This window comes from Miscanthus floridulus, chromosome 2, assembly GCF_019320115.1.
Source record: "Miscanthus floridulus cultivar M001 chromosome 2, ASM1932011v1, whole genome shotgun sequence".
Lineage (NCBI taxonomy): Eukaryota > Viridiplantae > Streptophyta > Magnoliopsida > Poales > Poaceae > Miscanthus > Miscanthus floridulus.
The window spans coordinates 58,598,201-58,657,974 of record NC_089581.1 but is presented as its reverse complement, the minus strand read 5'-3'; the positions used below and the strand labels follow the sequence as shown (position 1 = coordinate 58,657,974).

General features: G+C 47.6%; 1 protein-coding gene across 1 annotated transcript; it reads right to left on the bottom strand.

The window, feature by feature from the left end:
- Positions 1-32,209: 32,209 nt before the first annotated feature.
- LOC136538912 (large ribosomal subunit protein uL3m-like) lies at positions 32,210-36,256 on the bottom strand. Its single transcript, XM_066530840.1, has 5 exons — positions 35,793-36,256; positions 34,454-34,663; positions 33,643-33,747; positions 32,854-32,967; positions 32,210-32,768 (listed from the first exon to the last, which is right to left on the bottom strand). Exons 1-5 carry the CDS (start codon positions 36,147-36,149, stop codon positions 32,598-32,600), a joined length of 957 nt encoding a protein of 318 aa, XP_066386937.1. The 5' UTR covers positions 36,150-36,256; the 3' UTR covers positions 32,210-32,597.
- Between the last annotated feature and the right edge of the window lie 23,518 nt (positions 36,257-59,774).

Sequence of the window (59,774 nt, the reverse complement as noted above, 5' to 3'; positions counted from 1 at the left end):
TACGCTCTCTCATACACGGTAGCTAGTCGATCTACAACGATACATTGTTAGTGTACCTGTAGAAAATTTCATTTCAGCCCAATACTTTCCCAAAAAGGCATGTAAACTAAATACTTTCATACATACATCCCCAGATGCATATACTCTAGTATCACAGCTACCTGTCAGAGATACCCACATTTAAGTACTCTCATAGATACATGATTGAACATGTAAGTATGCGAGCAGCCACAACTACTCTCCCCTAGACCGATGGTTGGACGATCATGCTCTCACAACTCCCACTTACCAGAGCGTAGAGGTATTTTGTTCCATACATTACCACCCAAGTGGATGGCATCCATACAATAGCACGCCGTATGGACGACAAAACAAAAACAAACAGGAACCCCAAAGTTAGTACTTTAATAAGCCACCTAAGAGTCCTTATTTGGGCATAAGGGATATGACCAGTGGCAATACTTAGTATTTAATTTAGGATTTTCACAAATACCTTTGTTTTAAATACACAAATGACATGTTTAGTGTCGAATCTTGCTCTGATGCCAGCTGTAACAGAACCGACCAAATCATAAGAACGTAAGTACAAAAACAATCACTGAAGCGATCAAATTCCTGTACTTAAGCTCCCATAATCCCGGTAGTCCAGAAATCATGAAGGATTTCAACCAACTCTCGACATGCAAACCAAGATTGTAGTGATTCAACACAACACATCATCCATTACAACATTTCATAATAAGCATTCGGATTACATCCATTAGAGTTTAAATAGAATATTACAAACCAAGTTTGAGTGTGCAGAAGCAACATAGTTTAGTATAAAACATCATAGTTTTCAATTACATTGCCAAGTCTAAGTCATGTCCCACAAAAGCATTATCAGGTATGAGAACTAGTAGAGACCACGCCCAATGGTCTAGTCTTCATCCCCAGCTGGGAGAAGGTAGTACTTGTAGCAACCAAAGTAGAACTGGTCATCTGCAACAGGTGGGAGATAAACCCTGAGTACGAGAAGGTACTCAGCTAGACTTACCCATCAAAACCAGAAATAAAGGACACCAAGGATCATGCAAGGCTTTTCAGGTGGGCTAGCTTGACACAGTTGCATAAAAGAGCTTATGATTATAGTAACCAATTTAAACTTAGCATCAAGCTTAACATCATTTACCTATCCACTAGATTAGCACCTGTACTAGAGCACTCACTTATTAGGAGCAAACAATATTAACCATAGCAGGTATAATAAGGCTGTCATCATCATATCATCATTTTCGAACCATTATGTTATTTAGTGTATCTACGTTGGAGATAAGCCCGTCAAGTTCTCACTAACCGGGAGAGATGGCGATTCGAATTGAATTACAACTCAGCTGAGGGGGTATTCCTAACTCTCACCCTGACATACTTAGCAAGGGTAGCCGTGGGTTACCTTTGGTACAACTCAGGAACCAAATTCGTGGGTTCAATCAGTGCCAGCGCTCTCAGGGATTACCCTTCTACCAGGACAATCAGGACTTTTAAATCACCTGCCCTTGGACTCACGCCTATGGCTCCCTTCCGAGGCATACTTTATACTTATCGACTCTCGGCCTAAGTTGAGCTACTCGGCTTCACGGTCGGTCTCCAGACCTGGCCAACTAAGAGAGAGGCATGCGTTCAACATGAACAGGAAAGGTTCCAAGATTCAGTCCTTAATCGACACAAACGGAGTCACTGCAAACTGGCAAGCCTCCGCCCGGTCTCCATTTCAAATTAAGACTGGTTCTTTTCCACGATAGCAAATATAGCCAACCATGCCATATGTATCTTTCTATATCTCGCAGGTGACAGAAAATCACCTGACTTCTACCGTGTTTAAGCAGGGCTAAGCACTACACGAGCCTGAGCTACATAGGATTCAGGGTAACAATATCTGGACAAGGATTGATTAACCAATGCAGCAAGTGTTTGCATCCAACACCTAAACTTAATGCAACAATATATGTATATATATATAACAATAATACTGTAACTGCATTTCAGAAATTAGGAGGCTTAATATGCTCCGGGGCTTGCCTTTCACAAAGTTGCAAGGACGGTGATCTGGACACTCAACGGCGACCTCGTCTGGCACTTCTCCTGAAGGTGGCACCTCCTGAACCTCTGGTGTCGACTGCTGCTGCTCACTCGGTTCCTCGAATTCCAGCAGTGTTACTCCCTCCGGTACACCTATTGCATGCCGATGCACGAGATAAATACCATGGATGCATAAGGAATGACATGATGCTCATGATGAATGAATCACAGTAAATGTTTAACGAAAACATCACTGGACACTCGTTTACCGAGTAAAATAGCTCTATTCAAATCACTTTAAGCATGTATCCAACTTAACTTAAAGAACAAGATCAACTTACCTAACTTGCATAACCTAAGATAAAGATGCTCATCTTCAGTTAAAGGCCTAACACCTAGGAACATTACCACAAACTTAGAAATAGTAAAGGTATACATAATTTAACATTTAAAGTTTCATATGCATACAAGTAGTCCCTTAATTCAATCACAACCAGAGTTCTACAATTCCAAATGACTTGTATGAGGATATTCTAGAAAGCTTATGAAATTTTCTACAAATCAATGGTAAACAGCAATGCATGATTCTTATGTTAACCAAATCAATTTCCAGTAAACCTAGAATCTATCTAGAAATGACAGGGTTACTAGCTTAATCATTTAATGATGATGCAAAAGCATAATTTGACCAAGCCAAGTTAACCAACTTGTTGCACATACCAGAGAAACACTAGAAAGTATAGTGCCAACTTCTAAATAAATTATTTAATTTCCTTTTCAAATTTATTTAGTTAATTAAGTGATTAAAGCAATATATAGCAAAACTATTCATAAAAATCTACAAAAATTACAGTAGCTATCTCATGCTTCACATAGACTACCATAAAAATTTCAAAGCCATTGAGCAAGCAGAACTTGCTGTATCCAAAATAACAAGTGGCATGTCCATTTTTAGCATAATTAGGAAACCCTAATGAAAAGTGTCAAGCAACAGATTTCTCATTTTTCCTAGCATCATTCTAGCATAATAACCTTACTCACCAAATTTTACCTATACTAGATCTATAGAAAATTTATGAAAATTCACACAAGATCCATCCATTGATAAAAAGAAATTCTATAACTCAAAAACTATACATGCACTAGCTTTGAAATTTTAACCAGAGCTTCTACTAAGCAATAATAGATTACCCACAAAATTTCATAATTTTTGGACCACAGAAACTCAAGATAAAATTCAAACAAGTTTGCATGCATCTAAAAACACATTTCAAAGTCCTATTTCATTCATCCAAAATTTCTAAAACATGTGCTCATATAATATTTTTATTAAATACTAGACATTACTAGGAACTCAGCAAAATTGGAACCATATCATTTGGAGCTACCAATTAGGAGATGCACATTTTTGAATCATGCACACAATTCTATGAAAAACAAAATAAACAAAATCAAAAACAAGAAAATCAACTTCGCAACTGGGCCGGCCCGGACAGATCCGGCGGCCCACAACTTGCGCAAACGCAGCCCAGCACTCGGCACAACCCAGGTTGGCTACCTCCTCAGCAGCGGCGACTGACAAAAGGGGACCCGCGCGTCAGTGAGAGAAATAGGGGAGGAGGAACGGCCGGTGGCGGAGTTCGTCGCCGGTGGCTTCTCCGGCAAAGGCAACGGTGCTAATGTTTGCCTCACCCAAGCGCACCTAGGGGAACCATTTATTGCAGCTAATGACTCAGCTAGAGGGGGTGGTGACTAGCATGGCGGCGCACGGCCACGGCAGGGCTAGCTCCGGCGAGGCTACGGTGTCATGGCCCTAGTGGCTCACTCAGCGAGCTTCAGCGTCACACACAGAAGCTAGCGCAATGGAGAGAAGGGGCGATAAGGGGCTCGAGCAGCACGACCATGTGCGAGCTCGGCCGACGGCGGTCATGGCGACCCGGTGGAGCCGCACTCACGGGGAGGTCTACCTGAGATGAAAATGGAATGGCGGTGGTGTCATAGACGTAGAGAAGTTCACAGCGGGGCTGTGGCTTGGATGAATCGGTTAATGGCGCTCAGTGTTGGTGGATTTGGCTCGGCGGCGTCACGGTGTCCCTGTCGCCATGCTCGCGGAGGAAGGGGACGGTAGTGAGGGAAATGGTGAGACGCAGAGAGAGTGGCGAGGAGTTGGCCTTCTTCTGGAGCTCGAACGCGCGACGTGGAGCCTTCGGCAGAGCATGAACGCCACGCGGTGAATGTCACCTGAGCCGGTCGGCCACGGTGAGTTCTGTCTGATTTTTGAAAAATCGCGATTCAGTGATCACCGACGATGACTGACAGAGCAGGTTTGATGGTGATTAGCTCCTAATCCGTGATGATCTAGACTATGCCATAGTTAACAAAGTTGATCATCTATATGTGAACTACAACTCTTGTTATTGGAGCTCGAGCTAGTTTGGCTCTGTTAGGGAGATACAAGGTGAAAAAGTTGGGTACACGAAACTGCAAAACACTTAAGGACTTAGAAAATTTCTAAGTATGAAATCAGCATGACATTCTGACTTGTGGGCCATGTTTGAGCTTGTTCTAACCATTTTCATGAAATGATCATAAAACAACTTTTGTTCCTTAATAAATTAGCTACAGCTTTGGTAAAGAGTGCACAGCCATGCAAAGTTTCCAAGTTGGTCTTTTGAATCAGTCAAACAGGGACACTCCAAGGGTGTTACACAACAAGCACCCTTAGCAATATATTCCGCTTCGGCGGTGGACAAAGCCTCACTATTTTGCTTCTTGGAGGACCAAGACACGAGTGATCTACCAAGCAAATGGCACCCTCCGGATGTGCTCTTTCTATCAACTTTGCAACTGGCATAATCTGAATCAGAATAGCCAACTAATTCAAATTAGCTCCTTTGGGATACCAAAGGCCAATGCTTGGTGTGTGCTTAAGATACCTAAGAATTCTTTTTATGGCAATTAAATGAGTTTCCTTAGGATTAGCTTGAAATCTTGCACACATACACACACTAAACATGATGTCGGGCCTAGATGTGGTCAAATATAACAAGCTACCAATCATAGAGCGGTAGAGAGTTTGATCAACCGGGTTACCTCCCTCATCTAGGTCGAGATGTCCATTGGTTGGCATTGGAGTCTTGATTGGCTTACATTCATCCATCTTGAATCTCTTGAGAAGATCAATAGTATATTTCTCTTGAGAGATGAAAATCCCTTCTCTTATTTGCTTGACTTGAAAACCAAGAAAGAATGTAAGCTCTCCAATCATTGACATCTCGAACTCCTTCGACGTCAATTTACCAAATTCTTTGCATGAATCTTCATTTGATGATCCAAAAATAATATCATCAACATACACTTGACAAATGAAGATATGCCCATCAAGCTTCTTGGTGAATAGTGTGGTGTTGACCTTCCCAATGGTGAAGCCCTTCTCAATAAGGAAGCCCCAAAGGCGCTCATACCAAGCTCTTGGGGCTTGCTTAAGCCCATATAGTGCCTTGGACAACCTATAAACATGATTAGGATATCTAGGGTCTTCAAACCCAGGAGGTTGATCAACATAGTGTTGATACGGGACCCACGGGATACCCCATAGGGAAGGGAGAAGATCTAGTCTAACTAGGATTCTTTCCATGTAATCTTAGTAGTAGTATTATTCTATAATCCTACTAGGAACTCTCATTGTAAACCGACTAGGACTCTGGCCTCCTGACTATATAAAGGAGGGTGGAGTTCCTAGAGGAGAGATAACGTAACACAACACTTTACAATCAATCCAACACAAAGGCTAACGCCGACTGAACATAGGGCTATTACTCGATCATGGTCGAGGGCCCGAACCAAGATAAATCAACTGTCCCTTGCGTTTACCATCGAGTTCTACATACATCAAAGCCTGAACAAACTGCCCCGGGTACCCCCGTGGCAGGCTATCAGTGGTGAAACATCGATAGCTGGCGCGCTAGGTAGGGGCTTTCGGCGAATTTGCATCCAAGAGCTCAACGGACCTCGACAACATGATCTTCTTGACGGGATCAACCTTCATCTTTGGTTCATGAATCTACAAGGCAAGCGACGATGGCAAGCTCCAAAGTCGTCTCCTCGAAGATTCGGATCACCATGAAGACCTTTCTATTTCGACGACTATGACAGATCAACTCATCGGAAGATTCACGTAGCTTGTGATGTCTGATCCAACTCAGATTTCTCGGCTTTGTGCATCCAACTCAAACTCAGGCTCCGCATCCAAGATGGAGTCTTACCCAAGTTCTTTCAAGAAACCGAGTTCTTTTCCGGCAGGGTTCCAGAATGCGGCTTTGGCCTATCAAGAATACAACTTGGAGTACACTCAGAATCCTTTCAAAAAGTTGGGTCCTTTTTTGTTTGGACTCCACAACATGACAAAATCTTATCAGGCATGGCCCAAAGGATCCCTCGATCCGGTGCTTAGAATGCCACTGAAAGGAGCTCAGGAAGGTCTCGTACTAACTATAACATCCTAAGACCGCATCATCCACTGGCTAGGTTCTATTCCTGAAGATAGCAGTACCCGACTAGTCGGCACGATGACAACAACAATTCTACCCTACCAAGAAGGAGACTCGATCTGCGACCTTGAAGCCTCTACTAAAGTTGTCAGCAACTCTGATAGTATGGAAACCAACGTCGATAACAGAACAATTCACGCACGAGAAGTATTCATGGTTCGCCATCCTCAATCACCATTGGTCCCCCCAGAAGCACCCGACATCAAGTCATTGGATGAATCCGAGTCTAGCATATCACCCTTTATCCAGGGGCATGATGGTGAGATCGAGAATCAGAAGCAAGCTAGAGAAAGAAGAAACAAATTGAAACAAGGACGCCAACGCCATGCTAGGCAACACAAGGAAGCTTGGATCAAATATGAGTCAGATCTGGTTGAGTACAATAGAAGAAAATCAGAACAAGAAGTCGAAGAAAGATGCACGGTGAATACACCCTACAATAGGATCCGAGAAGCACTAGAAGAACTCGGAGCGACCTCACTTCCCGGTGAAAATAGGAACAACTCTGGGACCTTCTCTGGTCAATAGCCCTAAGGGTACACAATGGAGAGACCCGCTCAAGACTACCTACCAGGTCAACGTCTCATAGATAGGAAGATCAAAATCAAAGGAAGTCTGCTTTCGAGAGACTCAGACCAAGTGGAAGTCACAATAAAGAAAGTAGAAGGGACCATAGTCAAAACTACCGAGTTGAACAACCAAGAAAGACCAAAAGCAAAGTACCAATTCAAACAGCCCCATAGAACTACTCTCACCAAGACAATAGTTGGCTAGAAGGAGGTGCTGAATCAGAATACACAGAAGCCAAAATGCATGATAGATTCCCCTGTTTTGCGAACAGACTTGCTTCAATACGACTACCTCACAAGTTCAAGCCATCCAACCACTCTAAATATGATGGCAAGACCGAACCAAGGCAGTGGCTCAGGATTTACTCACAGTCGATTGAACTAGCCGGAGGAGACGACGATATCAAGACCTTATTTTTCCCATGGCACTAGAAACCATGCCCCTCCAATGGTTCTACAAATTAAATCCAGGGTCAATCAGAAATTGGGAGGACTTGTAAAGAGTTTTCTATGGAAATTTTGTGGGTATCATTACGCACCCCATCACCCACACAGAATTAAAAGGACTCAAGCAGAAAGGAGGTGAAACTCTCAGAAATTACTATCGACGATTTGGCAAACTACGTGCTCAAGTACATGACATCACCGAACGAGAAGTAATTGAAGCTTTCTCTCATGGAATTATGGCTAGGTGGCAATTTTAGGACTTCTACAAAGAAAACCTGAGAAACAATGAAAAATTCAGACGCACAGTAGAAAAGATGATTACTGCAGAGGAGAAGACACGAGAAAGGTTCCTGGATAGAAACAACCAAGACAACCCGGACAAGCGAAATCATCAAAACATCAGACATCAGGAAAGAAAACGTGGACCAGACAACACCATAGCGGTGGCTGGTAAATCAAGGAAGTTTTTCAAACCCAGAGGGTATGACAACATTGAAAACATGCGTTGCATTTTGTATCCTAAAGGAAATCACACCACCGGAAATTGCTACACCTTCAACGAGCGATACACAAGAAAAGATAATAAGGTAAACACTAAAGAAGACAATCAAAAAAAGATGAAGACAACCACGAAGACAAGGGATTCCAAAAATCCAAGGGGATAGTAGCAGTGATCTTCGCTGGGGCCTCAGATTCCAAAAGCAAACATCAAGAAAAGCTAGCTCTACGAACTACCATGGTAGCAGTGCCGGCTACTCCAAGATATCTCAATTGGTCACAGTATCCAATCCAGTTTTCAAGAGAAGACCAATGGACTAGCGTAGGAAATGCAGGCCATTACCCACTGGTTCTAGATCCAACTATCGCTGGTATGACTGTCACAGAAGTACTAATCGATGGAGGAGCCGGACTCAACATCATTTTTTCAGAAACGCTAAGGAAGATGGGACTACAACTCGTCGAGATGATTACACCAATGAGCACCCCTTTTATGGGATAGTACCCGGCAAGGCAGCCATGCCACTTGGACAAATCACTCTATCGGTTACTTTTGGAACTCCCTCAAACTACCGAACAGAATTCATCAAGTTTGAAGTTGCAGACTTCGATTCATCATATCACGCAATCCTTGGGCGCCCAGCACTAGCAAAATTCATGGTGATACCGCATTATCCATACCTATTGCTTAAGATGTCAGGGCCTAACAGAGTCCTTTCCCTTCGAAGTGATTTGAAGCATACTTTTGACTGTGATGTTCAGGCAATTCAAATTGCAGCAAAAGCACAAACCGCCAATGGTAGAAAAGAAATAGCCACTATTGCCGTAGAAATGAGCCTAGAAGAACTAGAGATACCGGCTAAAAAGCCCAGCATCCTCGCAGCACCAAAAGAAGCTGACGTCAAGCAAATTGACCTAGGCACCGGGGATCCCTCCAAGACGGCAATCATCAGTGCTCACCTCTCAGCAAAATAGGAATTCGTGCTCACCAGCTTTCTTTGGGACAACAAAGATATCTTCGCTTGGAAGCAGGCCGACATGCCAGGTGTCCCAAGAGAGTTGGCTGAGCATAGAATCGATATCAATGAAGACTCCAAGCCTGTGAAGCAATGGCTACGACGATTCTCACCCGACAAGAAGACAACAATTAAAAAAGAAATCACAAAGTTAATGGTAGCTGGATTTATCAGAGAAATCCTTCATCCAGATTGGCTAGCAAATCTAGTTCTAGTACAAAAAAAAGAATACGGACGAGTGGCGCATGTGCGTCGACTACACAGATCTCAATAAACATTGCCCGAAAGATTCGTTTGGGCTACCACGCATTGATCAAATAGTTGATTCAACAGCAGGATCTGTCCTATTATCCTTTCTTGATTGCTATTCAAGATATGACCAGATCGCATTAAAGGAACAAGACCAGAGCAAGACATCTTTCATCACTCTGTTCGGTGCCTATTGCTACAAGGCCATGTCGTTTGGACTCAAGAACGCTGGTGCCACATACCAAAGAGCTATCCAAATATGCCTTGGTGATCAGATCGGTGAAAACATAGAGGCATACGTGGATGACGTAGTAGTAAAAACAAAGAACCCGGACACACTAATTGAAGACTTAAAGCAAACCTTCAAAAACCTAAAGAGGTAGAGGTGGAAATTGAACCCAAACAAGTGTTTATTCGGAGTTCCTTTAGGACAACTACTCAGATTCTTGGTCAGTCATCGTGGAATCAAAGCCAACGCCAAGCAAATTCAAGCCATAACAGAAATGGGCCCTCCTCGAAATGTCAAAGATGTGCAGAAACTAACAGGCTGCATGGCAGCCCTCAATCATTTCATATCAAGACTCGGCAAAAAAGGGTTACCTTTCTTTAAACTACTAAAGAAGACAGACAAGTTCGAGTGGATAGAAGAAGCCAATGAAGCTTTCAAAAGACTTAAGGCATACCTCACCTCCTCGCCCATTCTCACACCTCTAAAGAAAAACAAAGACATGATGTTGTACATTGCGGCAACTTCTATTGTGATCAGCATAGCAATAGTCATAGAAAGAGAAGAAGAAGAAGGACATGTATATAAAGTACAATGCCCTATATACTATATTAGCGAAGTACTGTCAGAATCAAAAATCTAGTACCCGCATATGCAAAAACTACTCTACGCCCTCTTGATCACTTCATGCAAGCTTCGCCACTATTTTGAAAGCCACAAGATTACCGTGGTGATAGATTTCCCACTCGGAGACATCCTACACAATAGAGACGCAACAGGGCACATATCTAAGTGGGCAGTTGAACTTGGTGCTCTCAATATCGATTTCACCCCACGGAAGGCAATTAAATCTCAAGCCCTTGCCGATTTTGTTGCCGAGTGGATAGAAATTCAACAACCTATGTCAAATACGATCCTTGACCATTGGAAGATGTACTTTGATGGATCACTCAAGCTAGGCGAAGCCAGTGTAGGCGTTCTCTTCATCTCTCTAGATGGAAAGCAACTCAAGTATGTCCTTCAGATATTATGGCAAGCTACAAACAATGAAGCAGAATACGAAGCCCTCATCCACGGACTCCGAGTGACAATTACCCTTGGAATCAAGCGATTACTTGTATATGGCGATTCGGCGGTAGTCATCAACCAAGTCAACAAAGATTGGGACTGCACCAAAGAAAACATGGGCGCTTACTGTGCTGAAATACGAAAACTTGAAAAACATTTTTAAGGATTGGAAATTCTACATGTCCTGCGCGACTCTAATATTGCAGCAGATGTCCTCACCAAGCTTGGGTCTGACAGGGCGAAGGTACCACCTGGCATATTCATAGAAGAGTTATCAGCTCCCTCTATCAAACAACTCGGTGAGATAACCCCTGAACTCCCAGCTAAAGGCACCCAGATTTTGGTAATCACCACCTCATGGACCTAGGTTTTTATCGAGTACATCAAAGAGAATAAGTTGCCAGCAGATAAAGCGGAGGCTACCCGAGTTGTTCATAGAAGCAAGAACTATGTCCTAGTAGGGGACAAGCTGTATAGAAGAGCCGCATCATCAGGAGTACTCCTAAAATGTGTCTCGTTCGAAAAAGGCAAAGAGATCTTAGAAGAAATACACTCAGGTTGCTGTGGAAATCATGCCGCTTCAAGAACACTAGTCGGCAAAGCATTCCGAACCAGATTCTACTGGCCAACCACTTTGAAAGACGTAGAAGAACTCATCAGAAAATGCAAAGGTTGTCAAATGTTCGCAAGACAAGCTCATGTACTAGCTCACAATCTGATCTGCATCCCTCCTGCTTGGCCTTTCTCCTGCTGGGGGCTGGATCAAGTAGGACCTCTCAAGAAAGCAAAGGGCGGTTTTGAGTACATCTTTGTAGCAATTGACAAGTTCACCAAGTGGATTGAATACAAACCACTCACAAAATACAGCGCAGCCAAAGCAGTCGAGTTCATCCAAGACATTATGCACCGCTTCGGCATGCCCAATCAAATCATCACAGATTTGGGTTCTCCCTTTACAGCTATAGAATTCTAAAGTTGGGCACGGGATTACGGTTTTGGCATAGATTACGCATCAGTCGCACATCCAGAAGCCAACGGACAGGTAGAAAGGGCTAATGGACTCATACTAGCCGGATTAAAACCAAGATTGTATGAAGAACTAGTGGACTATGGATCCAAATGGATTGAAGAATTACCCAAAGTAGTATGGGGGCTATGGACTCAAATAAGCAGAGCCACTGGATACTCACCTTTCTTCCTAGTTTATGGATCAGAAGCAGTGCTACCTGCCAACTTGATCTGGACGTCACCAAGGATAGAACAATATGACGAAGGAGAAGCAGAACACACCCAGAGATTAGAACTCGACAGTACAGAAGAAGTCAGAGTAAATGCTACCCTTCAATCAGCCAGATACCTCCAAGGTTTAAGACGCCACTACAACAAGAATACCCAACCTTGATCACTCCAAATCGGAGATCTAGTACTAAGAAGAATTCAAAAAACTGACGGACGCCATAAACTACTCAGTCCATGGGAAGGTCCTTTTATTATCACAAAAGTCACTGGACCAGGCACGTACAAGTTGATAACTAAAGATGGAAAAAAAGTCAACAATACATGGCACATCAGCCAACTAAGAAGATTCTACGCATGAAAACAACACAAGGAAGAACATATATACAAGCCACAAGAGATCAACCTTCATGATCAATAAAGATAGTGTTCCTCGACAACATATGTCTTATTATGGCTTTCCCCTAGTTGTTTTCACTAAGCATGTAAACATTCATGATCAATAAAGATGGTGTTCCATGACAAACAGATGTCTTATTATGACTTTTCTCAAGTTGTTTTCACTAAACACACCGGCTGAGAGCAAAGAGCTAAAAAGATGCTTGAGCCCACCGATGAGGGTAGCTAATAAGCTAACACCCGAACCAAAAAAGCAAGCAAAATGGCTAAAATTATGCCTAAGCATACCGGCAAAGAGCAAAAAAGCTAAAAAGATGCTTGAGCCCGCCGATGAGTGTAACAACCCGGGTTTTTGGAGAAGCCAAAAATACGAACTTTTTAAAATTTTTCCTACAATGCGTGAAGCATGTAGATGCTAGGTCAAACAAAGAACAATTTATAAATAAATTGTTGTATGCATATAGAATTACTTGTAGGAGTTTGCCGAAGTTTTTGATCTGGATTTGGGTTTCGTGTCGGAGTGCACGATCCATAGCAACCCCTCTTAATTTCATTTTTGAATATCTCATAAATCCCCGTCACATTTCTTTTGAACTCATTTGATCCGAAATCATAAAAATCACACCTCTCCAATTATTTTTGAACTCCTCTTGAAATTCATTGTATTGTACTTCAACTTCTCTTTATATTCCACATAACCTCTCTTAAAAACTCATTCAAATTCCTTGAAACAATAAAAGGAAAAATCCTTTTCCTTTTATACCTCCAAGCCCACCATCCCCTTTCCCTTGGCCCAACTAGCATAGCAGCCTAGCCTGGCCTAGCTCCTCCCCTTCGGCCCATCCGCTCGCCCTTGGCCTTGGCCCAGCCTGCCCTGCCAGTGCCTTGGCCCAACCGGCGCAGACAGCCAGCCGGCCCAGCAAGTCGTGGCCCAACCTAGCCAGCAGCCAAAACCGGCACCCCCTTGCCAACCCTAGGGCAGCACCCTGGCCTCCAGGTGCTCCTAGCCGCTCCCAGCCACCGCCGCCCACTTGGACACAAGCGCATGTGCCCTGCACGCGCACCACATGCCCCTTCTGGAACCCAAGGCTAAGCGCGTCGTGACCCGCTCCCACGCCGCCACCGCTCGAGTGGCAAAGCACACGCCCATGCTTTACCAGCTCCACACCCCTGCTCGATGCGCGCCGCGTGGGTAGGAAGCACGGACCCCGAGGATCGCCGCCGTCCGTGACCCCCCAATAGCCCTAGCTGGCGCGCTATAAGAACCCCGACATCCGGCACCTCTCCCGAACTCCCTCTCCCGGCCACCATAGAGCCCTACCTCCTCTACCTCGTTCTCCCTTCCTCCGCACCCACCAATGACGCCGCGGCGGGAGCCCAAGAAGCCAACACAACCATGGCATGATGATGAGCAAGCACGCGTGGTGAGCCACCTCACCATCGACGCCGCGCCATCGTACCCCGTCGCCGAGCCACGCCGTTCGGAGCCCGCACGTCGCGACCCCGCTCCGGCTCAGCGTCAACCGCGACATCTCCCTGATGCCACTCTGTGCTCACTGGTGAGCAACGTCATTGCCAAAGCTCCCATTTTTTCCCCTTTCCCTATCGTCGTCCTTGACTGAGATTGGCCCTCGTGCTGTGATTTGTGTTCCCATGGAAGCCAGACCTCCTCTACTTCACCCCCTGCTGCAACTGCATGGCGACGACGGCCCAGCACGCTCGGGGAAGTCACAGCCACAGCAGCGACCCCGTTACAGCCTCACCTAGCTCTCCTCTGCGCCAAGCCATGACGCTCGGAGGCCACGTCATCCCTGTCGCGTCGTTCTGAGTCCCCTCACCGTGCTACGACCACACCACCAGCCATACCACACGACCTCGCCCTACACCCCGACCATGGCGGCGTCACCCTGAACTGCAGCCAAGAGCCACCGGCACCACCTCCGTCCACCAAGCCTAGACAGCCACACTGCAACATCGCGGCCATGATCGGAAGCGCCACTACCTTGATGCGATCTGCCGCACCAAACCCTTCCTGCACCAGGCGGCCTGCCTCCATCCTCTGATGACGGTGAGCCTCCCAAAGCCAAGTTTTCGCCTTCCCTTACACCATAGTGGAGTTTGTGCCTAAGACTGGCCTTCGTGCCATGTTCCTTCACCTCGCAGGGAAGCAGTAGGCCTTGAAGCACCCTTCACCAACTCTGTCGCCCCTCCGGCCACCCGCTGCTCCAGCCTGACCGGCCGCAGCCGACCTTGGCCACCTACAACTAGCCACGGCCATGACCAGCAAGCCACAGTTGGCCAGCAACTGGCTATAGCCGGCCAGAGGAGGCCACAGCAAGCTGTTGCCAAGCGGGGCGTGCTCTGGTAGGCCACCTATGGCCATAGTGTGCCTGGACGCCATGACCAACCCCCACCTTGACTATGTCAATCTCGTCGGTAAGCACCAGACCCGCCAAGCCCCGACCTTGTTCCGACCTTCGACGCCGGCTTGACCCCAGAGCTTCTCTGCTCCAGGACACACACGTGCACTCACATACACGGCCTAGCCAAGCCCACTGGACCACGGTGTCAGGAGGACACCGGATCTACCACCACCTTGACCACCCTTGTTGCCATGCCGAGCCACCACCGGGCGCCTATGCGCGAGCTCGCCTCCGGCGAGCATGCTGCCGCAAGAGTAGCAGAGGAGGTAGGGAGAAGGAGCAGCAGCCATTTGGACTTGTTCCACCATGAGCCAAGAGGGTAAAAGGAGGGTGGACACAGTCCACCATGGACCCAGTGTGCGGTCCATGGACCCACACAACCCAGACCACTGTGAGCCGCCCCCACGCCTATAGCCTGGAACCAGGCCCGATAGGAGCCCAAAACCGCCACGTGGATGGCCTCCCCGCGCGACACGTGGCGGGCTGAGCCTGGCCCAAATCCAGCCCTGTCCAGGCCCGCCAAGGCCCAGTCAGGACCCAAATCGGTTGACCGTTGACTGGTCAATGCTGACTGTTGACTGGGGCCCACATGTCAGTGACTAGTACCGAGGGCCCACCTATCAGCCGCAATTTAGCTCTAATAACGCCATGCTGACGCCATGCCAATGATGAGACCGCGCCAGCGTCGGGGACTTCGGCGATCTCAGCGACCACGTCGGTAACCTTTTCGACCACCTCGGCAACCTTTCCGACCATGTTGGTGATCTCTCTGACCACCTTGGTAACCTTTCCGACCACCTTGGTGACATCTCCGACCACCGACGAAAGCCCCTTCCCGCTCATTCCTATACTCGTTCGTCCACCTACGATACGTGATTTTGATCTATTTATATTTGTCTACACCATGCCCTTGTGCAGGTCTACCCATCCCCCTCGCTATGGATATGTGCTACTCCATAGTCGTGTCGAGTTGTTGCGTCTTTCAGTCATGTTTGGTTCTTATCGCTGGTTGTTGGTGTTGTTGCCTATGTGCCGAGCCTTTGAGCCAGCTGAGGGATCGTACCTCATTCGGATGTTATGATCGCGGGATCCGTCTCGCCATGACCGTGATGCCGAGTGTAACTCAACCCATCGCTTTTTAGATTGGCTTCATAGTACCATGAGTGTTAGCTCCTGCCTTTGGCCCTAGAACATGGTCGCGATGGATTCGATATCGATATCGATATCAACATCGATGCGGATATCACCCGCTCACATCGAGCCTTTCGCGACTTAGCCTATGGGAGATGACCTGGGAGGTAACAATTGTGGAACAATGGATGCCAACACATGTTGGTATAGCTTGTGGCCGTGAGTTCGCCTTGCCCTGACCATGAAGCTACGCCACTCATTTGCTTTTAGTTGCTTCTCCGTGCTCAAGACCTTGTATGCTTGTACCCCGTTTGACCATCACGTTCTCTGAATCTCGCGGTGAAACCGCACCGCTTCAAATCCGAGAGGTATCTCAGTGCCAGTGCACCCAGGTCGGGTACCCTACGAGTGGTCTGCGCACTTGGTGTTTGTCGCTCCTTCCGATGCCCTGTCTTCTGTCGTGGCGTGTGTGCTAGAAGGAGTAGACCTCCGTTTTATGTTGTTATTGCCCTATTAGCCCGCTCTGTTCGATCCCGCCTTGTCCATGGCGATTGGATCAAAGGCCGGACTATCTCTTTTTAGTTAGCGAAGCTATAGTCTATGTCGTACCTCAGACCCATGCGTGTCGACCTGATCGGCCATCTAGAACCATCTCTCCCGAAGATGTGTCTGAGAACATGATATGGATGTGCATAGCTAACCCCACTTCTTTTGTTTTGCTGAGCAACTCTCTTCTCGGCTCCTGATGTTATTATGTCAAGAGGATCGAGAGAACCCATTGCTGTCCAATCTCTTTGCGCTACCGCATTCTACCATAGCGAGCGAGCCGAAGTACGTTGGAGCCAAGTCACAATAGTGTTAATCATTCTTGTTTGCTACTCGTGTCCAATTGTGACTTGCAGGATAAGGCTATAAGAGCCGAACCCCATCGTTCTTCTTTCTTGGGGCTCAACTTCCAATCCCCGTCAAGTCAATGATGTCGGATCGAAAGATCGTGAGCCATGGTGTTTGCTCTAGATAAGCTCTGGCTTAAGCCGTTTATCGTAAAGCCATACCGGCTTGGCCATGACTTAAGCTTGTGCTTAGCAAACCACAACTTGTGAATCGCGGCCCGAGGAAATTGGACAACCGCCGAGAGGGCTAAGTCATGTATCTCTTATTGTCTCACTAGTGTTATTGGATTTTCCTATGTCTTGTCATCTTTTCGAGTGTTGGGTGTTCTCTTGCCTTGCGTGTCACTTCGCGAAGTAGCTGACGATCGGACCAAGAGAACATGGACGACAATAAGGACTGTGGAATGGAGTCAACATAGGAGGAGGAGACCCCGCTAATGGAACACCAACGAATGGAGAATTGTACCACTACTACCTCTACACCGCAGGTGTCATGGCAGCACCCTCTTTTAGAGAATCCTATTAGACATTGCATAATATCTAGAACTGCTAGCGCTTATAATTATTCCTTTGATAATACTTTGATGCATGCTACTACCTGAGCCATTATTACCCTGATGCAACCCACTCTACCACGTCACCCTACTTTGCGCAATTGCTCACTTATATATGCTTACTTACCTGCTTGCTTGCATATTACACCACTATACTTATTTTTAACTCCACTTCGCATTATATATGGGATGTGATGCTGGTGGTGAACCCTGGGAATGGTTTGGCTATGGGTGCCAGACTTGGTGGTGTGTGAGCGTGCTGCGTGTGTCTTGGGTGTGTGGAGAGTGAGGGTTGTGTCGATCGAGCTGGAATAATGACGAGCCTAGGGCGAGTCTTGCCATGTGGTGCTACCTGGGCACTTGGATATGGAATACCTATGGCGGGTAAATGGTAATTGGAGGTGGCCTTGGGTGTGAGCCTCGGAGAGGTGGAGCCCGGGGTAGAGGTGTTGTGGTGGCACGGCAATTGGAAACCCTAATGAAGACATTCTGGCTTGGTCATCCCTAAGGACTTACTAGTACTCAGATTCATCAGGAAGCCTTACATCCCACTCGTCCTATATGGTGCGGGACGGTTAGACTACTTGGTAGAACAATGCCACTACTACTAGGCGAACATGTGCAAGGAGGTATGGGGCGTGCAGTTTCCCCCACACCCTTCCGAGACTTTAGGAGGCCTTATGGACATGGCTCTTGACATCTGGAGGGCCCTGGCTCTGTCTATGACTCACAGTATCAGCCATCCTAGACTAGACTTGGGATGTACCAGGGCTGAGAGGTAGGGTGGCATCGTTCTAGGCTAACAAACGGCTGGAATCTGCCTAGACGGGGCACCGTCGAGGATGGCTATCTTGTGGGTATGTAAAACCTCTGCAGAGTGTTTGGTTGATCGATCGATACATATGCTGACTTGTCGGCTATGGACCTTTCCTGGGTTTCGCTTAAACTAGATAGGAGATGAGTCCTTCTTTCCTCCCTCCAGGGTTTGGGGTATTTTCCGGCCATGAGCCAGGGGCTACGGGCCGTTGAGACAAGTGCCGAGAGGGAGTCGGCCTGTCGACCAGAGTGTGTGAGATGAGATGTGGTGATGGTGCTGTGGTTATGGTTGGGATGGGTTGGTGGATGGATATGGATGGATGTGGATGTGTGTGGCCAGGAATGTGTTAAAAACTGGATATTATTATTACAATACTACTGTTACTTACTTCTCATGCGCTAAGGATGCAACCCACAGCCAAATGTTAGGATCGCCAGATCCCCTTGTTTTATCTTTTCCACTAAAGCTCATCGGTGCTGACCATGGCCTGCACACCTCTGGCGGTGTGCAGATTTTCCTGCTTCTCAGAGATGCTGACTTTAGAAGGATTAGGAGGTCTCGTGCCTACGCTCAAGTTTGGTTCAGAGATGGAATCTATGCTGCACTACGCCAACTCTGATGATCACCTGTGGAGGAGGAGTCTTCACTCGATAGTCTTTCGCTAGAATAACTCTATAATAGGTGTGTTCCCCAGTGATGTAATATCTTGTATTCTTATAATCTTACGATGTATGACTGTGATATCGACTAATATATGATAATATGATGGAATCAACTACTGGTTTCATCATATTATAATTCATTCTGTGGATTTTCCCTTCGCGGAAAAATTGAGGATGTTTCAATGAGGGTAGCTAATAAGCTAACACTCGATCCAAAAAGCAAAATGGCTGAAATTATGCCTGAGCATACCAGCTGAGAGCAAAAGAGCTAAAAAGATGCTTGAGCTCACCGATGAGGGTAGCTAATAAGCTAACACCCGAACCAATCCTAAGATGTTTTTACAACTAGGTAAAGAGCCAGATGCTGGCCACATCTCGAGTTAAGCAAAAAGCTAAAAAGAAGAAGCTCAAGATGCTTGAGATCGTTGGTCCTAAGTCTTTTCAGTACTAACAAGAACAAAAAGGTTGTAAAGACAAAGATCTACTTACCCCGAGTTGTTTACATGGCAGCCAGACAAGCACTCGACAAATCAAGAAAGTTTGTCAAGACAATGATCTACAAATACCGAGTTGTTTACACGGCGCAGATGAAAGCCAGACAAGCACTCGACAAATCAAGAAAGTTTGTCAAGACAATGATCTACAAATACCAAGTTGTTTACACGACGCAGATGAAAGCATGACAAGCACTTGACAAAATCAAAGACATCCAGGCAAAGAAGACATCAACAAAAAATAAAAGATCTTCATTCAAAAAGAAGTATAATATCCTATTACAGAGGCTGGAGTACAAAGGTCAAATACATCAAGCATCGTCATTAGGAGAAGAAATATCAATATTAAGATTATCTACAATCCTCCTGGCCAAATCTTCGACCTCAGGCTCCATCTTTTCAATGACATCCAGATAATCTTGACTCTTGGCTTCCTCTGCAATCTTGGACAAAGGCATCTCCGGAGCAAGAATCCAGACCTGGGCAAGAACATTTCTGGTACATAGTTGGACGCACCTCTTCATGAACTCCTAGAAATAGGTCGGAACTTGGGGAATAAACTGAGCCCAAGATTGACCATCATCCGATGGAGTCCGAAGAAGATCGGCTACTGACCAAAATGATTTCCACAAAGCATTCCAGTTCTCAGTAGCCATCGCCAACTTACCAGTCAAGACTTCAACTGTTTTTGGACCTGCACAAGATCCCTATTAGCTCCACGCCTAATCAACTTGGCAAGCGCGAGTTCTTCTTCAGCACGAGTAATTACCTCTTCAGCCCTATTGTGACTATTACGAGTAAGTGTCTTCATTTCCTCAATACCCTCCGAGAGCTTCTGCTTTTTAACTCGGAGAGCTAGACCAGGCACCAAAAATAAGTCAGCAAAAAGGGAAATTTGAATACAAGAGGAAACAAAAAGAACCCTCAATACCATTGCACTCATTCTTCATGGCCTCCACATTCTTCGAGGCCTCCTGGACAGCTGCATCCCTCTGCTTTTCTGCCTCATCCACCCGGGCACGGAGAGCCTGTTCCTCCATTTGGTGCGTTTAACGCTCGGTCTCCATCTTAGCCCGATAGAGGTCAAGCTCCATTTTTAGGGCAGTAACCTCAGAAGACAACTTTTTCTCAGATTTAGACAAGAAAAAGAAGCCGGTATGATCCCGAGAAAAAGACTGAGCAAAAGAGAGAGAAAAATAAGACATAAGAATAGAAGAAAGATGAACATCCAATGAAAGAACTTCAGAAAAAACTTACTTGGAGTTTTTTCCCAAAAGAGGTCGCGAAGGTTCCCTAGTCAGTGGTCAGCTCTGACAACCGATGAGTGGCATCGAATTGTTGCACCACATCATCATCCAAACGCTGAACGCCACTAGGAAGAGGAGCAGAGGGAGAAGCCAGCCGAGGCAAAGAAGACAAGACCAGGGCTGTACCCGGGGAAGCCCCAACTACCTCCTTAGATGGCTCCACCGCCATGGCCACGGTCACCTTTGGAGCCAGCAAATCAGCAGCTGCGGGATCACCAGAGAACCTAGTCCCCCTCACAGCCACCTCGTCGACCGCACATTTCGAGTCCCAAGACTCAGAACGCAGGGGCGCACCAGAGGACTGACAAGAAGTCGACTGAGGGTTAAGGGAAGGTGAAGGCCTACAAGATGATAAGGAAAATCAACGATAAGAATATGAATCAGAGAAGAGGAAAACAGAAGCGAAGAAACATAACCAGGATTTACTCACTTAGCTATCTTCTTCTTCATAAAACCCCCAAGACCAATAGAAGACCTTAGAGGGGGGACTATAGTAGCAAAAATATCACCACCACCTTGCAACAGGAGTGGCGTGGTCGGTACCGGATCTCCAGAAGAACTCAAGGTCGATGACCGCTTACTACAAGAGAACAATGTCAAAGTCAGAACCAAAAGAAGTGTTCAACAGCAGAAAAACAAGAAAACAACTCACCGACGCGTAACAAGGGCCGCATCATCATCCTCATCTTCCTCACTCTCAAACATGGCAACCACAGCGCCATCTAAAAAAGAAGAAAAGTACTCGGTTAGAGGCAAAAGCAAACAACAAAAAGACAAAACATATTAATATGCTCACCTAGGAGCACGCTACCTATAACTTGAGTACCTAGACGAGTACTCGATTGGCGAGACTTCTTGGTGGCAGACAAACCAAAAGAAGAACAATCCGCTCACCCCCTTTTTCCGACACTATGAGGAGCTCGAGGAACTGGACGAGGAACATACTCTACATATGTGTCAAGAACTGCGGAAGAAACACAAGGAAACATTATGGTGGTTTGAAACTTACTGGTTAAAGATGCCCCAACAAGATTCTCCCCAAGCTCCTCAATGGCAGGGCAGTCATCAAGGGGGATTGGATCAACGAAGTTACGCCCCAATTCCTATAAAAGAGTAAAACAACCAGATGAGAAAGATTAAGTGAAAAGTGGAGATAGCAAAGGAAATATGAAAAGTACTAGCATAAGAAAAAACAACTCACAGCAGGAGGTGGGTTGTTAGCACAATACTCAGGGACAATATGTGGGACGACGCTTACTCCTTTCAACATCTTCTGAAGGTGCTCGAGCACCTCCTCACCAGTCAACTCAAGGGCAGGGACCATACGAGAAGGGTCCTTCGCTCCAGAGTATTCAAAACCATAGTTCTCTCGCTCCTTCAGAGGTTGAACATGGCGACAAAGAAAACTGGAAACGATACCGAAGCTGGTCAAGCCTTGCTATTTCAGAGCACATATCCTCTCAAGAAATGGCTTGATCGCCTAGAGCTCATCCACCATCAGGGGATTCTTTTCCCATCGGTTATTAACCACGGGACCAGAACCAGAATGAACAGTAAGAGGAGGAATCATATTGGCGGCATAAAACCAGTTAGCATGCTAATCCCTCACAGAATCAACCAAGTCATAATCAAAGAATCTACTCTTACGACCCTGACGAAACTAAATCCCATAGCCACCAAGAACATGGGTGTCATCGCTGCGGGGTTGGGGCTTCAGACAGTAGAAATAACGAAAGAGAGAAAGAGAAGGAGGAATTCCAAGAAAAGTTTCACAAAGATGAACAAAAATAGAAAGATGAAGGACAGCATTGGGAGTAAGATGGTTCAAGCTAATCCTAAAATAATTGAGAAAGCGATGAAGAAAAGCAGAGGCAGGAAGGTAGAGTCCAGCATGGATAAAGGAGACAAAAAGAATAATCTCACCAGAGCCTAGAGTTGGGACCCGATGTGGCATGGAGCTCTCCACTCAGCAATCTCCTTGTCCTAGATCAGGCAATCACTGACAGCTCATGCAACTGATCCTCAGTCATAGTCAGAGCTGGCCAGACCTTCTGAGCAGCCCTCATGGCCATGAATTCTTGATTTTCAATCATAGAAAGGGATGCCTCCTCATCTACAAAGGTTGCCTAGGACTTGCTCACTGATTTCTTCCTACCCATATACTAGCGAAAGCAATAAGGCCCTAAGAAACGATGATGGTCAAGCAGTGGCGCTCAGATGACGGCGACAATGGCGACAGCGGAGTGAGGACTAGGGTTTCAAGGCAAAAGCAGGGCAGCAAAGAAAAAGAAGAAAGAAGGCCTTTAAATAGATTTTTACAGCAATAAAAATGCGGCCCACTAGGCTCGTTTAAACATGGCATGAGAACGCAACGGTTCATTTCCCAACACAACTGACAAAGCTGAAATGATGGATGGCACACTTCTACACAAAGGTACAGTTCAATGGGCAGATTTCAGACTTATCCATCCAGCACCAAGGTAGAATTAACATATTGCTACAAAAAGAACTCATCAATAATGAAGCAACGAAGGGTTACCTCACAATGAACACAAGAACTCAGTTCTTATAGAAAGAACTCAGGAATCTCATAAACAACCAGGACATCGGCAGAAAAAAAGAATAATAACTCAGAAGACAAGATTCTTTCCATTATAAATGGCTTCAAAAAATACAAGATTACAAATCTTACAAGACCCAACGAACTCGGTACTACGACGAGCAAGGTAGCAAAAAGGAACCCGGACACAACTAGGCTCTGGAATGACTACGTGTTCCAAATTGCTACTCGGTAGAACAAACCGCACTCGGCTACACTATTTTCTTCAAAGGACAAAAGCAGTACATCCGAGGTGGAAGTCAGTAGCACGGTAGGACAACATGGACCAGGGAAGGCCAGTGGACATCTGTCTACCCAAGTTCGATGTGACACCGAATCAGGCATTGATCTACATCGGACCGTCGCAGGGCAGGCAAGGGGGATCTACCCAGAACAGCAGGATGAAGGAACGTATCCCACATCACAAGACTTCCTCCAACTACCGCCACGTACCTCCTGGTACAATGCTGCTGTGAGATTAGTCTACCTCTAATCTCTATCACAAGACTCCCTCCAGCTACGACAAGATATACAAGAACTACAAGATACGCCCGAGGGCTGCTCTACTTCAGAAACTATCATATTCATGACTACGGAGATTTCAAACCACGCAACAAAATGCTCGATGAATCAAAACAGCACATCAAGAGGGTATTTATAGACCAAAGAAGCGGTGCACATGGACCGGGAGCACCAACGGAACAAACCTAACAAAGGACAAAGTGAAAAGATAGAATTCAATGAAAGAGGACTCAAGCGTGAAGGAACAGTACTCAAGGACGAGCATATTCGAAAGGATATACCAACACTGTACAACTCATGAACAAACAACATTTACACTCAACCATCACCATACAACTACATCTGACAACAGCAGACTACCAGAGAATATGCCAAGACCCTGCATCCGAGTTCTTTCAAAATAAAAGAACCCGGATAAATGCTCGGGGGCTACAACAGGAGAGGTTTTCAGTTCTTTGAACAACTCAGATTCAGGACCCTCCAACTCTTTGTTCCAAATAGCAAGAGGCTCGGGGGCTACACTCAGTGAGTGCGCTTTTTTCAAAAAAAAGCGCACATCACTCAGAAGACTCCTTCAAGATAGCAGTTTTCAAACAACATAAGATTCAAGACCCTCCAACTTTTTGTTCCAAATAGCAAGAGGCTCGGGGGCTACACTCAGTGAGTGCGCTTTTTTCTTTGAAAAAGCGCATGTCACCAAGAAGACTTCTTCAAGACAAACCACTTCAAGGACTCATGACAAAAAGAAACCGGACCAAGCTATATCCGAGTTCTTTTTGATAAATAACCTGGGTATATGCTTGGGAGCCCTTCGATGAAGAATCAGAACAATTTTAAGATAAGACCCTCTAGCTCCTTGTTCCAAATAGCAAGAGGCTCAGGGGCTACACCTAGACGGATGTACTTTTTCTTCAAAAAAGCACATACCGCTCGAAGATCCCAAGAAGCGCTATACGGTTTCACTCAGGAAAGCACTCGGATGACGCTTGTTTCTACTCAGCAAGACCTGGAGGAACAAGATGAGGCTTCTAGAGCTCAACCATGAAGTGCTCGGGGGCTTGTCGATACGGGACCCATGGGATACCCCATAGGGAAGGGAGAAGATTTAGTCTAACTAAGATTCTTTCCATGTAATCTAAGTAGTAGTAGTATTCTATAATCCTACTAGGAACTCTCATTGTAAATTGACTAGGACTCTGGCCTCTTGACTATATAAAGAAGGGCGGAGTTCCTGGAGGAGAGATAACGCAACACAACACTTTACAATCAATCCAATGCAAAGGCTAATGCCGACTGGATGTAGGGCTATTACTCGATCACGGTTGAGGGCCTGAGCCAGGATAAATCGATTGTCCCTTGCGTTTACCGTCGAGTTCTACATACGCCGAAGCCCGAACAAACTGCCCCGGGTACCCCCGTGGTTGGCTATCGGTGGTGAAACATCGACACATACACTAGTTTATTAATAAAGCCATTTAAAAATACACTTTTCACATCCATTTGATAAAGTTTTATTTCATGATGTGATGCATATGCAAGGTGGATACGGATGGCTTCTAATCTTACAACCGGGGCAAAGGTCTCTCCAAAATCCAAACCTTCAACTTGAGAGAACCCCTTTGCAACTAGTCTTGCCTTGTTCCTCACAACAACACCTTGATCATCTTGCTTGTTTCAGAACACCCACTTTGTTCCAATGACTCTTGCACCTTTTGGCCGCTCTTCAAGAGTCCAAACTTCATTGCGGGTGAAGTTGTTCAACTCTTCATGCATGGCATTGATCCAATCTAGATGTTGAAAAGCTTCCTCTATCTTAGTAGGCTCAAAGCAAGAGACAAAAGAGTGATGAGCAATAAATGAAGCAAGTTTTTGAGATCGAGTCATTACACCCTTTGATGGACTCCCTATGATGAGATCTTGTGGATGATCTTGAAGTAGGGGTGTATTTCTTCTATTGACCACTTGAGGGGGAGGTTATGGAGCATCAATATCTTGTGCTTGTACCACCATTTGTTCATGGGAGACATGAGTATCTTCATTTTCTACTCTCCCATCTTTTTCATCATCTTGTGGCACACTTGATGAAGAAGGTAGATAAATTACTTGTACATCATCTTCATCATCTTTAGGCTTGATGTCTCCAACCGGAATGTTCTTCATAGCCTCCCTCAATGGTTCATCACCTACATCATAAAGATTCTCATGTGCTCCTTGGGAGCCATTAGATTCATCAAATTCCACATCATATGTTTCTTCAACCAAGCCGGTGGCATGATTAAATACTCTATATGCTTTGGACTTTGATGAGTAACCAACAAGAAAACCAATATCACAATGTCTTTGAAACTTCCCTAGGTGTTGCCGCTTCTTGTAGATGTAGCATTTGCAACTAAACACCATAAAGAAGGAGACGTCCAGCTTCTTCCCATTGAGTAACTCATAAGGTGTCTTGCCAAGGAACTTTTCAAGAAATAGGCGGTTGGATGCATAGCATGCGGTGTTGATTGCTTCCGCCCATAGAGCTTTGGGGGTATTGTACTCATCAAGCATTGTTCTTGCAAGAGTGATCAATGTCCGGTTCTTCCTCTCAACTACACCATTTTATTGAGGAGTATATGTTGCGGAGACTTCATGTTTGATTTCAACTTCATCACAATAAGCTTCTATGTTTGTGTTGTCAAACTCTAACCCATTGTCACTTCTTATCTTCTTGAGCTTCACTTCAAATTCATTTTGTGCTCTTTTGGCAAACTTCTTGAAGCAAGATGTAACTTTGAATCTGTCATGAAGGAAGATTACCCATGTATACCTCGAATAATCATCAACAATCACAAGACAATAAAGATTTCCTCCCAAACTCTTGTATGTTGTTGGTCCAAATAAATCCATGTGAAGGAGTTCTAGCACTCTTGCCATTGACATGAAAGCTTTTGTTGGATGGGTATTTGCAACTTGCTTACCGACTTGACATGCACTACAAAGCTTGTCCTTCTCAAACTTCACATCCTTCAACCCTCTCACCAAATCATTCTTCATAAGCTTCTTGAGTGAGCTCATCCCAATATGAGCAAGTCTTCTATGCCATAGCCACCCAAGTATTGTTTTGGTGAATAGGCTTGTCTTTAAGTTTGCATCCTCGGAGGTGAAGTCCACTAGATATAGGTTGTTGTATCTAAATCCTTTGAATATAACATGATCATCATCCTTCTTGGATACAACAACCTCTTTCTCGGTAAACAAGCATTGGAAGCCAAGATCACACAATTGTCCAACAGATAGCAAGTTGAAACTCAATGAAGCAACATATAACACATTGGAGATGGAATGCTCATTTGATATTGCCACTTTGCCCAATCCTTTGACCTTGCCCTTTGAGTTATCTCCAAATGTGATTCTTTCTTGCCCATCTACTTCTTCATCAAGTGAGGTGAACATACAAGGATCACCGGTCATATGTTGTGTGCAACCACTATCAATAACCCAATGACTTCCACTGGTCTTGTAGTTCACCTACACACAAGAGATCAAGCTTTAGGAACCCAAACTTGTTGAGGGCCCTTCACCTTCTCAACAAGTGACTTTGCAACCCAAATTTTCTTAGGCCTATTATTATTTGGAGGTCCTAAGAACATCACTTTCATCTTTCCACTAGAATCCTTTCTAAGCATGTAGTGAGCATTGAAGGCAAAGGGTCTAGCATGCTTGGGCAAGGGTTGTGGTGGTGGAGTTTGGCACTCATGAGCAAAGTGGCCTTCTTGTCCACACTCAAAGCATCTCTTTGGCTTTAGCTTTGGCTTTGATTGTTGTTGTTGAGCTTGAGCCTTCTTCTCTTTGTTTGCTATGTACCCAATGCCACTTCTATCCATCTTCATGATGGTGTTCATTAGGAGCTCACTTTGAAGATATTTGCCTCTAGTGAACTTGCTCAATCCAATCTTGAGATGCTCTTTTTCCAACTTGAGCTTCTTGTTCTCTTCCTTGAGTGCATCACTACTTTTATCTTCCTTGAGTGCAACCTTGTTTCTTTCTTCCTTGAGTTTCTTGTTTTCTTCTTTTAGCTTCTCATTCTCAAGAATCAAGTTACCATCATGATCAAGAGTTTCTAGCACAATGGTGTTGTGGGTTTTGAACTCTTCAAACTCTTTCTTTAGCTTTTCATTGTCATGCTTGAGCTTGACATACTCATCATAGTCATTGCACTCAACCACTTGCTTGCCTTTGCCACTAGATCCTTGCTCAATGCTCTCATCAATTAAATCATCACATGATGTAGCTATATCAATCTTAACAACATCATTAGTAGCATCATGTGGCTCATGGGGTAAAAATTCTTGAGCAATAACAAGATTGTCATGATTAATCTTGAGAGTAGTGTATTCATCTTTTAGCTTGTTATAGCTAGTGATGAGCTCTTTGTGCACCCACTCAAGTTTATCATGCTTATCTTTAAGCTCTTAGAAGATTTGAGCTCCTTGAGTTTGGATGACATAGCATCATTTGCTTCTCTAAGCTCAACACTAGCCTTTTCGGCTATCTCACATTTAGCTAAAAGAGAATCATTCTTAATCTCAAGCTTTTCATTTTTAGTTCTAGTCTTTATAATGATCTTAGTGTATTTCTTTAGTAATTTAGCAAGATCATCATAAGTAGGTGACTCATATTCATCATCGCTATCACTATCACTATCATCATTATGAGCATGATCATCACCACTACTATCATCATCATGTGATACCTTGCATTCACCCTTGGCCATAAGGCATAGGTGTGTAGAGGATAATGGCGGTGGTGGTGGTGAAGATGATGAGTCAATAGCAATGGCGGCCACCTTCTCGTTGTCACTTTCATCATCGGATGATCCACTAGATGAATCAATGTCCATGAGCCAATCACCGACGATGTAAGCCTTTCCACTCTTCTTTTTCTTGTGGAAATCCTTCTTCTTGCCATCTCTCTTCTTGTATGGCTTGTTCTTTTTCTTCTCATCTTCATCTTCATTGCTTGAGTCATCTTTCTTGCCCTTGTTCTTGTTCTTGAACTTGTCTTTCTTAGGCTTTGTGCATTGGTGAGCTAGATGACCAGGTTCTCCACAATTGTAGCAATCCATCTCAGAGATTGGCTTCCTTCTAGAGCTTGTGAAGAACTTCTTCTTATTGCCATCAAACTTGATGCCACTCTTGTTGAGCTTCTTTAGCATCTTGGCGGTCTTCTTCACCATGAGAGCAAGACTTTCATCATCACTTGAGCTCTCATACTCAAGTCTTGCCTTGCCCTTCTCTTGGCTAGCTTTGAATGCTAAGTCCTTATCTTTCTTCTTGGTAGAGGATGAGCCATCTTGTGGAGTAATGTGCATGTACATCTCATGAGCATTGATCTTCCCCAAGATTTGTGTCGGTGTAGCGGTGGAAAGATCACCTTGATGTAGCACGGTCACAATATGCCCATATTTGTCAATGGGGTGGACACTGAAGATCTTTCTTACAACATCGGATGGTTGCATTTGAGTGAGTCCAAGCCCATTGACTTCCTCTAGAAGAACATTCAAGCGTGAATACATTTCATTAGCACATTCTTTAGAAAGCATTTCAAAAGAGTTGAGCTTTTTCATGTCAAGATGATAGCATTCCTCACGCTCACTCTTAGTTCCCTCATGGAGCGCACAAACGTCCGACCATAGTGCATGGGCGTCTTTGTGGTTCCTCACCCGATTGAACACATCTTTGCAAAGGCCTTTAAAGATGGTGTTTTGAGCCTTTGCATTCCACTTCTTGTAATTTATCTCATCGCCATGTAGGTTAGTAGCATCCTGAGGTTTTGGGAAGCCTTGTGAGGCGGCTCTAAGTATACCAACATCTAGAGCCTCTAGATACGCCTCCATGCAAATTTTCCAATAAAGAAAGTCATCTCCCTCAAAGATAGGAGGAGGTCCATCCCCGTGAGACATCTTACTCTAGGCGGTTAAGCCTAAATACGTGAGCACGAGGCTCCGATACCAATTGAAAGGATCAAGATGCCCAAGAGGGGGGATGAATTGGGCTAATTCTAAATTTCTTTGCAATAATTAAATCCTATGGTTAGCCCAATTAACCCCTTGTGCCTAGAAAGTGTTCCTAATTATTCTACCGCACAAAAGACTTGCAACCTAAGTTCCAATCCTACTCTAGCATGGTAATTCTAAGAATGTAAAGACATGAATTGAATTGCTCAAAGTAAATGCTCAAAGTAAATAGAGAGGAAGGAACACGGCGATATTTTGCCGAGGTATCGGAGAGTCACCACTCCCCACTAGTCCTCATTGGAGCACCCGCGCAAGAGTGTAGCTCTCCCTTGATCCACGTAAGGATCAAGTGCTCTCTATGGGTTGATTCTTCGACACTCTGTCGTGGTGAATCACCCACAACCGCTCACAACTTGAGTTGGGTCACCCACAAGCTCCGCTGGGTGATCATCAAACTCCCAATCACCACCAAGCCATCTAGGTGATGGCGATCACCAAGAGTAACAAGCACGAACTCTCACTTGACCACGACAAGCCTAATGAGAAGGTGGATGCACACTTTGCTACTCTTGATCTTCACTAATGAGGGCTCTCTTTGGGATTCTCAAATCTCAATCACCTCATTAGGACCTTGCTCTTCTTGGCACTCTCTAAGGTGTTTCTCAGCTGTTGGAATAAACAAAAGTACCCCCACACACGAGTGGAGGTGGTATTTATAACACTGGCTGAAAAACGAACCGTTATGTGCCTCTGTGGGGTGATCGGACGCTCCGATCATGTTGACCGGATGCTCCGGTCAGTATACCCTGAACTCCAGTGTTTATAGTGTGACCGGACGCTGGCCAGCGTCCGGTCAGCACTGATCGGACTCGTCCGGTCGTGATTTTCCCTCTCTAGAACCTTACTGGAGTCGACCGGACGCTGGCCCTCAGCGTCCGGTACGATGACCTCGCAGCGTCCGGTCACTTCCAAACGCTTTCACCTTAGTCAAATGAACTGACCGGACCCTAAGCCAGCATCCAGTCACACCGGAGCTTGCGTCTGATCAGTATTTGACCCTCCATTCACTTTCAACTCTCGAACATATGTGAATAAAGTTTGCTCCATTGGATCATAGGGCTGTTGTGGAGCTACCTAGTGCTAGTTTTAACAAGTGTGCACCACACCTAACTCACTAGACTCACCTAGGTCAAGCTACCCATTCATATCCCCCTTAATAGTACGGCTAAAGGAAAAACAAAGTCCTAAACTACTCTAAGTGTCTCTCTAACTCCAATCGACACTTAGAACTAGTCCATCCTTAACCTTGTCGTCCATCCTTTGAAAACCGAAACGATTTCCATCGTAGGGGCATGACAACCATGATTGCCCATTCGATCTCCATTACTGTCGGTGCGGGACCCACGGGATACACCGCAAGGAAGAGAGGATATCTAGTTTGATTAGGATTTCTCCCATATAATTCTAGTAGTAATACTACCCTGTAGTCCTATTAGGACTCTACATTGTAAACCGACTAGGACTCTGGCCTCCTGACTATATAAAGGAGGGCAGGGCTCCTTAGATAGGGAGGTGAAGGACTTTTTACAACACAATACTTTACAATCAATCCAACGCAAAGGCTAACGCCGACTGGACGTAGGGCTATTACTCGATCAAAGATCGAGGGTCCGAACCAGGATAAATCGACTGTCTCTTGCGTTAACCGTCGAGTTCTGCATACGCTGAAGCCCGAACATACTGCCCCGGGGACCCCGTGACAGGCTATCGATGGTCAAACATCGACAATTACCGTGACCTAACTCAATTGTTTCTGCAAAACACACGTCAGTCACAGTAATCATATATTGTCATTAATCACCAAAACCCAACTAGGAGACTAGATGCTTTCAACAGCTACCTTGACCGGCTGGGCCACATCCTGAGGCTAGGCGGGTGGAGGGACACGAAGGTGACGGAGATGGTCGAGGTGGCGGCCTCCAGGGGGTTGTTCAACGCCGGGTCAAGGACGGTTCTTATGGGCTGACCAGGTTGGGGGCGGACCGAAGTGGCTCAGGGGCACCGGATGTCCAAAACAAAATTATCTCTGTCCTCAACCGGCTAAAACCAACCCGCAATGTCCTGTTGCCTAATTTCAACGAACCAGAATGTCTTCTGATAAAATGCTCCAAAGTAAATGTCTGCTATCAAATGACCATCACTTTGGATGTCCAACAGACAATTTCACCTTTTTTATTGATTCAAGATAACAAAATTTGAATTTTGAAATACAGGAATTTCACCTTTTTTATTGATTCAAGATAACAAAATTTGAATTTTGAAATACAGGTGTATTATATTTTAAGACAGGGAAGTACAAAAATAGCTCGACGGCAAGAGCTGCAAGAAGCTGAAAACATGTCAAAAGGGCCCTATAGTATTATACATGATAAAAAGAAAGACACCATGGTAACGCTAAACACATTTTCTTCAATAAAAAATATTAAAATTGAAAAGAGCAACGTATAGGTTCATGTGCAGGTAATAAACTAACAGCTGCGAATAATATAAGCAGCGCGCGCAAAACCAGGACATAATTTCAGGAGTGAAATATTCCGATTTTATATACTACCTGTGGCTTCGCCTACAACTTATTAAAAAAAGGGGTTCCATTCAGTCAATCAAAACAATCATCTAAAAACCCTAATTGAATTAGGGCCCTGGTATACTTGCCAGGTAATGTAAACGGAACAACATTGATCAGGCTGGCCAGTAACCGGGTGAAGCTTGTGATTCAGGAACTGCTCACATATCCATCGAGAATTTGACTATATCGTGAGATGGACGAGCTCAAGGAGCACATAAAACACAAAGGGAGTTAACCAACTTTGTCCATTTTCTTTTAATCAGCTGCCATGAATGGGTCAACATCACCAAGATCAGCAATCAGGGGCTCCAAGTCTTCAGGCTCGCCTTCTTGCGTGAAATATGTAGGAAACGGGAGCAAAGCCGTGTCAGGTTTCTTGTATATAGAATCCTTGACAAAAACAAAGCTACCTTGAGGACCAGGAACCTGCCAAAGGGGCAACGAAAGATACATAGAACACTTAACTTCTATGATTGAACAAAATATGTTGTGACATCAGAAATCAAGTCACCTGGCCCTTCAGATATAGTAAGTTCCTGGCTGGGTCTATTTGGTAAACCCATACATTCTTCACTGTGCGTTGCACACCACCCATGCGTCCAGGCATTTTTCGGTTTTTGAAAACCTGAAATTTTCCAATTGTTATGTCATTACATGTGCAAGGTTGGTTGCTGCAGTACTGCTTTGTGCACACATTAGCGAGCTCCCATCATATTCCACCAATGGGCGCGAATGTAACGAAAAACTAATCCCTGCTATGGAATCAGTTTGTAGTTGGACTGTTTGTATCTGTCAATACTCAATACAATGATATGCAGTTCTCTTGTGTGTTGAAGGGGAAAAAAGTACACTCCTATGTCCTATCAAAACAATTTAAACCAAGTGCCTTCCTGCATGAGTTCATGGGCTGTGTTCGAGACAAAAAAAAGTTCATGAGCTTTGTAATTATAAACATTACATCTACATTTTTTCCAGTGAAGGCCCAGATCTGAACAAATAACATACTTCAGGAGGCAACCATGTACGATGATATCATTTAACACTCATTGTTCATACCAAGTAAAGAACATTGAGAACATACCAACAATACATAAGGTCTTATCATCTTAACTATTGAGGAACACCAAAAAACCTGTGAGTAAATACTTAAAATCCATAGTTCATCTTGTTAAGAGGAATTGTAATTCATAGCAAAACCTTACTATTGCCTATCCTACGGAGAGTAAAATGACACTATTGCGATAAGGGAGATGCATAACATTTTTTCAATACATAAATGTGATACTGTTATATAACGTACCCTTCCAGGAGCATCTCTTTGACCAGTAGAGCCACCACTGCGATGCGACTTAGATGCCCCATGTGATGCAGGCATCCCACTGAAATCATATTTTTTCATTACACCCTACGATTAAAAGAAGGTTAAATTGTTAAACATTGACAATCAAGACATTATTACTGAGTTCTAGAAGAGAAAGTAACAATCAGCAGAGTCATATTACTTCTGTAATCGCAATGTTTTAATGAAGAATTGACCAGTTTTGCCAAGTTCTGTAACACTAGCACATTTCCCACAATAACACTAAGGATAACTATAGTTTCTAAGATGCACACTACTTTGGACATTATGGCATTTAATTCTCAGAAAAAATCAGTCAGAATCTAATATTTGAAGAAGTGGAAATTTTCATTAACATCTTCGTTATCTCATATAAAACGTCTGTATTTGTAATTGGCACCGGTCAAATTTTAAGTTTTTATCACTACAGCACTCGGTTTGAATATTCCACCAATTGTAAGAATCACATACAGTGTTTGCTTTTATTATCAGAAAAGCTAACATATAAATTGCAAGAGAACAATTTTCATCAAATAAAAGTTTGAAATGGAGCAACTTAAATTCAGGGCATAAACTAGAAACTTCAGTATTACAAATATCTCTTGCACAATTCCCTCAGGATTCATTTCAACTAATCAAATAGAGGTGTTGCTGAAAGAAACACAAACTAAAACCCTGGTGATAGCTTAGCTGGTTTACAGTTACAGCAATATAATGAACTGTCTTGACAAGTGAAATCACAGAAAATAGATTGGACAGGAAGAATACATACCGCAAAACCTTTCCCCTTCGTGATTCCAGTGACATCAACAAGTTGTCCAGGCACAAAGTGGCGAACTGTGATGGTTGTGCCAACAGGAAGAAGCGCATCCTCAGTGACAGGAAATTCCCTTAGCTTTCTCTTCAGAGGCACTCCCTGTGCTCTAAAGTGGCCAACTTCAGGTTTTGTTAGGTGTTTTTCCTTCTTTTGACCTGCGCCAAGCTAACAAACACAAGAAGAATTTAGGAATTTAGCAATACTTTTTTCTTTTGCAAAGTAAATATGAATGGAACAAACAAAGAAACAAATATATAAGTTAACCACTCTGCATTGCATTAGGTCAACTAAACAAAAAAATAAGGCAGGATACTTCTTACTAGTGTCTTATTCATGGTGCAAGGGCATGAGATGCTTTATGGTTAGTGGTTACTAAAACTTAGCTCCAGTAAATTGTCACAATTGACTTATGAACCCCTTAGCAGTAAAATTCATCAAGGGTTAAGTTGATACAATAACTTGCATTTACCGATATTATGTTGCTGCAGAGGGTAAAATGGCACAAGAACAAAAGAAAATTCGACACCGACACACCAAAATAACTACCCTTGTACCCATTTATCTTCCTTAATTTTTTTATAGTTCTTTCTGCAGGCACTGCAGGAAGAGCCATAACCAGAACATTGCCGCATGAGTTTAGAAACATGGAAATTTCAAAAACAACCCCACGTCTCTCTTTGGTTTGGAATACCACCACATAAAATGTTTTGTTGCAAAGACCCACCACTACCCAACTCGGTTTTGTAGCAGAAACCATCCCACCAACATGCAACAAGCTGATTTCACCCGCTTTTTCTATCCTAGAGTGCCTGATGCATTCTTTGAAGTTAGATACTCTAAAAATACAAGCCCTGCATTTCGTTAAATCCATCGATTTATGCTATTTGCAAAATTCTTCACCACAACATGATCCAAGCACCAGAGCAAGCTTTACTCAGTTAGCATGGACTATAGTGGCTCCACACGGGCAAAGACAGGCGGAATCTGCTGAGCGTATGCTCTGTAGGATGGCTTTTGCAACAGAGTCAACTAGGGGCTAGGCATTTGCAACAAACGCCTTATGGGGGTGGAAATCAAAATACAAGTGAATGTGGGAAATATTGAGATATACTGTATCAAGAAGATATCATTGAACCCCAACAGTACAACATCTCAGCCATTATCATCCAGGTTTAAGCGATATGATTGCTTTCGAGTCTAGCAAGTGAATTGAACCAGCAGCTGTTCAATACTTCATTTGTTTCGGTGGAACACGTTTCACAGAGAATACTCAGGGAAATTTCGTGTAGCACACCTGTAGGGCGAAGAATCCCTCCTTCTCGGCGGTCTTGACCTGGGTAACAACGTTGTCGTCGACCCAGAGGACGGTGATGGGCACCTTGGCGCCCCACTTGTCCCACATCGCCGACATCCCGCACTTGACGCCGATCACGCCCGTGCGCCGCGATGTGGGGGCCATCACCCTGGCCCGCGCCTCGATGATCCGGCCCCCGCCGCCGCCCTCTCCCCCAGCGTCGTCGTCGTCGGAATGGGAGACGAAGGCCTCCGCGGAGAAGAGCCGGGAAGGAGGGAAGGGGAGGCGCGGGCTCCAGCCGGCGTAGAGTGAGAGGCCGCGGAGGCGCGCGAGCAGGCCCCTCGAGGCGGCCGCCATGGTTGCGCCTGGGCGAGGGCGAGGAGGCGCGACGGCGAGATGGGTGCGGGCGGGGTTTACGCGGCGGCGCGGCGAGATGGGTGGGTGCTGCTGGGCAGTAGGGTTTACTGAGCTGGGAGCCCGCGAAGGGAATGAATGGCCCAATGGGGGCAAAGCGAGCTCGAGCGCGGGCTCAATTACGAGTGGGCCTGAACTCTATTGGGGTTTCCGCTTCAGAATTGCTATCCGTTGCTCGTGTGTTTTCTTGTCTGGGCAGCACATGAATTTTTACAGCGTTGATCGGTGGATGGAGGGCTGGAAGATGTTTGGTCAGTTCCCACCGATGTGCCCTTTCATTGTCTTGCTGACCCACAGGGTTCACCCATGTGGCTACACTGTTTGTATTTTTGGGACTCGCGCCGGTAGCCGAGCAGTCGTCTCTCTCCCTCATTTCTTCCCCTTCTCCTCCTCGTTTCGCCATGCTCTCCGTCGTCGGTGACTCTGTGCTTCCCGACGCGCGCTCGAGGCGATTCATCGGCGGCAGCGGCAGTTGGTGCGGGGGAACTCGTGGTTCTTCGTCTCGGAGTCCTACCGAACTGCTTCCCAGCGCGCGCTCGAGGCAATTCATCGGCGGCAGCGGTAGCTGGTGCGGGGGGACTCGTGGTTCTTCATCTCAGACTCCTGGAAGATGTGTTGGTGTAGGATTCGTGGATCTCTACTTTGTTTAGGGCAGAGGCATAGAGTGCTCGGATTTGTGGGATTTCGGGTTGAGCTAGTTCGGTGGATGGAGATTTGGGTGGGGGTTTTAGGGTTGTAGCCTAGTATTGATGTGCAGGTTGGATTTTCTTTGGATTTGGGGGATTTGATGTTGCAGGCAGGTAGATTGTCATGCGCGGTTGTTAGCAGGCTTGAATTGCATTGGATTTGGTGGTTTTGGTTGTGGATTTCGTTGGGTTGGGGATGAATCATCGATTCCACTGCCTTGTGTGTCGTTGATTCCTCTATAGATGGGTGTACGGTCGAGATGGCGAACTAGAGAGGGTGAATAGTCCTTTCTAAAATTAATCGTGTTGGCTAACCGAAACAAGTGTGGAATTAGAACTATCGGTCTAGCCAAGACTACACCTCTCTATCTATGTTCTCTAGCACCTTCCAAAGATACTAATTAAGCAACAAAGGTGTTGGGCTAGCTAGAGCTCACTGTCGGGGACCTAATACCGGGGTACCCAAGGAGGTGGAACTAATAACCATCGAACGTTAAAAACTTCTGGACGGACAAGGGCGCCGCTACGTTTCTTGCCCGAATGACGGGAGTTTGGTTCCGCCTCGCCCGACGCCTTTGGGCCAGCTCCGCCTCGCCCGAGGGCTTAGGGATAGACTTCGCCTCGCCCGACCCCTGAGGGCTAGGCTCGGTCTCACCCAAGGGATAAGGCTCAGCTCCGCCTCGCCCGAAACCTTAGGGATTGACTCCGCCTCACCCAACCCCCGAGGGACGGGCTCGGTCTCGCCCGAGGGACGCCCACAACACTGCTTCCTGCTCCGACCCCGCGACACCGACCCCACGACTGGGGCTCGCGGGAAGCCTGCTCACCGCTCTTCTCCGACCGGCGCACTGAGGGCCGACTGGAGCCATCCGACCAGGGGTTCCCCGTTCGGAGGGAACCAGAAGACGTGCAGAGAAAGGCAAGGCATGGCTCATAAGTCAAAACCACTGAACCAGAGTCCATACCCTATGCCCCGACAGGAAAAGTTCTGCTAGGGAACGACGGGATGAGTGCTTTAGACCCTTCCAGGCATAGCAGAGCCTGAATAGTGTTGTGGGCGCGTGCTCTTTGCCCTACAGAGTTGTGGGCGCCGCCTTCAGCCCTCGGGCACGGAACCCGACGTAGACATACGACAACCACTATGATCCAGAAAAAGACTCGCGTCCTCCACAAATGACGGATATGCTATCACCACGATATGGTCCCAAGGGAGCGGCACCCGCTTCATGGCCCCTCGGGTCCACTAGATCGGAGTATTAGCTTTAGCCTCTGGACGCCCCCTCTGATCAAAAGGCTTTGCCCACAGCACTGCTTCCTGCTCCGACCTCGTGACTCCGACCCCACGACCGGGGCTCGCGGGAAGCCTGCTCACCGCTCTTCTCCGACCGGCACACTAAGGGCCGACTAGAGCCATCCGACCGGGGGCTCCCCATTTGGAGGGAACTAGAAGATGTGCGGAGAAAGGCAAAGCATGGCTCATAAGTCAAAACCACTGTACCAGAGTCCATACCCTGCGTGGGGTAGTACTATGTAGCCATCCTGACATTCTACAGTGGCATCGATAGTATTGTAGGCGCTTATCATCCTTTCGCACCCACCGAAATGGACAACAAGGCTTGGTAGACGTGAACAATAAGGCTAGGTAGCGTACGCATCCGAGCCCTCTCACTTGTAAAGCCGTCCCCTTCATCTATAAAAGGGGAGTTGCTTCCTTCAACGAAGGGACTGACTCTTGACGAGCAACACACATCACACACAGTCAAGTTGTTATCAGGCTCTTGACATCATTTCGACCCTTCCATCAGAGACTTAGAACCAGTCCCTCTCTCGACCATTTGTACCCCCTACTATGAACCATTTTCAGTGCTAATAACATGAGCAGCAACAGACTGGACGTAGGGACATTCAGCCCGAACCAGTATAAATCTTGTGTCCATTAGCGCACCATCCGGGCCTAATGCGCATAACAATAAATTTACTTGCCGGTGCTTATTTGAAACACCGACAGTTGGCGCGCTAGGTAGGGGATTTTGCATGTTCCAAATCAGGCCTCAGATGGCTAACCACGCAATCAGCTAGGTCCTAGGCGCAAATGTGTGTTTCAGTGACTTGGATTTCATCGTCACACTGGGTGGAGAGCTGGCACTGACCCACGCGGCCGTCCAGTCTCTCCCTCCCGTCAACTTCAGCTACCAGAGGCTTAAGGGCTAGCCCGACGTCTCCTTTGGGTCCCAGTCGTGCAAGGAGGACCCGCGCCACATCACCTTCTCTCCAGAACGCTCCACACGGCGCGCCTCGACGGTGTTGCCATTCGACCTCTGCAACACTATGGCAACTACTGGCCACCATCTGGCACTACACATGGTTTAGCCACCTACGGACAGTGAGTTCGTAGGGGCAATTGAACACAATCTGGAGACACTCCATGGGCTCCTCACGGAGGAACCAAAGTCGTCCTCCAGCTCTGGCTCCAGTAGGGGGAGCCATCACCCTTCCAGGGAATGCTTCATGACGCAAACCCCCGAGGGACACATCTAAAGCATCTCCAGAGAGGAGGCAACCCCAATAGGCAACCCCGAAGCCAGGACTGAGGGGGAGGCGGCGGCTCCATCTCACGAAAGGATGGAGTAGCTAAAAGCACGAAAGCTGGAGATCGATGACGCTAGACAACAGCTTGTTCGGGAGTACCGGAAGATCGATGAGGAAATCAAGCGTCGTGGAGATGGTGGGCACGCATGCGCCGCGGCCCGTGATGTGCACTAGAGGATCCTCACCGACAATGGGACTCTCCCTCACTTCGCTTGGGCAAGCCAGAACATCGCCGCCTCGACGACCTTGCTTCACGGCCTCCTAGAGGCCATGATGTCCGAGGATCGCCGGGCCCACCGAGAGATTTGCACGTTGCTCGAGCGCGTGATGGCGCGGCAGGCGGAAAGCTTGTTGTCTCAATGACACGAGCCCAACGCCAGCTAGTGCACGCCCTCGGTATGCCCCGCCAAGGACACGTTCATTCACCAGACACTGCCAGGCGGCAGGCAGCCCTCCGCTGTCCTGGTACATCAATGTCTCGGCCATGACCGTGACGTGCGCAGCACCATCGACGCCCACAGATGCACCCATGGCGATGCAGGAGAGGCAGTCCACCACGACTACCATCCTCGATGCGGTGGACGCTACGATAGCGGCGAGGACTGAAGCCCGAGCCCGGGCTTGCCAGGCCCTCAGGCCTTCGACCGACACATCCTCAACGCTACGTTCCCACTAAGGTACCGACCGCCAACCAACATCCCTAAATATTCTAGGGAAACAAACCCCAGGCTTTGGCTCGAAGACTATCGACTTGCATGTCAAGCTGGTGGTGTGAGTGATGATGATTTCATTATTCACAATCTCCCACTATTCTTGGCCGATTCGGCACGAGCATGGTTGGAGCACCTACCGTCCAACGCCATTCAAAGTTGGGCAGATCTGACGAAGATCTTCGTGGGGAACTTCCAGGGCACATACAAACACCCCAAAAACCCATGGGACCTCAAGAACTGCCGCCAGAAGGCCGATGAAACCCTTCGCGGGTACATCCGACGCTTCTCCTGGCAGTGCAACGAGCTCCCTAACGTCGCCGATGCCGACGTGATAGGAGCTTTCCTATCCGACACAACCTGTGAGTCTTTGGTTCACAAGCTGGGGCGAAGGAGCCCATGGACTACCAAGGAGCTCCTGGACATTGCCACCAGCCATGCCTCAGGAGAGGAGGTGGTTGGAGCCATCTTCGACTACTCTGACGGTAAGGCGAGGCGAGACAAGGACACCAGTGAGGGAGCCTCCAACCGTCCCTCCAAAAGAAAAAAAACAAGAAGCAATGGCGCGACAGCTCGCTCGTGGCCACCGCCGACCGTAAGGGTGGCCAGAAGCCCACGGAGGGCGCTCCGAACCACTTTGAGAAAATGTTCGAGGGGCCATGCCCAAACCATGCTTTTCTGGCCAAGCATCTATACAAGGATTGCGGCCTCATGCGCAAATACTTGTCCGGGGGCCTCAATAAAGGGGAGCAGGGGAAGGAACCTATCCCTACCACAGACGACGCAGAGGAGAAGGACGAATCGCCATGAGGTACATGGTTCAATTCCATTTTCCCTCATCAAACAGTATCATAGAATATGAAGCGCTCATCAATGGCCTACGAATCGCCATCGAGCTAGGCATCCGACGCCTCGACGTCAGGGGCGACTCCCAGCTGGTCGTTGATTAGGTTATGAAGGAGTCAAACTGCCACGACACCAAGATGGCGGCATATTGCCAAGAAGTCCAATGACTAGAGGACAGATTCAATGGCCTCAAGCTCAAGCACACCCCAAGGCGCCTCAACAAAGCAGCCGATGCACTCGCGAAAGCAGCGTCTGGCCGAGAGCCAGTCTTGGTAGGTGTCTTCACCAGCGATCAACATAAGCCCTCTGTGGGGGTATTAACCCCTATACCCTTATGGCTAGGCTTGGGCTGGCCTGGATCAGGGGGTCTGGCCCACTAGAAGACGACGCACGGCCCAGCCAACCTGTTCGGAATCCCGCACAAGGAATCAAGGTAGATTTGGAGATCAAGTAAGATCCTGATCGGTTAGAATAGGAATCCTTATCCGGCCACCTATGGCAATTGTAACTGGCTAGGATTAGTTTCCAGATCTATAGCCCTGCCCCCGGACTATATAAGGCGGGCAGGGAACCCCTCTAAAAACATCTCTCATTGACATACAGCAATACAATCAGACGCAGGATATAGGTATTATACCTTTGCGATGATCAAACCTGGATAAACCCTCATGTCTGTCTTGCGTCACCATCTTGTTTGTAGCTTGCGCATCTGTCTGCCGACAATCTACTACCTTGGGCATACCCCTAGGTAGACTGCCGACCATATTTTGTTGATAGTGGCACACTAGGTAGGGAGTGTGCGTACTGCTCTCCAAGCGAACAAGATGGTCATCATCTCTGGCTCCATGGCTACACCGAATGGCCTCACGTTCACCATCGGCCAGATCACCTGGACCACTGGCTTCGACGACTTCATCGCCATGACCACGAAGGAGGCGTGGATTCAATCTACGTCGACCACTGCTTCACCTGCATCGGCTACGGCTCCAACCATGGTGGATCTGGCTTCGACCACGACTGCATTGTCTTCAGCCACGCTGACAACCCATCGTTCGCTTCCCCACTACAAAGGGAAGCACATCGACAACACTGACCTGCTCGACTCCATCGATCGGGTCGGCACCAAACTTGTTGAAACCCTAGCTCTGGTAAGTTCAATTCAAAGTCAACCTAATGAGCAGGTAACCACTACCCACAACAGATCTACCCGACCAGCTCGGGCCAGTTGTCCTGCATGACTCGATACGGATCTCGTGGTCACATCTAATCCTGAAGGGCGCTCCACTCATCGCCGGCCAGCCTTCGCGATGGGTCTCCAGCTCTCTGAGTACGAAGCCTCGATGGAGAACTACCAGGCCTAGCCCTACGGCCTATGCAACTCCGTCAACATGGTCCGGATTGAGGATTATCAAGAAGGATCCGTCCACACAGTTCAAGAGGGTGGCTCAAGCTCCTCGTCTGGCATCGCATCTAATGCCTCTATCCACACCAAGCTCCAGCATCATGATGATGAAGGCGTTGAATACGATCTAGATATCCCAGACCACACCCTGGGGTTCCCACGATTCTCATCTTTCCCACTAAGGCGAGGGGACTGGATCAATGTTGTCAGTAATGACAAACCACCGGCAGTTGGCGAAATAGAACAAGAAAGGCTGGCACGTGAAGCACGCAATATTGACAGGTTTAATTGCTGACAAATCGAAGTAGAGGTAGAAGAGGAGGCACGATGCATAAGGGTCCAGCCATGCGACCTTAGCAATGCCTTCGATAGGGTAGGGGACAAACAGGTCTTTAGGACTCCAAGCGCCAATGTAGTTGTTGCTATGGCGACAATGCAACGACTACCCAATACCCCAGAAACCCAGGCAGTTCACGATGATATACAAGCTTACCTGACGGCTGCTATGGCCTAGACCATAGAGATTGTAAATCAAGCCTAGGCTCCATCCGTCTTAGTCGAGTCAAGCCACAGCCACCAGTACTCAAGTCGCTCACAGCCACCCAACCAACATGGCTCGTGCAACGATGACCCCTTAGATAACCATCAAGGCAGAAACAGTGGCCATGATGGTGGTCGGGACGACAACCACCGCAACTACCGGGACGACAACCGCCGAGACAACCGTGACAATCACCGTGATATCTACGGTCACAGGGTTAACCAGGGTGGCAACTGGGATCGCCACGATGGCAATAACGATCTCTGCCATTACCTCGGAGAACGTGATCTGCGCGATCGCATTAACCAGAGGGCCCACGATCGTGCATCCCACGAAAGCCAATGCCGTATGGAATATGATACTACCCATGGCCCTCCGGGTTTGAAGCAGTTTACTTCTCACCTTCGCCAAGTCATATGGCCCAAGAACTTCAACCTCGAGATACTTCAGAAGTACGACAGCAAGGAAAACCCTAAATTATGGGTTATGCTCTACGAAACCACGTGCAGATCAGCCATGGCTGACGAGCACGTCATGTCTAGTTACTTCCCAGTCGCCGTCGGCCATGCAGGCCACCAATGGTTGGTTAGCTTGCCGGTGAACTACTTTGATTTTTGGTAGGAGCTCAAGCAAGCTTTCATTGACAACTTCATTGCTACTTGCGAGCAACCGGGCAACAAATATGATCTGCAGCGGATTCGAGATTGGAAAGATGAGCCACTGCACGAGTATGTCCGGCGTTTCTCAAAGATGTGCATCAAGGTCCCATCAATCTCTGACAATGAGGCAATCGAGGCTTTCATCACTGGCCTCCACTTCCATGACACCTTAAGGGACAAGCTCCTCCATAAGAGACTTGAATCAGTCATAGCGCTCCTAGCCACTGCTAAGAAATATGCAGACGCCAACGACACTAAAAAGATAATCATCGAAGAAGTAGCAAGGGTTCCACGCTCCAACCACCCCCCACACTGTGATGACTACCGCAGCAACCATGGTCGGAACAACAATTTTGACCGCCACAACCAGCGCAACGACTCCCGCTACCACCGCGACCAGCGTAATCAGCGGTGTAACCGCCGTGACGATTACAGGGGCAAGCATGCTCGGGAAGACGATGGTGAGGTCAACACCATTAAAAAAGCTGGTGGACATCGTAACTACGAAGAAGACTACACCAAAGCATTGAAAGGGCCCTGCTAGCTCCATCCCAAGTCAAACCATGCCATGGAGAATTGCCATGTTCTCAAGTCTATCTACACGCGTCAACAGGCTTAGGATACATCCAACAAGCCTAACGACGTAAGGGGACAACGCAACGAGGACAATGACGACGAAGACGTAGATCCCCATCACAAGTACGTCAAGCCAACCGATCACGTGCACACCATCATTGGAGGCAAAGTGTCCATCGAAACCAAACAAGAACGCAAGCTGCTCGCCCCCGCCTACTTGAACGTGGCCAATACCGACAACCTCATCACCGATCAGCAGCTCCCTCCTTGGTCTCACCATGAGATCTCCTTTAGTAGAAAGGACCAATGGGCTACAATACCCGAGCTAGGACGTTTCCCCTGGTCCTCGATCCTTGTATCAACAAGGTTTAGTTCAATAGAGTGCTGATTGACGGCGGCAGCTCCATCGATATACTATTCAAGAACAGTCTGCCAGCCATGAAGATAACCCAGGCGAATCTCAAGCCATACAAGGCATAGTTCTAGGGTGTTCTCCCTAGACAGAGCTCTACACCTCTTGGGCAGATCACGCTACCTATGCAATTTGGTACCCTAGACCACTTCTACACCAACTACATCAACTTCGTGGTCGTTGACTTCGACGTCACCTACCATGCTATCCTTGGTCGATCGTCGCTCACCAAATTCATGGCCATACCTCACTACAGGTATTTGGTGCTCAAGATGCCTATGGAGAAAGGGGTTCTGACTCTCAGGGGCAATGTATATGCAGCTTATACCTGCGAGGACGACAGCTTCAAAATAGCAAAGGCTCACGACCTCTCTATTCACATGGCTGAGACCATGCTCGACGCTAAGAAGACCTCAGCCAACCACCTAGAGATCCCAGAGCTCGAGGCTCCATGCAAGAACATCAAGTCCAAGGAGCACAAGGTGATCTAGCTAGTCGATGGTGATCCCAGCAAAACGGCCCTTATCAGGGCCAACCTAGATCCCAAATAGGAAGACGCGCTCGTTAGGTTCTTAAGGAGCAATGTGAATGTGTTCGCATGGAAACCTGCTGACATGCCCGGTGTACCTCAGAACTTGATCGAGCACTCCTTGAATGTCAATGGCAAGGCCAAACCTATCAAGCAGAAGCTACGACAGTTCACTCGCGACAAGAAGGAGGCGATTAGGGTAGAAGTTACACGGCTTTTGGCAACTAGATTTATCAAAGAAGGGTATCATCCAGAGTGGTTAGCCAACCCGGTTCTTATACACAAAAAGAATAATGAATGGAGAATATGCGTTGATTACACTGATCTCAACAAACACTGCCCTAAAGACCCCTTCGGCTTACCTCGCATAGACAAGGTCGTAGATTTAACCGCCGATTGTGAGCTGCTTTCCTTTCTCGATTGCTACTCTGGTTATCACTAGATTGCTCTCAAAAAGGATGACCAGATCAAGACATCTTTCATCACGCCTTTCGGCGCCTACTGCTACATGACCATGTCGTTCGGGCTCAAGAACGCCAGGGCTACCTATCAACGCGCCATACAGGCCTACCTCAAAGATGAGATAAAAGACGACCTCGTCGAGGCTTATGTTGATGATGTAGTTGTTAAGACCAAGGAAGCACATACCCTTGTTGACAACCTGGAATGCACCTTTGCAACCCTTAATATATTCCAATGGAAATTAAACCCAAAGAAGTACATCTTTGGTGTTCCTTCTGGTATACTGCTTGGCAACATCGTCAGTCACGACGGCATACGCCCTAACCTGGAGAAAGTCAAAGATGTCTTAGACATGAAGTCATCCAAAAAGGTGAACGATGTCCAGAAGCTTATCGGATGCATGGCTGCTCTCAGTCGTTTCATATCAAGATTAGGCGAAAAAGGACTACTGTTTTTCAAGCTGCTCAAAGCATCTGAGAAGTTTGAGTGGTCGAAGGAAGCAGACGTTGCCTTCACATAGTTGAAACAATTCCTTACATCACCTCCGGTCCTCATTGCTCCCAGAGAAGATGAAACCCTCCTGCTTTACATTGCGGCAACTAATCGAGTGGTCTCCACTGCCATGGTGGTCAAGCGCGATGAGCCTGGCCATGCCTACAAGGTACAGCGACTAACCTATTTCATCAGTGAGGTACTCAATGAATCCAAGACTAGGTACCACAGATTCAGAAACTGATCTACGCCATACTGATAACATCCCGAAAGTTGAAACATTAGTTCGACGGATATCGTATGGTGGTCATGACCGAGTACCCTCTGGGAGACATCATTCGCAACAAGGATGCAAACGGGCGCATTATCAAATAGGCAATGGAGCTATGCCCTTTCTCCTTGGAATTTGCAAGCCGTACTACAATCAAGTCTCAGGCACTCATCGATTTCATCGTCGAGTGGACAGACTTAAGCACACCTGCCTCTCAGGGGCCCGATGAGTATTGGAAGATGTACTTCGATGGCTCTCTCAACATCGACGGTGTAGGAGCAGGAGTCCTTTTTGTGTCACCATCCAAGGAGCAGCTCCGGTACGTCCTCAGGATTTATTTCCCAGCATCTAATAACACCACCGAGTACGAAGCATGCCTACATGGTTTGCGCATTGCGGTCGAGCTCGGTGTTAAACATCTCTATGTCTATGGAGACTCAGCTCTAGTCATCAACCAACTCAACAAGGACTAGGACATGACTAGTGAAAAGATGGATGCATACTACAAATCGATCAGAAAGTTGGAAGGCAAGTTCTATGGCATCGAGTACACACACGTGGTCTAGGACAAAAATCAAGCAGCAGATGCACTGTCAAAGTTAGGATCATCCTAAGCCAAAGTCCCACATGGCATATTCGTTCAAGACCTGCTCACGCCTTCCATCGAAGAGGAAGATCCCACGGTCGACAAGCCTCCAGACCAGCTATTGGTGGCTACGGTTCCAGTGTCAAGCACCACCGAGCCACCTCCGACCACTAATGAGCCTGACTGGAGAGTACCTTTCATCAAGTACCTAACAAATGGCAGTTGTTACACTGATCGGACAGAAAACGAACGCCTAATGCGTCGCAGTAAGCAGTATCTGCTCGTCGATGGCAAATTATGGCGCAAGAACGCAAAGGAGAAAATATTGATGAAATGTATAACCTAGGAGGATGGCGAACATCTCCTGGACCAGATCCACTCTAGCTCCTACGGCAACCACGGCCTCGAGAATGCTGGTTGGCAAGGCTTTCTGAGCAGGGTTCTATTGGCCGTCAGCTGTAGCCGATGCAAAGAAGCTAGTCTGCCATTATGAGGGTTGTCAGTTCTTCGCTAAGAGAATCCACGTACCGACACACGAGATCTAGATAATACCAGCCTCTTGACCCTTCACATGCTGGGGACTGGATATGATCGGGCCCTTCAAACCGGCTCCTAGGAAATTTACATGTGTCTTTGTGCTGATCGACAAATTTTCTAAGTGGATAGAGTACATGCCCCTGGTACAGGCATCTTCAGAAAAGGCTATCTCGTTCATCAACCAGGTCATCCACCATTTTGGCATACCCAACAACATCATCACTGATCTGGGTACTCAGTTCATCGGGAACACTTTTTGGCACTTTTGCGATAAAAGGAGCATAGTAGTAAAATATGTCTCGGTGGCGCACCCTAGAGCTAATGGATAGGTCAAGCGAGCAAATGGTATGATCTTGGACGCACTTAAGAAGAGGATGTACAGAGAAAATGACAAAGCTCCTAGAAGATGGCTCAAAGAGTTACCAGCCATGGTCTGGGGCCTCAGAACCCAGCCCAGTCGCAATACCGGCGTATCACCATATGTTATGGTTTACGGTGCTAAGGCAGTCCTCCCAGCAGATATAGCCTTCAGATCAGCATGGGTAGAGAACTTTGACAAAGGCAAGGTCAATGAAGTGTGGGAGCTAGAAGTGAATAGTGCAGAAGAGAAGCGGCTTGATTCTTGTGTATGTATAGCCAAATACCTTGCTGTTTTGCGTAGGTACTACAACAAGAATGTTAAAGAGCGGTTCTTCATGGTCGAGGAGCTGGTCCTGAAGTGGAAGATGAATCAGGCTAGTATCCACAAACTCGCAACTCCATGGGAAGGGCCCTTCATGATCAAGGAAGTTACACGACCAACGTCTTATAGGTTAGCTCACCTGGACAGTACAGACGTACCCAATTCATGGCACATCGACAAGCTTAGGCGTTTCTATGCTTAACTACTAAGATGTGTACTCTTCTTGTACTTTCGATTTAATTCAATAAAGCTATTGTGATTTCTCCGACCACTCTAATGTGTCACTTCAAAGTCTATTATTACTCTAACTCAACCAGTCAAAACCAACCACCATTCCTTCTCGGGTTTTTTGGAGCAGGCCCTGTCTCTAGTTTCTCCCAATGCGTGCATGGAATCTGCTCTCTATGCTACGGGTGATCAGCAGGTCCCCTCTAGTTTGACTTGTGTGCATCTATGTGTGCACAGGCTACGCACCTCACACTTCGACCATAGGAAAAACCAAGGCCATACAAATTTGTCAGGATGACGTGTTGACTAAACTGGTACAACTAAACAGAATGCTAACATGTTCTCACTTAGTTACACCAACATGAGATCCAAGCTTAAATACATTTTCTACAAAACAAACAAGCTTATGTTGATATACAGTTACGTTATTACAAGCTCGCCTGAAAAGGTCTAAGTTTACAATAACACAACTACATCTTCTTCTATAGCTATAGCCTATCCTATTGGCTAGTCGGGGCACGCGGCACCTGCTGCTCGCTGGTCCTGACATCATGCTCGAGTCTCAGGGACTCTTGTACTGGTCGAGCTGAAGAAGATGGCCCCGCCGATGCCTGGCTGGTTGAGACCGCAGGCTTCACCGGTTGGCTTAAAACTGATGGCGCTTCTAGCTGACTTGTTGATGGCGTACCCTATACAGGTGCTGTCCCACCTCCACACAGGTTAATGTCGCCAATTATTTTTGCCGACAAGTCCAGCTGGGTCATCCAAAGCTCCTCAGCCTTGTCTGGATCTACCTCCTTCAGTTATCCAGCCTCTAGGCGCTTGAGATTGATCAAGGGGTAGTGAGCACGCACCATGCTTAGCACATGTGCGCCTGTGTACTCACCCACCTCCTTCACAAACTGCTGAAACCATCCCCATGCCCTTCAGCATCTATCGACCAGTCCAAGCTATGGCATCCTTGGCACGTCCTCTGTAAGCGCTGGATCGATAAGGTTGAGGACCAGCAAAATGCCCGTTGCCACTTCCTGGCACTGGTTTTTCCATGTGTCCCGATCCAAGGTGATCTCTTGGCACTACACCTTCCAGCCATCATGATCTTTTATCATGGCCTCTAGATGCTTCTTGGCATTGACTTTTAAAACTACAAACCGCACAAGCTATTAGAACGTCATACCACGACAAGATAAGGCGGGCAACAAAAGTGAGCAAAGGGGTTTGGAAAACTTACTTTTTAGTTCCTCTTTCATCTTGGTCGTGTGGTCCTAGAGCTGCAACTGGTTGTGCACCAGTTTTTTATTGTCCTACTTCAGGCAATCACACTCTATGACTGCACGACTATTCTCCTCTCGGAGACGGACCACTTCGGGTTCTAAGCATGTGCTACAGCTATTACTACCAACAACGCAACAACACTTGTCATGCACTCGTTGTGATAAAGTGACTACTTACTTGTTCTTTCCTGCTCTTTGTTACTAAGCTGGACGACCAGGTTCTGGTTCTAGGACTCTTGCTCCATCCTCTCATGGTTGGTGGCTTCAAGTTGGTGGCACAAGCATTCCACTTTGGCCGTCAGCTCTTTATTGTTTGCAGTGATCCCCTCGATCTGGTCGAAGCATTTCTTATGGTACCTTGCGGTCTTCATTAAGTCCTGTGTGCAAAAAGCTAAGTAAGAAAGTTTGACTAGACAGCAAGATTAGATGGTGAAGCAAAGCATACCTGGACCTCCATCACTAGTCGTTTCACCGCTCGTTCAACTTTCATGGTACTTCGACCTCTAGGATTTCCTCATGAACAGCCCATTGGTCGTTCTGCCAGCGCGACACATATACATGTTGTTGCCTGTCCTATGGACGGCCCAGGACCTCTTCTACTTCATCCTCTTCGGCCTCTTCTTCGGGTATCGGTGCTGGTCCGGAGTTAGCAGCTTCTATGATCACTATGGCCTTCCCACAGGTTGCAGCATCAACAAACGTGCTCTGTGCTCTTGCCTTCGTCCGTTGCTCCTCGGTCTGACCCGTTACCCTTGGTGCTGAGGTGTCGCCCTCCATAGGGTTGGTGCTCGGAGCACTTGTGTTTGGCTCGGCTCTACCCTTGACCCCCTGCTTAGGGAGTGTTGTCTGACTGCTGGTGGGTTGAGGATCCGATAGATTTTCTGCAATGGGTTCCTCCATGGCCGGTTGCTGGGTAGTCTTCTCTACAATTGCTGGCGAAGCCATGTTGCTCCCGGCTAGTTGATCTGAATTTTTAGTGGACGCCGACCTAGTACATCCGAGATAAGTTCAGAGGGCAACCATAATCAAAACAAATTGCAAGCTTACATCAAAGTTACAAATACTTACATGTTGGAAGCAAAGAATAATGTGGCAAAGGCACATCTCTTTGGCCGTGCTTGCTCCATGTGCTATGCGGGTGACACCTGGTCTCCCTCTACATCCAGCACCGATGCTGGGGCTTGGTGCTCGACCTCTCCACCGCTTGTCCTTCGCGCTGCAGTGGTCAGCGATGTGGGTCCCACCAGCATGGAGGAGCCACCTTGCTCCATCGACTCCAGTTGCCTCCTCCTCTTTCGAGGGACGAGTCAGAAGATGTCTGCATCCTCTCCCTCCTCTGAGTCATCGTCCGACAGAGTAAAGATTGCCTGACGACGCTTGCTGGCCGCCGGCCGCTTACCAGCAGCTTTGGTCGCTACCTCCTCTCCAACTCTAAGCACGGCCCAGTCGATGTCTTCGATCCTAGCACTGGTCTAGATGGTTGGGTCGACAACTTGCGGCCAATCTACACCAGGGGGTGGCGACACAAACACTGTTGCTCTATCCTGACCATTAGTCTGAGAAACAAAAAGGAGATAATACAGTAAGTTTCTATTACAATATAAGACTACGGGTACAAGGCAAGATGAGTTACCTTTGGGGGAGGTCGGGCGAGCTTGAAAGCGTGCTCGATGTCGCTCAATCTGATATAACTTGGATCAGCTAAGTTAAATAGCTCTCCAATTCTGGCCCTGACTTTGATCTTGTCAAGCAACTCCTGCCTCGTCCTTGTCGGGTCTGCGCTACCTTGGTATTCATAGCTAGGATGTACCCTCCTCTGGCAGGGCTGGATACGTCGGCTGATGAAGCTCCCAACCACGCTCAGACCATCCAGTTTCTTCCATGAGATCATCCCAAGTATTTCTGAAATCTGCTCTAGGTGCTTGGGTTTCTCTGACCAGCTTGTCCTTTTCTCTGGAATGAACCCCACATCGCACAGTGTGATCGTGTTCAGCTCTTCGTGGATGTAGAACCATTTCTTGTACCAGTCGTCAAGCGATGTGTTCCAAGGGCAGTGCAGGTACTGGGCCTTCATCCCGTCATGGAGGTTGAGGTACACACCTCCAGCTATCTTCGAGCCGCTGCTTCCTTTCTTCCATAGACAGAAAAGATGGTGAAAGAAGTCGAAATGGGGCTAGAAGCTGCCATATGCTTCACAAAGATGAATGAAGGTAGAGACAAGGAGAATCGAGTTGGGATGCAGATTGCAAATCCCAATCTCATAGTACAGATAGAGCCCCTGAAGGAAAGGGTGCACTAGAACACCAAAACCCCGCTTGAAGAAGTCTTCGAAAACCACAATCTCACCTAGTTGTGGATCAGGGTACCCCTCACCCTCTGGCACATGCCATCCTACAAGTTCCTTGTTGTGGAGTACTCCCATGATGATGAGGTCTTCAATGGTCTGCTTGTTGCTTCTCGACTTCCACCACTCCTTCGCCATGACTCTTGCTTTCTTCTAGGCGTCACTTTTCGCCATGAATCCGGCCTTGCTGATGAACGAGGATACAGTGGAGGATTGATTGGTGATGATTTTAGAGGTATTAGGGTTGGCAAGAGGAAGAAGAAGGTTACGGCGGCGAATGGTAATGGGGTTTGGTAAAAAGTAACTTACCAATTCTATACTATATTTAACCAAGAGTTTCGCCGTTTTGCCTGCCCGAGATTCTTGGGAGACATGCGCACGCGCCGTAGATGGTTGTTTTCACAACCTCGAGATCTATGCCAATGTATGCACCTCTTCGTTATTAGTGTATGCGCCTCTTCGTTACCAGTGTGAGAGGGCCCATACTGACGCACCTACTTACAGGTGCCACGTAACTGTTTGCTTGAAAGGACAAGAAGGCAGTATGACGTGCTATACCCGTCTACTTTTTTGACCAGACGTGTCAGATTGGACTTGACAGAGCAAGTAAATAAATAAATACACAAAATAATAGTACAAGTGGCATTTGGTTTTTCGCCACACCTCTCGTGCTCAGGGACTGTCCAGACCACTGTCGTGCTCGGGGACTGTATAGACCACTACTGTGCTCGGGGACTGTCCAGACCACTACAGTGCTAGGGGACTCTCTAGACCACTACCATGCTCGGGGACTGTCCAGACCACTACCGTGCTCGGGGACTGCTCCAACCACTAACATGCTCGAGGACTTTTCTGACCACTATCGTGCTCGGAAACTATTCCGACCAATGCTCGGAAACTATTCCGACCAATGCTCCTCGGCTACATGTGATTTCTACTCACATATAGTCGAGAGGCATTTATTTAGACCTTGATACAAGGATTATACTTCGCCTTCCAGCAAGCTCAGGGACTACATCGGTACGATGCACCTGCTAGTGCATCTCATATTGCTTGTACGACGATTGGATTCTTAACTTCAGTGGAAATTCTTTTTAGACCCTGGCACCACGTGCCTATGTCACCTACTACTAGGCTCGGGGACTAAGTGGGTACACTTCACCTTGCGGTGAATGTGCTTATTGTATCGACCCCTACGCTTTGACTGTTTGCCAGAATTACTATTATCCAAGGGTCACTTACATTTCTTTTCAGAAATACAAGTGGGCACGCTTGATAAGGAAAGAAATCTTTTTCTTTTTTTCTTTAGATCACCATGCATTCTTCGGACAACCAGAATCTTTGGCTATAATCGTGGCCTACTGCTCTTTGTTCTGACTAGAATGCTGGCACATTCGATTAGTCAATGTTTCAATCAGTTGGAGATGACATGAAGACGGAACGCATTAGTCGAAGGAGATCGAACGGCGTGTCGCAGCATAATACATGGTGCTCGGGGACTAGCTGTGGGGGTATTAACCCATATACCCTTATGACTAGGCTTGGGCCGGCCCGGATCAGGGGGTCTAGCCCACTAGAAGACGACGCGCGGCCTAGCCAACCTATTCGGAATCCCGCGCAAGGAATCAAGAAAGATTTGGAGATCAAGCAAGATCCTGGTCGGTTAGAATAGGAATCCTTATCCAGCCACCTATGGCAATTGTAACTAGCTAGGATTAGTTTCCAGATCTGTAACCCTACCCCTCGGACTATATAAGGTGGGTAGGGGACCCCTCTAAAAAACATCTCTCATTGACATACAGCAATACAATCAGACGTAGGACGTAGGTATTACGCCTTCGCGGCGGCCGAACCTGGATAAAACCTCATGTCTGTCTTGCGTCACCATCTTGTTTGTAGCTTGCGCATCTGTCTGCCGATAATCTACTACTTTGGGCATACCCCTAGGTAGACTGCCAACCATATTTCGTCAACACCCTCAGTGCGCTACGTGGGGTCGGAACAGGCCGACGATGGCCCATCTAATCCGACCCCGGGGGCTGATCCACCGACTGCTCCACCTGACCCTGAAGTCATGGAGCTTGAAGAGGGTCCAGCAGCAGAGTCTGACCCTCCCAACAACTAGAGAACGCTCTACCTCGACTACCTCCTCCGCGACACACTACCAGCAGACAAGACGGAAGCCCGATGGCTCGCATGTCGCGCCAAGTCCTTCGCTCTTGTAGAAGGCAAACTCTACAAACGGTGTCACACCGGGATCCTATAGCTCTATATCCCTAGCGAACAGGGAAAACTTCTGCTGAGCGATATCCACAGTGGGGTCTGCGGTCACCATGCCACGCCAAGGACATTGGTTAGAAACACATTCTGACAGGGCTTCTACTGGCCCACCGCAATAGCCAAAGCTGAGCAAATTGTACGCACCCGCAAAGGGTGTCGGTACTATGCTCTGCAGACCCACCTCTCTGACCAGAGCACTCACTTCAGGCACCAGTCGTCTCTAAGCAGTCTCTCCAATCGGAAGGCTTGGCCCAAAATGCTGCTTCCTGCTCTGACCCCGTGACTCCGACCCCACGACCAGGGCTCGCAGGAAGCCTGCTCACCGCTCTTCTCCGACCGGTGCACTAAGGGCCGACTGGAGCCATCCGATCGGGGGCTCCCCATTCGGAAGGAACCAGAAGACATGTAGAGAAAGGCAAGGGGCCGCTAGAAACTCCCATACGGCATCAAGAAGTATTTGTAGTTTTACTACATGTACTACTATGGTCGCCGCGCCAAGCTCTCCATCAGCAACGTCCGGGCATGTACACGGGCCAGTTCGTCTACTGCGGCCGCTGCACCACGCTCTCCATCAGCAACATCCCACCATGCCGCAGGATCTTCGAAGGCACCATCATCTGCAACGTCGAGCATCGCATTGGCGAATGCGGTGCCCCTCCGTTGGGGCGTTCAGGGACTATGCCATCATCATCAGCTCCAACCCCGACAACGGCGTTGGGACAGGAGGCGCTTCCCGTCGAAGGAACGCTGCAACAAACGACGGCAAGGTCGACGATGCTCGGTGCCCTCCAGTGCCCCTCCTCCATTAGTGGCAGTGGTGCGCCCACAGCAAGGGCGGCTCGCACCATCTCATCTACGTGGGACGACCTCCAGCTCAACATCGCGCTCTGGATTCACAAGCAGACCTGTGAGTTGTTCATACAAATGCGAAATCAATGCTGACAGAAATCTGAGGGGACACACCGGAAATGACGGGACGTCGCCTGGTAAGTCAGAACGTCACCCAGGTATGGCCCACCACTAATGCGCCTCGGGCGCAAGAACCGAGGCACGCTCACCTGTAGGCAACTCTCCGCTTCCCAGGTAGGCCCATGGAATAACCCAACGACGGAACCTCCCTCTAGGGGGAGTCCAACGGGCCTCCTGGGTCGATTGGGTGGCCCAGGCAAAACAACGAACAAACGACCAATTGAAAGACAAGTACCCCTGTTTACTTACTTTGAGTATTAAATTCTTTACTGGGCCTCTGACCCCAGCAATGGAAGGGGCATAGACATCGCTTGGGGGCTGCCGAGGGTGCATGTTTGTTTAAACACCCTCTTAGCCCGACCCCTCCTTACGTTTGGGAAACCAAAAGCACGGCGTGTGGGAATACAACGATGAGTACAACTAGACGAACCACCAGACCCTACGCCCCGACGGCTACAGTGTTTTTTTTGGTTCACCAGCATAATCGCGTTCACAATTCCTCACACTACTAGCCTTAGCTCCCGCCTTCCCGAAAGGAGTTTGGAGGGGTCCGCTTGTAGAGCCCCCTTCGGGGGGAAGGCTGGCAGATCGCTTAAAAATCAATCGCAAAAACAAAAGTAGCGATACTTATGCAGGTTACGCCAGCCTCGTCAAAAACGTCAGACCCGAACCTGGCTCGGATACGTCTGGTAGGAACTTCCCACAGCTCATACCACCAAGGTAACGTTACCGACCCCCGCCTTTGTCTCAATTAAACTATATGTTAAATTCATGCATTCAAACATTGCATATGCAAACCCTTGCATCTCAATGCTTCGTGTTGCGTCACGAAGCGGTAGCCGCCTCATTCAATATGAGCGACGCCTGACCGGGATTCGAAGGCTAGCCTGTGAAGGGCTCGAGGCTGCCTCGTGTCAAACAGAGCCAGGGGAGAAAAACTAAAATGAGCCCCAGCGGCCTTGCCCAACCCTGTTCAGAAGCAGACAGGGACATCTCAATCTTTCTCATTCGATTCTAACATCGAGCCAGACCCATAGAATCTCCGTCGAGGAGAGGCCAACGGGCCGCCTGAGCCCAACAAATGGCTCGGGCATCTACCGGGAGGTAGGTTCAGAAGTAGTGGAATGCCACATGAGGGCTCTACTGACCCTGTCAACGAATGATGGATCCAGATTCCACACGAACATACCCGTTAGCGAGCTCATTGAGCGCGACACTCGAGCCATCGACGCAAGTGTCATCAACTCAGCCCCTTCGGTCACAGAAACCAAGGATAGGGTAGCACGCAAAAACATGGCCGACCCCTAGCAGACCCTAAAAAGGGCTTGGGGGCTCGAGCCACTCGATCCAAGATCGAGAGACCAAGGTTCGATGGCTGACCAGCAAAGGATCCGGGGCCGCCTCGCGTCAAACAAGAGCTAGGGGAGAAAACACAGATGAGCCTCAACGGCCTTTGCCCGACCCGCATTAAGGCGAGTAGGGTCATCTCAACCTTCTTGTTCAATCTAGCCTCTAGCCGAGCCCATAAAAACCCCATTGAGGGGGAATCTGTTGGAAGGCGAGCAAAGGAGTAATGGAACATCCCCTGAGGGCTTCGCCGACCCCGCCACGAAGCAAACAGGATCGAATTCTGTCCGAACATCCCTGTTAGCAAGCTCATAACGCACGGTCACGCAGCGATCATCAAAGTCCTAGGTAAGAGGTACGAGTAAATACAAACATAAATTCGCCTCCCTCGCTTTGGTCTCTAGTAACATCCGACCCCAGCAACCGCAAGGGGTTGGATCTCACTCAGGGGCTGATAAAGGTATGGGAACCTCCTTTCTTTTCTTTTCGAGAAAATATTACATTTGACCTCCTCTTTGCATCAAGACCAGTGGCAAGGTTCGGCGGAACAGACTAGTAAAACTACAAAAGGCCCACGCCCAGACAGCTATGGTAATTTTACTCACCAGCACAATCAAGTTTCCCCTAAAAAAAACCTCGGGCTCTATGGTCTTAACAAACGGAAGGGTCGATTGTCTAAATCTTTTTCATCACAAAAAGAGAAGGTAAGATCAAAACAAACGAAACAAGACTTATGCAACCATTTCTAGGACATAAAAGCACTAACACTTGTTCATATGTTACAAATAAGTGTTTATCAAACCAATTCCACTAACTACTTCTGTGAAGGGAGAACCTCTTCTTTTAGCTTGTCCACCAGGTTCCGCGCAAGGGGAGCCACCGCCTTCTCCATCTCATCTAGCTCAGCATCTTCATAGACAGGCATGAAGCCTTGGCTAATCACCCCCAGGTTGATCTCCTGAGCATAATGGGAATGACCGACAGTTGGGCTAGGTGATCCCAAGGCAAAAGGTGCTCTCCTCAAGCTAGCCCACGTGCGCCGTGATACCAGCAGCACTGACCGTGAGGGAACCAGCTCCCTCCTCTTGCGTCACCCGTAGGTCATCACAGACCGCCAGGATAGTGGAAGACAGGCGATCATACTCATCACCTTCAACATGAAGAAGCCCCCGCGCCTCGGCGAGATCGACGCATAGACCAATAGAAACTTCCTCGGCATCCAGCCATCGGGCCACCTCGACTCCAAGATCTGCTCGGCGTGCCTCGGCCTTCCAACGCGCGTCGTCGTGCTCTCAGATGGCCCAGTCAACCACCATGGCATCCTGGTTTGCCTTCTCCTACAATGTCGCGGACCTCTCCTTAGCCTTCAGCTTGAGGTCCCGCTCCATCTACAGCTCCGCCAAGAGCTCGCCGGCCCTAAATAAAATTCCCGTGAACAGAATACCACATTTCCCTTAAAAATATCCCATCGACAAAAAACCAAGTTCTTCAGCCTCACCCATGAAGGGTCCGATACTACCCCCCCCCCCCCCCGGGCGACTCTACTCGAGTCACCCAGGGGCTCGGAGGCTACACCCATCGGGTGCGCTCACGCGCACCCTCTAGCAAATTAACTCCGATGAAATCAAATACATCCCCCAGGTGACTCTACCCGAATCACCCGGGGGCTCGGGGGCTACTGTCGGGGACCTAATACCAGGGTACCCAAGGAGGTGGAACTAATAACCATCGAACATTAAAAACTTCTGGACGGACAAGGGCGCCGCTACGTTTCTTGCCCGAATGATGGGAGTTTGGTTCCACCTCGCCCGACGCCTTTGGGCTAGCTCCGCCTCGCCCGAGGGCTTAGGGATAGACTCCGCCTCACCTGACCCCTGAAGGCCAGGCTCGGTCTCGCCCAAGGGATAAGGGCCAGCTCCGCCTCGCCCGAAAGCTTAGGGATTGACTCCGCCTCACCCGACCCCCGAGGGACGGGCTCGGCCTCGCCTGAGGGACGCCCACAGCACTGCTTCCTGCTCTGACCCCATGACTCTGACCCCGCGACCGGGGCTCACAGGAAGCCTACTCACCGCTCTTCTCCGACCAGCGCACTGAGGGCCGACTAGAGCCATCCGACCGGGGGTTCCTCGTTCGGAGGGAACCAGAAGACATGCGGAGAAAGGCAAGGCATGGCTCATAAGTCAAAACCACTGAACCAGAGTCCATATCCTATGCCCCGATAGGAAAAGTATTGCCAGGGAACGACGGGATGGGTGCTTTATACCCTTCTAGGTGTAGCAGAGCCTGAATAGTGTTGTGGGCGTGTGCTCTTCACCCTACAGAGTTGTGGGCGCCGCCTTCAGCCCTCGGGCATGGAACCCGACGTAGACATACGACAACCACTACGGTCCAGAAAAAGACTCGCATCCTCCACAAATGACGGATATGCTATCACCACAATATGGTCCCAAGGGAGCGGCACCCGTTTCATGGCCCCTCGGGTCCACCAGATCGGAGTATTCGCTTTAGCCTTCGGACGCCCCCTCCGATCAAAAGGCTTTGCCCATAGCACTGCTTCCTGCTCCGACCCCATGACTCTGACCCCGCGACTAGGGCTCGCGGGAAGTCTGCTCACCGCTCTTCTCCGACCGGCACACTAAGGGCTGACTGGAGCCATCTGACCGGGGGCTCCCTGTTCGGAGGGAACCAGAAGACGTGCGGAGAAAGGCAAAGCATGGCTCATAAGTCAAAACCATTGTACCAAAGTCCATACCCTATGCAGGGCAGTACTCTGTAGCCATCCTGACATTCTACAGTGGCATCGATAGTATTGTAGGCGCTTATCATCCTTTCGCACCCACCAGAATGGACAACAAGGCTTGGTAGACGTGAACAACAAGGCTAGGTAGCGTACGCATCCGAGCCCTCTCACTTGTAAAGCCATCCCCTTCATCTATAAAAGGGGATGTGCTTCCTTCAACGAAGGGACCGACTCTTGATGAGCAACACACATCACACACAGTCAAGCTACTATCAGGCTCTTGACATCCTTTTGACCCTTCCATCAGAGACTTAGGACCAGTCCCTCTCTCGACCATTTGTACCCCCTACTATGAACCATTTTTTGTGCTAATAACACGAGCAGCAACAGACTGGACGTAGGGACA

Coding starts and splice junctions, on each gene's coding strand:
- LOC136538912 (XM_066530840.1), bottom strand. CDS start 36,149: ATGGCGGCCGCCTCGAGGGGCCTGCTCGCGCGCCTCCGCGGCCTCTCA. Junction 34,664..35,792: donor AGGGATTCTTCGCCCTACAG/GTGTGCTACACG, acceptor TGTGTTTGTTAG/CTTGGCGCAGGTCAAAAGAA. Junction 33,748..34,453: donor CGAAGGGGAAAGGTTTTGCG/GTATGTATTCTT, acceptor TTTTAATCGTAG/GGTGTAATGAAAAAATATGA.